This window comes from Miniopterus schreibersii (genome assembly GCF_964146895.1).
Source record: "Miniopterus schreibersii genome assembly, chromosome: 8".
In the NCBI taxonomy this organism is placed as follows: Eukaryota; Metazoa; Chordata; class Mammalia; order Chiroptera; family Miniopteridae; genus Miniopterus; species Miniopterus schreibersii.
Window position 1 is genome coordinate 3,892,863 of NC_138109.1, and position 70,359 is coordinate 3,963,221.

Consider the following 70,359-nt stretch of genomic DNA (forward strand, 5'->3'; position numbering starts at 1 on the left):
GAAATTTAAAATACATTGACCTACATTTGGAGAGCTGCCTGTGGTCCAAAAGCCCCTTAACCACAGAGGCTGCTGGTTTCAGAGACCCCTGATTGAGGTTCCCCCTTGGAGCCTCTCCCTTCCTTGCACGGTGGCCTTAAAACATCCCAGTTCTCATGAAAGCATGGATTCGAACTCCTTTCTCACAAGCCCGGTGAAAAAACTTTAACCGGACAGGAAAATAATTAGACCTTCACTTATTGGCTCTTTCAATGCTTTATGGGCAAATTTTGGGGGTGCCCTTCAGCCCTGCCACCTTGACATTGGCCATCTCTGCTGCCCGAGAGAGCACAGGGCTGAGGAGCGGAGCAGAGAACACGTGTGTTCAGTCCCGAGCGCATTTGCACGCGTGAGTGATTCTCAGCAGGCCAAACCGGCTTACATATCAATATTTACATTAAAAATTTACATGAAAAGGCCAGAAAAGTACCATCCAACATAAGGAGAATGTTAAGCCTCTCTCATTTGCACTTGAAGAGGGCTGTCAGTCAAGGATTTTTTTGGTTTTTAATTTTTTCGGTTACTGGAGAGATGCTTCTCTTGGAAGGCCGCGCTTTTCTTTTTTAGGCTACAACGGGCTTCGCCGCTTAAACGCGCTCATCCTGAAATAACGTGGGCTTCATTTTTCCATGCCTTGAATTTGAGGGATACGGCCCTGGATAAAAACATATCCGTGGGGAAAAGCGTTTTTCTCGATTCAGAAATGTTAGCCTAGTTCGTTCGGTGGCAGCCAGGTGACCTGGGACCAGCCTAGTCGTCGAATCGTAGTTTCTAAAACCACAAACGTTTTGGTTAAAGTAACGCGAAGATGAGTCCTTTCCACGACAGCTCAGCGGCTCTCCCGAGCTGTGACTGTCAAAACGGTAGAGACTGGCGCCCCCCCCCCAAAAAAAAAAAAATCAATTTGGTGTCATAGCGAAACCTACTGCTGAGCGTTTGCATTAGAAAGGAAGGGAGAGCAAGCGAACCCCCGGGACCCCCGAACCGATGTGTAAGGGGCGGGAGACGGCAGCAGAGCCTAAGTCAAACGGAACTTAAGTCTTTCTTTTCTAGGAGGAGCCCTCCCCCAGCCGCCCCAGCCTCTGTGGGACATCAGCCCCGTCTTCTGCACCAGCCCCAGGACGGGGGCATCTAACAGCTCATTCAAAGAATTGCCACGCTCCTCCCTTCTTCGCTTTAGTGACAGTGACACCCCCCTCCCCTCCCAGATGCATTTCCCCCTGTGGGTAGTCTCGGTATTTCAGTTCTGAAATGAGTTGGAGTTGGCTTTGCCACTTTTTGGGGGGCGCAGGTGGCAGGCACAGGTGGCTGGGCACCTGCGGCACATGTAGTCTCACCCACCTGGCCCTTCTCCCAGCCCCCCCCCCCCCGTGTGGTCTCATTTCCCGCCCAGCCTCCTGCTGGTGTGCACACCCCGCGAAGTGATGCCCTACACCCACCCCTGCCCCCCGGGGATGGGCATGGGCCACGGTCTCCTTAGGCATCACCCATGTCGCCTTCTCTCACCCCCCCCCCCAGCCTCAAGCCAAGGGAACAGCGTGTAACTCTCCCATTCCGTGGTTCTTTCAAATGACAGGGTGACGGGGTATAGTGGACGGAGGGCGGCCTCTGAAGCCTCGCCCAGCTTGAGGCCACCCCTGACCGTCCCCGCCTTTGAACTTGGGCCCTGCTCACCGGAAGGGTCCCCTTCGCCACGCCAGCGCTGGCGACCTGGGAGGGCACGCCTCCTCGTGGCCAGTCGGAGAGTTGCAGTCAGTTTCCATTTCTCACATTCAATTTTTTTTTTTTTTTAAAGATGTAAAAATCACTTCCTGACCCTAAAGGCTGGGAAGTGTGTTAGGGGACGGTTGACGTCCCAGGAAACGAGACGCGCGCGGAGGTTGCCTTCAAGGAGTCAGGGTAGCCAACCGCCCCAGTTTGCCTGGGGCTGAAGGATTTCCTGGGACCCAGACTTCCAGCCCTAAAAGCCAGTTAGCCCTGAACAGCCCTGGGCCAGCTGGTCCCCCTGGGATCATCCCACTCCCTCCACCGCTGTGCAGGGACAAGGCCTCTACAGGGCTTACAACCCAGGGCTGGCCGTCTAAGTGGGAACGGGGACTGAGAAAAGTCTGCAGAACGGCTCAGCTTCCCGAAAGGGCAGGTGTAAGCGGGGCCTCGGATCAGACGCAAGTCGGGGGAAGTCAGTGACATCAGGACCCTGGGCCCTTCAACTGCGTCCGAACAGCCACGTGCTGGACGCTGTGATCAGCTTGTGTCCCTCCCTCTAGGGCCGGTCCCCATCAGAGGAAGCCCTGCGCAGAGTGATGAACGCGTGGATATTTTCTCTCCTTCTGCAAGACGACATCAAGGTTCCACCCCACAGAGCCCAAGTGGGAAACTCAAGTCGTCCTTTCCGCCCCCCAGGGCTTGGCCAACGTCAACATTATAAACAGATCAGAGATTAACGTCCCCTGACTAATCGCTAGGAGCTAAGGTAATAGCTGCGGTTTAGTCACGCGGCGCAGAGCAGAAGGAACACACCGCGTGCCCGTCGGGGGTGGAAGGCAACCAGGGGAGGTCGGCTGCCCCTGCCTGCGCTGGCCACGGGCCCGGGCCGCAGGGCTGGCACTCGCCGCCTCCTGCAGACGTACCCCCGTCGCCGTATTTTTGTTCGCTTGAGTACTTTCCTACTTTCTGGCACCACAAGGCTCCCCAGTCTCACCTTCTAAACGTCCCTGTGGGCCGTGTTTAAAAGCTATTACTAGCCCCGGCCGGTGTGGCTCAGTGGTTAGAGCCTCGGCCCGCACACCAAAAGGGTTCGCAGGGTTGATTCCTGGTCAAGGGCAGGTACCTGGGTTGCAGGTTGGATCCCCGGGCCCGAGTGCGGGAAGCTACCAGTCGATGGGTCTCCCAACTCAACGTTTTTCTTCTTCAATAACGATCTTTTCGAAACGCATTTTTACCTTCCACAGGATGATTTTTATTGCTGGGATGTTAGCCCTAAAGGAAGCTCCCTCGGATAACGAAGGCGCGTGTTCTAGTTCCCAGCTTTCGCATCCAGCTGGATCCCCCGCCCGGTGATGCTCGTGAATTAACGCTGCGTGGGCCTGCGTGGACGCCTGGGTTTTCTGGGTGTGGGAACAAAGGCTGGGTTCGCTGACGCTGTCTGCGTCAGGTCAGTCCTTCCTTCCCTGTCTGCCTGTCCACACCCGGCAAGACCCTGCCGGAGCGCAGCAGGTGCGTGTGCCCAATTCCACATTTCCCATCCTGGAGGCCGCGATGCGTGGGCCGGGGACGGTTAATCGCCGCCCTCAAGGGCGCCTAGAGGGCCCTCCAGGCTGAATCAGGGTGAAATTCCTGGAAACCGCTACGTACCCACAAGCTCCGTGAAGGATACATATTCAGGGGTGGGCTTTTTCCCCAAACACGACGATTTTTCATCTCATTTCCCCACGCCCATCCTCCACCTTGTCCCAGGATTCTGACAGCTGCGCACACAAATCCTTCATCATTTTTTCAGCGGAACAGCCCCCTTCGGCGTTTCATAGAAAGATGCTGAATTATTTAGTCAAGAGGGCAAAAATTATGGGCCGTGGAAGGCGCCCAAAAAGTGCTCGAGAAATTGAAAAACGCAAGATTTCCTTCCGACGCACGCTGTATTTTTCCTGGCAAATCCCGTATTCAGGAATCCCTGCCGCTAGCTGGTGCTAGGGAACCGCTCGGGCAGCCGGCGATTGCACTGAGGGGGCCGCACTCTGTCGCTCTAAGGGGGTCGTTCCTCTCGGTTCGACGCCGCGGCCTTTATGCCATTGCCACCGGGTAGCTTATGAAGCGGAGGGAGCAGGTCCCCCGATCCTGCCCCGGGGGTCTGCCCCCTCCCGCAGCCACTCTGACAAATATCGAAGAGATTTCCTTTTTGAAAAAAAATTCTTTTTAATTGATTTTTTTTTTTAGAGAGGGAGAGAAACATCTCTTTGTCGGTCCATTTATTTTGTGCATTTCGCTGATTGATTCTTGTATGTGCCCTGACCGGGGATTGAAACCAAAATCTTGACCTGTGGAGACGACTCTCCAACCAGCTGAGCCACCGGGCCGGGGGCAAAGGCCTTTTAGAATGAGATCATTTGTAAAGTATCCTTCAACACTAACCTTTCTGATTTCGTTGGCACTTCCAACACATACACTGATTTTAAATTATTCTTGAATCTTATAATATAAATGGCGCTTTTTTTTTTTTTTGGCTAGAGATTTTAAAAGAAAAGGTATCCTGATAAAAAAAGACCGATTTCCAATTTAAGTTGTGAAAGTCCTGCTGGGAGGAAGGGACAGAGCTCTCCTCTATTTTACAATTTCACATGGGCGCGTTTACGCGGGATGTGACCGTAGCGTTTTCGTATTTTCTTCTGGGTCAGCGTGATGCCCTCGATCCGACGCCACAGGGCTCGTCTCTCCCCCTGCTTCACAGTTATCATTTCTGATTCACGAACGTTTCCCTTTTCTTGTGATTTTTTTGGTGGGGTTGTCTTTTTACCCCACGACTGATGTTTATTTATAAATTGATTGCCTTCTTTAAACATCCATTCGTTTAGTGGTGATCGATGGCAGCTGCTTCCCTCATTCCGCTGCTGGGCTGCCGGACCAGGATGGAGCTCGCTGCAGGCCTCCCGGGGCCTCCCGCTCTTAACCGTGTGCGTGAAGCAGGGTCTACACGTATTTTAACCAAAAGCCAGCTGACTGGGTGCAGAAGCAGAAACGAGAGCCCAGCTGTCCTCGTGGACACCGGACGTTAAAGAGACTTGCAAAAATGCCAAACAACACCCCTCCTCTCGCAAAATCGCTTTCGTTTGGGAATACACAGTTCCTTTTCATTAACAATGTGCTATTTTATGTTACTATGCAATGGGCTTACAACTGTATTTTTAAATGAATAAACATTACAGTTTGTCTCGGTTTTATTTTCTAATATGGTAAATACTGGCAGATACACCACACGAGCAAAGGCTCTTTGTTGGCGCTAAATCACGTTTGAGTGTAAAGAGCTCCTGAGATCAGAAAGTTGAAGAACAGCCGTTCGAGGAAACACCTGGCCCCACCTCACTTCCAGCCTTTTCTTGATGAGCGTGAAACGCTCCTTGCAACAGCCCTTCAAGGAAAATAGAGATGAGGCCGGTGTCTCCCATGTAAAGCGTCTTGTCCGGAGGCCCCCCCAGGCAGATGTCCCCTGTCTTCTCGGAATCAGGGTAAGGTCAAACTAGTTATCTGCAAACTAGTCATCGACAGTCGGACCGCTTTAAAATGGAGGGTATTTTAAAGTTAGTTTGTCACCTATGATCCAAATGCGCAGAAAACCCAAATTCCGTTTCTTCCTTGGAAAATTATTTAACTGCAATAATGTCAACATTAATGTTTTTAATAAAAAAAAGAAACATGTTCCCAATAAGTTAAAAAAAAAGAAAATTATTTAAATACAATCGTAGCATCTCAGAATAAACGGTGACGATAAAGGATTGGAGATACATTCTGGAAATATAGCTTCGCCGCCTTCGTTTTAAAGAAATTGAGTGCCAGAGCTTGTAGCTTCACATGAAGCTGTGCACTCTGCAGGGTTCTGAAAGGTGTACCCTGACTTTCAAAGTTCAGGTCAAGACTTGGTTTTCCTTCCCAGGTAATGAGGTATAATCCTTGTGGGGAAAAAAAGAAATTTATCCAGAGAGCCCAGAAAATAAAGTCCAAGCTTCAGGGATGTGCCCGAATATTGTGTGCCATCAGAAGAGATTTTGAGATGCCTCCCTGGACTGTAGTATTTGGATGCTAAATGGTGTTTTTTTCAAGATGCTATTTAAAATGAGATTTTGCTGTATGTTCATGGAATGCTTTAAACATAATTTTAAGTCTTTTGAAGCCATCGAAGAGTCCGCTCTTGGCCTGGCCAGTGTGGCTCCGTCGGTTGGGCATCTCCCATGCATGAAAGGTCACCGGTTTGATTCCCGGTCGGGGCACATGCCCGGGTTGCGGGTTTGATCCCTGACAGGGGATGTGCAGGAGGCGGGCGACGGATGCTACGCTCTCATTTCGATGTTTCTTTCTCTCCCTCCCCCTTCCTCTCTCTCTAAAAGTCAAGAAAAATGTTTTAAAAAGAGCTGCAAGGGGTTGGGGTTCCGAACACGTTACCTCGTTACTGAACGCAGAGGACCCCCCCCATTAAATAACACTCGCCAGCTCCCCTCCCCATGCCCACTCCTGCCCCCCGCCCGGGACGCTTAGTCGCCGGGACCGAGACCCTCCGGAGAGCGAACGGGATGGGAAGGACCCTGCCGGCTCAAGCCCTCGGACTCCGTTTGCACAGGGATTTGCAGTGTCGCGCTCATCAGTGCGGAGGCGTTAACAGGCCAGGAGGCTGAATGGAGATCTTTGTACTTTCACCCAACTGTTTGTTACCGAGAGGGTCTGTGGGTTTGGTCCGACGCCTAGATCCACAGACGCAGACAAACGAGACACAGAGCCGATGCGACGTGGGGTTTATTTACCGAGTGGGCTCTGGCCACGGCTGGAAGGCGGCACAGGGCTGTGACTCAGGGCCTTGTGGGTGCCCCGGCCTCCTCTGGGCGGCCCCCCAGGCTGCGGGGTTCCCATCGTGGCAGCCGCTCCTACCCCACAGGCTGATGACCTGGGCTGGGCTGGGCTGGGCTGGGCTTAGCCGGAGGTGACTGCAGGGCTGGGGTCACTGAGGATGACCTCACCCGGTGAGCACAGCTTTCCCCTCTGAACAGCCACGCCTTGCACACGTGTGGGGCGCTGGGGGAGAGGGGCAGCACCCCGAGCTAAGGTGAGCGACTCTGGGGGGCCCACGGGGACGCGTGGGGGCTGTCCCAGGAGGAGCCTTACGCCAGCCGTGCCACGGCAGCCAGCCCAGGGCAGCGCCTTTGCCTCGTGCGTCCCTTTCCTGTGGCGGCCGTGACGAGCCACAGCCTGGGCTGGCTGAAAACAAGCGATTTCTGTTTTCTTACGGCCTGGAGGCCGGGAGCCCAGGCCCAAGGTGCCGGGGGCTGCGCTGCCCTCGGGCCTGCGGGGAGGCTGGATTGTTTCTCCCCCGTCCGGGGTCTGCCGTTCCTCGGCCGTGGCTGCCTCGCTCCCGTCTCCGCGGCCACACGGCCCCCTCCTCTTCTGTGTCTTCTCTGTCGTAAGTTCACATACAGGGTTTAGGGCCCAGCTGGGTGATCTCCTCTTAAGACCCTTAAATGAGCTCCATCTGGAAAGGCCCTTTTGCCAAATAAGGTCACGTTCCCAGGGTCCAGGGACTTGGGCATGGACGTGCCTTTTGGGGACACCGTTGACCCCACTACACCTGGACGCAGGTTTCCTTCCTGATGCCCTGACTCCCTTAAAGAAGGTTAGAGGCCGTGGCATGGGGAAGGCAGTCCAGTTGCTACCTATCCAGAGATGAAGTTGTGCGGAAGGGAGCTAAGCATCTCTCTGAGCTGAAGGGGAGGCTCCCTCCACCCCTGCACCCTGTGGCCAGCTCCTGTCAGGCCCTCCCCTGGAGCAGGCGTTTCACACCCACCACAGCAGGAGCAGGGGGCAGGTCAAAGGCACCCAAAGCTCCACCGGCCTCACACCTGAGCTCGGGTAGCCCTGTGTGCTGGGGCGTGAGTGACCAGCAGGGCCGTCGGTCCGGGTGTCCTGCATGGCTCCCAGGCTTCGGCTGCTGAATTCCCAGTAGTCTTGACTTGACCTCGCTAATCAAGGGAGGTGGCGGCAGGGAGCTGGGCTGCACCAGAGTAAGGTGACGGTAAACCGCATCCTGGGCCCGTGACGCAGGCATCAAGGGGCTCGCGGGCAGCAGGTGACTCTTCTAGTTTCAGGGATCCCCGCAGGGCCTTTTGTTCTCAACAACCTTTTACCACCTGTCCAGGTCCTGAAATTTCACCATTGGTGACATTCCTCTGATCTCTGGGTTTTTTAAATAACTTATTTTTCTGGATGTGAATAGCAGTTTATCTGAGTGAGCCTCTACAGATGAAATACTGTATGTTTGGGGCATGGGGAAAGAGCCATGGGTTTGGGACCACAGCTCCTCCACCTACAATGAGGTGGCCTTGGGTAATCCAACCACTCCCACTCCTGGCTTCCTCGCCTGAAAGAAGGGGAACGATCGTACCCACACTTCAGGGTCATTGTGAGGACTGCACGCATTGCACGTAGAGAATCTAGCATGTTTCTGGGTGTGATTGTTTTGAAAAGAACAGTAAGTCCTACTGCTGTGGTATGTCGGTCGCTTTATAACTTATAAAATGCTTCCGTGCGCACTGTTTGTTCCAGATGCAATCTCATGAACTGGGCTGGGCTGTTATCATTTCTATGTTTACAGGCGAGGAGACAGGTAACGCGCTGTTGTGAACGGCCAGCCGCGTCTTCCCACCTTCGGCTCCAGGCTCTCTCTCTTCCCTGGCCTTTGCCCCTCAGGTGGGCCCGTTGGCAGGCAGCTGAGGGACACCCGTCAAGGGGGCCGGGCCCCGATCAGGGGCCTGGGGGAGAGGAGAGAACAAAGACAGGTGGGAGGGTGCCAAAGAAACTCTTACCTTTGCCACAACCGTCTCTGGAATTGTGTTGCTGTGTGTTCGCCTGCCCGCCAGCAGTGTGTCAACACCGTCGCTGTTACTGTAGGTCAGGCCCCGTGAATGAAGAACACTCCTCAGACCCCAAACAAACCATAGACCCCAAAAAATGTTTTCATTGGCGTGCTTGGTGCGCTATTGGGAGAATTTCATCTCGCTGTTGACATCTATGGCACAGAGCCTGACTCACGGGAGGCCCTCAATGGCTATTTGTTGAATGCACAGTCAACAGACGTCGGGTTTTATCTGCGTGAAAGCGTTTCTGGCCACTCAGGGTGAGTGTTGAGTGAGGCGAAAGCATTGCGGGGTGAGTCACCACGAAGGGCGGAGGCGCCGGGGGCCGGGCCTGCCATCGCGTTCCCCTCGCCTATTGTTCTGAGCTACATTTCTTTCACCGTGGATTCCTCCGGCGTGACCGAAGAGTTGGAGTCACGGTATGGGAAGGTCCAGTCACATCTGTCTGTCACAGAGGAAGCCTGGTGGCTGCCAACCCATTGTTTGGGAGAATCCAGGGAATGGCTCGGGTCAGAGGGGAAGAGGTCAGTGTCGCTGTGCGCTGGACGGGCTGGTCGGGCAGAGGGAGCCGCCCTCGCAGATGGGTTTTTTTGGGGGGGGGGGGGCGTTGTTTCCCAGGGCAGCTGTAGCAAATTATCTCCGAATGGGTGGCTTTAAAGCAACAGAAATTTATTCTCTCATAGTTCTGGCGGCCACAGGTCTGAAATCAAGGCGTCGGCAGGCGCGTCTCCTTAGGAAAACTCCAGGGGAGCCTTCCGGCGTCTTCCAGCTGCTGGGGGCTCCAGGTGTTCCTTGGCTTGTGGCAGCATCGTCCCGATCCCTGCCTCGGTCTTCACACGGCCTCTCCTCTGTGTCGTCTCCTCTTTTTATAAGAACCCTTGCTACTGGATGTAGGGCCGAGCCAGCTAACCCAGGATTGATCTCATCTCGAGAGCCTTCACTTGGTCACACCTGCAAAGACCCTTTTCCCAATTAAGGTCAGCTTCACAGAGACTGGGCGTCAGGACTCAGGCCTGTTTGGGGGAGGGTGCCCCCAGTTCAACCCACGAGAGGTGGGGTCACACCCAGTTGTTTTCCGAAAGTGATGCTGATAAAATGATTCGTGGAGATCACTGAGAAATCCCCAATCAACATCAAGCATATTTCTTATTTAAAAGGAGAAAGTGTTGGATTGAATTCTGTGTGCCTAGCAATTATTTTTTCTTTTTTCCAGGAGTCTAGTTCACATCTTTAAATTCTTTTTCTTCTACATATTGGAAAATCTCTTCCAACAACTCATCTATCACTTGTACTGACTTTGAAATTTACTACATTCTATTTTTATTAGAAAGCATGATCTCCAAAAAAAAAAAAAAAAAAAGGTTTTCATGGAATATAGATGAGACATTTCTATCGTTTTGAAAAGAAATGATAAATGTATTTAATTCAAATGATTTCGTGTTTTGAAAAATTCATATCAGGTGGTCATCTGAAGGGCACCAGGGTGACTGTGAAGTTATAGTCCATTTAAATCCGATTAATTCAGACCTTCTTTCTATGGGCGTCGTGCTTGTAAGAAAAATTGCAGGTAACGCCTAATCAAGTCTTGATATTTAAACATGCAAAAAAAAATGAACTCATTTTTACTTCTGTCTTTCCTAGCGGACAAAATCCTGCTCTCTAGAAAAATGGAAGTTCTTTTATTATGACGCCATTTGTCACAACATTGTTTTGGAAATTTAAAAATTTAGAAACATCCTAAATCTGCATCAGCAGGAACAGCCTAAGTAAATGGAGTAGAAGCAGGACCTAACACGACACCGGCGATTTTCAACCGGGCGCCGCAAGGATGCTTGAAACACGCAACACCTGACTAGTCGGGGCGCTGGCCCCGTTCCCCTTAGATTGTTAAATAAAAAAAATGACAACAGCCAACACAACCATAGCCGTCCAGTGTGTGGACAAATTATAATGATACCCATTTATTTTATTTTTTTGGTCAGGTCCGCAGAACATCTATTTTCTGGTGGGCCCCAGAATTAGTCATTAGTTTCTGCGCCAGGAGATGGGAAGGGCTGAAACCCTTCAGCAGCGCAGATGCCCGGCGGCCCCGCGTCGGCGAGAATAAACCTCCCGAAAACAGTGAGGGCAGAGGAAGCCAGTCACGGGGGATGAGCCCCTGGATGTACAAATTGGAAGGATGCACAACAAACTCAGTGTCTTGATTACGGCTGCACACGCGTAAAATGAGCGGGGCAGGAAGAGACGTGTTTCCAAGTGAAACGCACCCTCTGCGGGGAATGATCCCAGGGAAGGGGAGAAATGAAGCAACCGATGTCAGAAGGGACATACGTGCGAGATTTTACTTCTAGAAAAATCCCAAGTTACATGGAAAATATGAGAAAACGGCAGGGTTTGCTTGAGCTCAGTGGGGGGAATATAGGGCTCTGTTAGGATTAATTCTCTCTGTTTTTCTGTATGTTTAAAATATTTTATTAGAAAGAGGTTCCTATTTTCCACTGACTGTGTCTTCGACATGCTCTACCATCGAGCTGATAGGGAGACACTGATTTTAACAGGTGACACGTGGACCGAACCAAGGAGAGGAGAGGAGAGGAGAGGGGGCCAGAGAGTGTGCCAAGGCCCCTGTGCCACCGGCCGCTGCATAACCCTGTCATTTTAGGCAACTGTTTGAACCTCAGTTTCTTCGGTTGCAAAATGGGGGTCACCTCCATCTCGCCTGCGCTGCAGGGACGCGAGAGGAGATGAGCTACGATAACAGAAGGGGCGGCCGTCAGGGGAATTGCAGCTAAGGATGGAGCCGCTGCTGTGTTTTCAGACGGGCACCAAGCATTCATTCTTTACCCTCGGGCTGATGGCAGCGCTGTGACCTAGGAATTACTTCCTACGCCGTTCCATGTCAAAAATAGTAAGAAACAGGTGGCTTCCCCTCTGCTTGTCCTTCCAGAACCAGCCCCCCAACAGGGAACGAACGGGCCATGGCTCGGGGGTGAGGGGCCGGCAGAACCTTCTGTCTTTATTGAGAGGTGAGAACTGAGCCTTGGGCGATCCCAGGAGGGGAGAGGGTGACAAGCCGAGAACCAGGAGGGGCCCTCAGTATGGCACCCAAGGGACAGAAGGTGGCTTCAGGAAGGGGGTCGGCCCTGGCCAGTGGCTCAGTTGGTCAGAGCCTTGTCCCCGTAGGCCACGGTTGCGGGTTCCACCCCCGGTCAGGGCACATACAACAGTCAACCAATGATGCAGAAGGGGAGTAACAAGTCGGTGTTTCTCTCTCTCTCTCAAACCAATCAAAGCATATTTTTAAAAGCTCACCTTCTTCATGCCAGTGGGACAGTCTTCAGTCTTCTACTCCAAGATCTTCCATTTGTTCTGCAGTATTGCCCCTTAACCATGGTTATAAAAACTTTCTATTTACTGGATTGAAAACCTAGGGTCTATGGTGCGTTCTAACCACCATAAGCTTCGGGAAGAGCGAAGGGAAACGCGGTCTCCCCGGGAAGGCCGAGTCCTGGGGCGGGCGGGCGACCACAGCCCCGGGGCAGGCGCGAGTATCCGGCTGTGCTCAGGGACTTGTCATCAGAGAAACAAAAGTTTTGATGTCAGCATATGTGATCTCCCCCATCCAAGCGCTGGCCCCAAGCAGCCCCAAGCCCTGAGCACGAAATAAATACGAATTAAAGTAAAGATGGAGAGAGAGGGAGGAATTCGGTTACTTTCCCTTCACCTCCGATTGTTCAAAGTGGCTCCTGAAGCAGAACTAAGTCCTGGTGTTTGATTGCTTCTCCCAGGTTTAAAGAAAAAAAAACAAAAAATGAAACACCTGGGGTTAAAACCAGGCTTTGCTAGGACACAGCAGTTAACCCCGGGCCTGCTGTTTCCTGGACTCCCAGCCCCCGTGGCAGCTCCGACAGTTTCCGGCCTGTCCCGCGCTGCGGGGCGTGTGCAAGGGCACTTCGTTTACTGCACCTGCCGTAGCCCAGGCCCGAGGCCGGGTCCCTTTCCGCCTGCGGGGCCAGGTGGATGCGGTGAGCCTTCTGCTGGGACAGGCGTGCTTTCCGCCGAACCAGCGCCTGCAAGTTCTTAGGAAGAAAACTGTGGCCCCAAAAGGTTACCACTTATGAACCAACCGGGCACCCGGGAGCCCTGATATCTGGCAAATTCGACAGCCTGGCTTTAACATACTTGAGGTTTTGTTAGGAGGAAGGCGCCCTCCTCCCAGCTCTCCTGGTCCTAGCATCCCGCCTTTAGGAGTGGGGCTGGGACGGGCAGGGAGGCGGCCCAGGGCGTGGCGCTGGGGCTCTCCTGGAGCTGTGAGGTGGGGGTTTGCAGTGAGCGCCAAGGAGCTGTGGGCTGTCCCAGGATCAGGAATTCTGGAAGGCGCCCCCAGACCCACAGGCAGCTGGAACACCCTCAACCAGGGTTGTTACCGCCCGTTCCTGGGTGGCCATGCCCAGCACACCCGGGGGCAGGTTTCCAGGGAGGACCCTCGGGGAAGGCGTAGCTGCCCCCGCGCCCGGCTCCTCTCTCCATCGCAGAGAAATCAGGAGCCCGGCTACACCCTGTTAACCCGTTAGGATCAGGGGGGGCCAAAGAAGTCCCAGGTGCCCCTTGTCTTCCCATCCCACTTGTCTACTGGCCCTTAAGCTCTCTATGTGGGCAGAGCCCTAGGTGAAAGCTGTAGTTAGGTTTCTTCCCCTGGGTTATAGTTCCTGTGCCCATATAACCCGCCCCCGGGCGAGTCAAGAGGCAGATGTTGGCCTAACTCGGACGCTTATCTGGAGACGCTCTCGAGCGTGACCCCGGCTTGATCGAGATTTCCAATCAAGGCTCCGACTCCAAGGTTACGCGCAATCATCTGTTTTATTTTCAGACACGTCCACACTGCATCGAGCATCAACACGGATGCGACCGAGGAACCCACAGCCCGGGCCCAGCAGGCGGGGGGTCCAGGGCGCGGCCCGGGTGCACCGTTACTCCCGCAGGGAGAGGAGGCGGCAGAGGGGCTGGGATGAGCAGGATGCCCAGCTCCCGCCGGGACCCGGCGACCCCCCCCCCAGGGCGCGGAGCTCAGGGCTCTGCTACCCCGCGGGCAGGCGATGCTCACGTGGGAACCGGGCTGGGGGGGCAGCGGCCCTGAGGCAGCAGCAGGGCGCACTGTTTAAAACGACGTCCACATGTCGCTGCAAAACAAACAAAGGAAGGAGCGGCTGTGCTTTCCGATCGCTCCCGTCTCCCCGTTTGACGAGCTCGTGCAGGTTTACAGGGTCTCAGACCCGCAGGACCAGTCAAATGGATGAAGGCCATTTGTTTAGGAAAATGCGTTCAGCTGACGTCTGGGGAGAAACGGACTGAGCCAGGGGGTGCCAACGCGGACTGAGCCGGGCGGTGCCAACGCGGACTGGCAGCCCGGGCGCCTTCATTTGGATCTTTCCAATGACGACCCCACAGAAAGATGTGGGATCTCATGAAGACCGGCAACAGCTTCTGTTTTTAAATCAAACTGCTCTCTAACCATTGATCTTGCCCGAGATTATTTTCTCTTTCCCGTGTCTTTCCTCTGAGGCGGACGGGGAACGTTAGAAAGCCGGCGGGTGGGTTGTGGCTCCCGCGCCAGAGGGACACGGAGGGCTTCTTCCTGCTTGGGGACCAGTGGGGCGCTTGGTGTCTGGAGCCCGCAGGGCCTCCGGCCGCCCCCGGCCATCATCAGGGCCGAGGTCTCCATACTCTACCACAGAGCAGCCCACCCGGAGGACCGCGTCATGAGGATGAGCCAAGGCCACCCCCGAGCTCGGGCTCCCCAGCGTCAGAGGGAAGCGGAGGGTCACGCAGGAGCCAACCTCAGTCATCCGGTCACGACCGTGAAACAAGCCTGGCGGCTGTGCGCTCCACGGCCTCGCTGTGAGAGTCACGACATCACCCAAGCTGAGTTTCCTACTTGGTCATTCCCACCAGGCCGGGCTTTAAAAATTGGCCAAACGGGGCCGGAATGCGTACGTTTCAGCAGGTCAGAAATTGCAAAACGCGGAGGCCCTTTACTGACAGCGCCCCAGACCCAAGGACTCCGCGGGCGTAAATATTTCCAGATTCCTTTGCATTTAACCATAACAGAGGACGGTCAGAACAAAAACATGATTACGGTTCCTAACGTCGCCGGGACCACACCGCCTATCTTAGTTACAAAATCAATTTACACAACTCTGCTCCGTGGCCTACGCATTTTTGTGTTTTAAATCATCTTCTCCAAAACTTTTATTTTTTAAAAAAGTTTCTCAAAAGACAAAAAACGCCTAGAGGAGCGAGTCTCGCGCGTGGAAGCTCCTCCAGTGGCTTCAGGCAGGCGGAGGGATCGCCATGGATTCTGAGTGGGGCGGCCAGGCATTTCCATGGGTCATCTTCTCCCACGTGCTCAGGGACAGGGGAGGTCGGGAACTCTTTTTTAAATATGTTGGCAGAAGGGCACAACGCTCTAGCTCTTTAGGGCCTGTGAAAACAAAGGAAGGCGACCGTCACTCCCTTTGCTGGCACTGGGACTAGGCATCCCATGCGTCACGCTCCTGCTGTCCTTTCATCTGAGTCTTTCAGTTCTGGAGCCCGATGTTCTTTTGCTATCATTCCCCCTCCGTGCCTGGTCCCCACACAGCCAGGGGCAGATTCCCAGGCGTCTCCGACCACATAAACCTGTGAATCGAGTCTCTCGGCCCCCCAGATCGACCCTCTCCCTGTCCCCCGACTCCCCAGTCATATATCATCCCCCCCCCCAACAGAAGTCCAAAGGTTTCCTCTGGCTATGAACTGGAATGTTCGGAATTCTTAGGGAATTTTAATAAAGAGAAAGACTCCCCCCCCCCCCCTTCATCAATAGCCAACCTAGGACTACGCTACCAAGTTGAGAGTTTCCTACTTGGTCATTTAAAAATTGGCCAAACAGGACCGGAATGCGTACATTTCAGCAGGTCAGAAATTGCAAAAACGCTGATGCCATTTACTGACAGAGCCCCAGACCCAAGGACTCCGCTGGTGTAAATATTTCCAGATTCCTGGTGTGAATGACCAAGTAGGAAACTCTCAACTTGGGTGATACCAGGGCAGGGTGCAGGGAGGGACCCCATCCCAGCAGAATTCCTCATCCGAAGGGATCCCGGGCCCCGTCCCAGACGGTCTTGTGGAAACCTCCCGCCTCTGATGATGGGGAGCAGGGTGACGGGGTATCTAGTTCACACTTGGTTTGGGTTTTCTCTCAAGTTCAATTGGTTGGAAAATCAAGGCAAGAAGTCAAGTTTGGCCAGAGTTCCATGGAAGGCCACCAAAGAGTCATCTCTCACTCTGACTCTCTTTTCTTGGAAACTTCTCAGGCCCAAGTACACACACTTGTCCTTCTGGGAAAACTTCAGATGTAGTCCTTCGGGAGGGAGGGAGGGAGGGAGGGAGGGGGTTTTGACCATGACCCTCATTTACAGGTTTCCATTAGCCCAAAGGTCAGGGCTCTAGAAGTGACCGTCCCCGTTGCCCTATCACACGGGTGTAAGTTATTTACTTACAAGTACCTTCCGGACATTTTCCGCACGACCACAGTGATGATCCCACCAATGAATACAATGGCTAGTAAGACCACAACTATGATTACGATCAGGGTCCCTGTCCCGAAGCCACCTGAGTGAGAGGGAAAATGCCATGAGCCCCAGGTACACAGCACACCTGCCATAGACACAGCCTGTCGTTTACACGCAGGGCCGCTGCTCCGCTGTAGAAAGTTCTGTGTTGTTTCCCGGGACCCAGAGGGAGCTGTTTTAGAACAGGAGACACTCTGGGCTATTTTAATCCCATCTTACAAATGGAAAGGCATCTGGGTCTCAGGGTGGATGAAGTATACCATTCCTACGGGGTGGATTCACAGCTGATTATCGGATAGCGTTTGTGTACGGCTGTGAAATTAGCCCCTGTTTCCACCGAGTAACAATAAATTATGATACGACACCATTCTCCATGGCTGTCATTACGTGAATAGACCTACCCGTGGTTTGATTACTTTCAAATACAGGCAATTCCCTTTTCTCTCTTAAAAAAAGTTTGAAACCTGTTCTCAGAAGGTGCCCTATTCTGCCCTTGTTGACTCCAATCCAGGCAAGAATGTAATTCATCACGAAGATCAGGTTCAAAGAGACCTTTTTAAAAAATAAAAAATAAAAAAAATCCCAAAAGAATATTTTGATACTGAAATCTAGCTTACCTTTCTCCACTGTGGTCTGTGTGTCTTCTGTAAATAGAAAGAGAGGTAATGACACAGAATTATTAGGATTTAGTAACTGCAATTTAACAACTGGCAAGAGATGAATTTGCCCTGAGTGGAACATAGCAAAACACAAAGCAAAGAGGATCATTTCTTAAATAAATTGGGGATTTTTCAGCAAGCCTTGACAGGATCCCGTCTTCAGAGCTATGATTACTGAATTGATGAACGCCTCTTCATGCCTGGGGGTCCAAAGTACTTCTGTTGACATTACTTTTCTCCTGTTGACTTTAGGGAGCGGAGTCAAGGCAGCCGACCCACAGAGGTCTTAGATAAATGATCCAAAAAAAGTTTCAGAGCTTAGGGTAACAGAAGGACCCAAGGCCGCCGATTCTTGGTCCAATGTCAAGAGCGCGGAAAGCTCACCCCCCGTGAGGAGGTCCCTTTTGAAGAATTTTCATTCCGAGAGCAATGTGATCTAGTTTTGGAAGACGTGGCCAAGACGGCGATTCGCCTTCTGGATGTGAATCCCTGCTTTTTCTTTAATAGCAAAACTCACGTCTTGCGGGGCCGCAGCAGCAAGGTGCCGGGCCCAGGTTAACGAGAGATACGCCCCTTGAGTTTACGCCACCGTGACTTCGGGACTTCTCTCTGCAGCCAGCCCTAGTTCAACAGTGATGGCGCGAGTATTTTCCTATCCCACGGGCATCCGTTATTTACTTACAAATATCTTCCCGTAAGTCAATAACAAAATTGTGGGTTTCTTTCAGATAAATTTACATGATTCCTATTTAAAAATAAAGGTGTTTTGGCCCGGCCGGGCGTGGCTCAGCGGTTGAGGGTCGACCTAGGATCCAGGCGATCGGGGTTCGATTCCCGGTCAGGGCACACGCCCGGGTTGCGGGCTCGATCCCCAATGACTCTCTCATCATTGGTGTTTCTCTCTCTCCCTCTGCTGCGCTCTCTCTGAAATCAATAAAGATATATAAAAAAAAAATACAGGTGTTTTGTTTTGTTCCTCCCATCGAACTCTTTATATACAGAGTCCTTACCTCCTCTGGGGGGTGTCTGTTCATCGAGTTTGCAGAAGGAGAAGAGTCGGGGTGCCTCGGCTTAACGATACAATCGAGAGAAGCGAACCACGCCTCCAGGCTTTATTTTCAAAGCGCGTTTAGGAAGTTTTTCGTCTTATGGTGGTAAAATATACCTAACAGCCCGCCATTCGCTATCTTCATGATTTCTGTGCACAATTCAATGGTAGAAAGTACGTCTGTACTCTCGGGGCACCATCGCCACCATCCATCCCCAGAGCCCTTTCCATGTCACAGCCCTGACGTGTACACTCATTCGGCGGAAACTCCGCACCCGGGCCCCCGCCGTCCACCTTCTGTCTCTATAGCTTGTCCGCTCCGTGCACCTCACCCAAGAGGGATCAAGCGGCATCTGCCTTTCGGTGCCCGGCTGATCCATTTAGCATAACAGCTCCAGGTTGCCCCCGCTGTGCCATGGGTCAGATAGCTGCCCGCTGCATAAACCCACTAAGGTTTACTCCCGTTGTGGAATTCACCGCATTATGTTTATCCCTTCACCCGCCGATGAAGTCCACGTTTAGCTACGGTAGATAATGTTGCTGTGAACGTGGCTCTACAGATATAAAGCTTTTTTTTTTTACTTCTCTCCTGAGGCCACGTTTGCATTGATTTTTATAGAGAGGGGAAGGGGGAGAGAGACGCAGCAGCGGCCCACCCCCGCACGCACCCGGCCCGGGAAGCCGGCTGCCGCCCTCCGGTGTGCGGGAGAAGCCCTGCGACCAACCGAGCCGCGCCCGCCAGGCCTGAGGCATTTTTTTAAATCCTCAGAAATACTCTAGATTTTGTAAAACCAGATTGGCTTGGGGCCTGGGAATGTATATCGACAATAAAGAGCGACTCTCTGGGTGTCCGGGGGTGCGTCTGCTTTGAGGAACCACCGCTCTGGGTGACGTCTCTGCGTTTACTTTCACTTGGAGATGGAAACACCCATCCAAGTAAAACGATTTATACCAAATATCTCGAGTTAGCAAGCTACTCACTGCAGTGACTGAAGGGTTGGCTCATTTCCTCTCACAGCCCTACCTACTACAAAATTAGGGCATATTTTAAAAAAAAGAAAAAAGACTTAATTTCTTTCAAGAAATCTCTAGAAGGAGGAAGCTGCCTCTTTCCGTCGCTGTGTTGCAATGGCGACGGTCTCTCTTCATTCGTATCAGTGACGGTCTGAACCCCATAATAAAGGCAGAGGCCCCCGTCCCCTTGCGCAGCTTCTCTCCGATGTTCCATTCACGCTGCTGCGGGCGCCAACCGGGGGTCACAAGGACAACGCCAAGCCCTGGCGAGACTGCACTGAAAAGCCCCTCGCTCCAAGGGCACAGGGATGAACTCGATATAAGGGGGTACATGGTACTATAGAGCCCCCTAAGGCATATACGGGCTGGCTGAGTTTTATGCTCTTGGGTGAAAACCCACAGTTCTTAGCTCAGCGCTCGCTCTACCCGCTTAGGGTCGGCCACATGACACCAGTAGCCCCTCAACGCGCCCTTGCTGGGGCCACTGTCACCAGCTGTCACTCAAGGAGGAGAGCTGTGTGCGGGAACCTAGTAAATCGAGTTTGACTTCCAACCTAGTTCGCCGAATTCTGAAACTACCGCGAAAAGCGTGCTTCGGAATTCACTCTTGCGCTCCCATATGGGCCCTATTGATTATTGCAGTTGCTCACGGTTTGGGGAATGTGCCGATCGCGCGAAACAAGATCCATCCCGATGGGGGGGGGGACCGTTGTCTTACCCACGGGGTGACCAGTGGCCGCCCGCAAGGTCGCGGTGCTCCCGCCGGCTCCCTGGGCGTGCACCGTGCTTTCCGAAGTCGGCAGGTCTTCCAGATGAACGCCGGTGCCCTTCGCACTCGTGGGCGCCTGTTGGAAACGTAAGCGAGGCAAGACGGGAACATAACATCACGGTTCGACATACGCCCTCTGCCTTATCCCAGGAAAGGAGCCAAGGTGGCCTCAATACCGAAAATATATGACGACGCGAATTTCAAGTGGAAACAAATTGAAGAGTAGAAACGGGGACAAGACCTAGTCGACGCCAGAAGCGAGCGCCTGGTGTTTACTTCCATGGGCCTTAATTCTTGCTGACCTCCTGGGGTCTTAATTCTTCACAGAATACCCGATCGCTAAGCTTTCTCTCCCTTGAATTTGAGCGGCACTCCTCCCTGCAACATTTTGGGGGCACGTATTATGGTGTAGCATCCTTCAATGCCCTCCCTCTCCCAATCGCTAGCCTTTATTGAGAACTTACTATGCGCCGGCCCCTTTAAATACCTCACTTACTCCACAGAAAAAGCCCTGTGCAGTCGATCCTAGGATTAGTCCTATGGCACGAACAAGGTTTAGAGAGATTCGAAAATCCACCCAAGCCCACGTAGCCAACATGTATTTATTACATGTATTTATTAAAGCCGTGAGTCTATTGAATATAATTACTAGGTATTATGTGTTTTTCAAATTTAAAAGACCTACTATATTTACATTTTCATAGTAGTATTCGAGAATTCCGAAAGATGAATATAGAAATGTTCAATTAGATTAAAAACAGAGAACGTTTTACTTGTTATAGTTTCTGACTTACATAAGCTATTTACTGGCAAAATGGGTTCATTAAATTACTTGGAAGTGGAATTAATGAGAAAGATTCCACTTATGCATCTGAGACTTGGGAATGGCTCTGTGGACTCCAAAGTTTATGCCAATGGCACAGTCAACAGCTATGCTCACGATCGCAGGCAACTGAAGCAAAAACACGTAAATGGGACCACAGCAAACTTAAAAAGTCTGTGCATGAAAGAACACAATCGGCAAAGCGAAAACGAGAGGAAGTCTTTGCAATCCTGGCCCTGGGAAGGGCCTGAAGGACTCCTGTGCCTCAACAACAGAAGATCGGATAACCTGGTTAAAAAACAGCAGAGGGTCTAAACAGACACTTATCCAAAGATAATACACAACAGCCAACAAGCGTAGGACAATACTCTCAGCACCGCTCATCATTAGAGTAGCCCAAACCAGCGCCTCAGCGGGACTGTCACCTCACGCCTGTCAGCATGGCTGCTTCAAAAGAACAGAAAGTGATGCGCTGGCGAGGTCGTGGAGGAATCGGAACCATTGGGCACCGTTGGTGTAACTGGAAGTGGTGCATCTACTGTGGAAAACAGGATAGAGGTGCCTCAGAGAAATTAGGAACAGAACTGCCGGCCTGGCCGGCGTGGCTCAGCGGCTGAGCATCGACCTCGGATCCAGGAGATCGGGGTTCGATTCCCGGTCGGGGCACATGCCCGGGTTTCGGGCTCAATCCCCAGCTGGGGGCGTGCAGGAGGCAGCCGATCCATGACTCTCTCTCATCAATGACGTTTCTCTCTCTCTCTCTCTCCCTCTCCCTTTCTCTCTCTGAAATCAATAAAAAAGAACCATCATATGATCCAACGATCCCACTCCCGAGTATACACCCAAAAGAACTGAACGCAAGGTCGCTGGGGCTCCGTGTAGTCTGCAGCAGTGAGGTCTGGGGACGGCTTCCAGCCTGTTCATTACCGGTCCCGGCAGGACAAGAACCTGTGAATGCAGGTCCGGAGACATGCAGCAGTGCCAGTGCTGCAGGACCCAAGACTCGTCTTGTGCTGGACAGTGGGCTGTGCCAGCCTGGGCATCCATAAACCTACGTTCTCGCCGGTTTGCGAGCCCTGTGTAGACGCTTGAATCACCTGTGACCAGCACACCAGCGACCTGCTAGCTGGATGGGACTGGGAGGTCGCTTTTGTATGTGACAATGCCTTTGTATGGTGGCTCCGCTGATTATCTATCTATCTATCTATCTATCTATCTATCTATCTATCTATCTATCTATCTATCTATCATCATCAACCTATCTATCATCTATCTATCTACATCTATCTATCTATCTATCTATCTATCTATCTATCTATCTATCTATCTATCTAGCATCTATCTAGCATCTATCTAGCATCTATCTATTTATCTATCTATCTATCTATCTATCTATCTATCTATCTATCTATCTATCTATCATCAACCTATCTATCATCTATCTATCTACATCTATCTATCTATCGATCTATCAATCTATCGATCTATCTATCATCTATCTATCTATCTATCTATCTATCTATCTATCTATCTAGCATCTATCTAGCATCTATCTAGCATCTATCTATCATCTATCTGTCTATCTATCTATCTATCTATCTATCTATCTATCTATCTATCTAGCATCTATCTAGCATCTATCTAGCATCTATCTAGCATCTATCTGTCTATCTATCTATCTATCTATCTATCTATCTATCTATCTATCTAGCATCTATCTATATCTATCTATCTAGCTATCATCTATCTATCTAGTATCTATCTATCTAGCATCTATCTATCTATCTATCTGTCTATCTATCTATCTATCTATCTATCTATCATCAACCTATCTATCATCTATCTATCTACATCTATCTATCATCTATCTATCTATCTATCTATCTATCTATCTATCTATCTATCTATCATCCATCTATCTAGTATCTATCTATCTAGCATCTATCTATCTATCTATCTATCTATCTATCTATCTATCTATCTATCTATCTATCATCTATCTATCTATCTAGTATCTATCTATCTAGCATCTATCTATCTATCTATCTATCTATCTATCTATCTATCTATCTATCATCTATCTATCTAGTATCTATCTATCTAGCATCTATCTATCTATCTATCTATCTATCTATCTATCATCTATCATCTATCATCTATCTATCTATCTAGTATCTATCTATCTAGCATCTATCTATCTATCTATCTATCTATCTATCTATCTATCTATCTATCTATCATCTATCTATCTATCTATCTATCTATCTATCATCTATCTATCTAGTATCTATCTATCTAGCATCTATCTATCTATCTATCTATCTATCTATCTATCATCTATCTATCTATCTATCATCTATCTATCTATCTATCATCTATCTATCTATCTATCTATCTATCTATCTATCTATCTATCATCTATCATCTCCTTGCATCTACCTACCTACCTGCCTATATCCTTGCATGTGATCCGATGCCTACAAGCCACAGTCCTCTCTTCCTGGGACACTCACCTGGGCTGTCAAGCCAGCAGAGTCATAGGGCTCTTCACTGGCACCTGGCGTCACCATGCCATCTTCCACACTTGGGGTCGTAACGTCATCTTCTGGCGGGACTGTGATGACTAAAAAAGAAAGACTGAGTCAGGGCTGACCAGTGGGCAGACCTCATGGGCTGGCTACAGTGAGATTATTTTTTCCCATTTCTTTGGGGGATTTTTGTTGTCGCTGGGTTTCCCGCTTACCAACCAACCATTCTCCTGGCCGCGCCCCTGGCACACACGGCAGCTGGGTTGTCCCCATGGCCGGAGAAAGAGATATGGAAATAGCAACGGTGAAGCCGCCAGCCCTCCCCGGGGTCCCCCCGACGCAGGCTGAACAGGGCGATGCACCCGTCCTTCTCAGTAATGAACCGGATTTTTTCTGGTGCTCTTTCATATGATGAATTAACGTATTCAGGTGACCAGAATAGTAGGCAGACTTGGAAATATTCTAAGCAGGGTCACCTCAGGAAAGCTCTAAAACCACTGCGCAGGCTCTCTCTCCGACCTACGGCGTCCGAGTGTCCATACGCAGGGTCCCCATCTTCCCAGTGCCGGGCTTGCTCTCCATTTAACGTTGACACTGCCACCTCCCCGAATGACTGGTGTGACCCCCGACCTTGGAGATGACATAGTCAACCTCTTATTTTACAGTGAGGCTAATGTCTGCAGGGGAAGGATCCAGAGCTCACTACAGACTCTTCCTGCACCAAGAGCTGTTCTAATGAGACCTCACTGCCCCTGGCCCTGGCTCTTCTGCATTAGCACCGGGTGGCCCACCCTGTGGTGCCAAGGGGAAGGGTCTCTGGAGGAGCAGGGGATAGGTGGGCTGGGGTTAGCGCGTTGAGTTCCACAGTCGGGCAGGGAACAGATGGCGACACTGGCCTCTCTTTCAGCCTGTGTCGCAACGATCTGAACTAATCACCACCAGGCCACGGCACCGTCTCCATTCACCCAATAACCCTTTTCGTGAGTTTAAAGCCTGACTCATTGGCTCCGTCCCCAGACTCAGAGGGGCCCTGGAAATTCCATGACTTAAGTCCAGTTGCAAAATAAGGGAGCGCACGCATCCCAGGAGCGAGGGGGGGAGCCTGGGGACGGCTTCGAGTGTGTAAGCAAAGAGCAGATGTTCGTGCCCGGGCGGCGAGCAGCCCGTCCTTGCCTCACGGAGCCGTGTTCCTCCCGACGCCTGGCCGGCCCAGCCAAAGGCACCGCTAATCAATATTTGATCACAGCGTAGACGGGCAGGGCCTCTAGAGTAGATCCGTCTGTTCTCTTTGCCCCTGGAGCCCTGCTCCAGTGCTGCCGGGGCGTCTCTTTGGATGAACCTCCTAAGTATACGCATTTATTTTTCACCGCGGTGGCAAGAGGCTGTCACCAGTCAGCAATAACTGAGAACCTCAGTGCATGCAGATGGTCCGTCTCCCCTGAGCCATTTGCTGGGGTGGGGGTGGGAGGAGTGATTGGCTCCCACAAGGATTTAGGCCTGCGGTGAAGACAAGTGTTGAATATATTTATCGAGCCCAAGGGGAAATATCCCTTCGCCTGGCAAGTAGTCCTTATTTAAAAAAAAAAAAAAAAAAAAACCCAGCCCAGATGGTGCGGCTCAGTGGTTGAGCATTGACCCATGAACCAGGAGGTCATGGCCACATGCCAGGGTTTCAGCAAAATCACTTCCTAAGGGCCATCCTCTCACTTTAAAAAACAAAAACAAACTACCCTGGCTTTAAAAAAAAAATAAAATCAAGCACCGAATGAAGTTGGCCTGAGCTCTTTCATAGAAAGTCCAGTTCATTGAAAGCGCCAAGATCCAAGTTCCTTCTGGTTCCTTTCTCCGCTTGGCCCCAGGGCCGGGCTCTAAAACCGCTCGGAGGAGACAAAGGGTGTTTTATGAAGGACACCCACGATTAAGATGCAGGTCCTTTGTCCTGGCTTTCTCTGGGCTCCCTGGGAAAGCTGATGTAAATTTAACAAGAGACCCTCAGTTGTCTCGCTCCTGATGCCGGCTGACGGCTTTCCAGGGCGAGGAGGCCCCCGCTGCCGAGTTTCCAGCCAGCATTTGCCGTCCGGTCCCCAGAAGGCATTTGCCGCCCTGTCCCTCGCCCGGTGAAACTCAAACCGCGCGCCGAGGCCGCGGCCCTGCGACGCTTCTCTCCCGGGGACACGTGTGCGCAGACGACACGCACGCTGCTCACGTGTTTTCCTGTCCCGCCCGGCCCCACCCGGCTGTGGCTCAGGACCAGTGGAAGTTTCCACGTCCGGGCGCTGTCCCCCCGAAGGCTAGGCCGGCGCTGACGCTGCCTGCGAGGCGACCCGGTGGGTGAGCCCATTTCACCTTCAGGTTCCTGCGCTCCGGAACAAATAACAGTGAAACAGATGTGACGGGCACGGACGTGCTCCTGGTGAGTCATCTGATCCTGGCACTGACCCCTAATGTTTCAGACATGTAGGGGGTGGCGTTTCTTTAAAAATATCTCAGAATTTAAATGCGACGGGAAATCGCGCTGTTACTGTCACTGTATGTGATAGTCCAGACGCTTGATAAAAATCTAGTGTTTTTAATTTTTCGTTTTATTTCCATTTCTCTGACTAGTAGTGGTGGGTTATTTCGTGTTTGTGGGCCATCGGGAATGTCTCCTTTTGGAACCATTTTTCCCTTACAGTATTCATCATCTTTTTCAGTTTTGTAGATTTGCTTATGACCTTAAGATTATATAGGGTGTCCCAAAACAGAGAGAAAGGAGTGGACAAGGTGGGGTCTCCACTCTTTGTAAATTTGGGTGCTGTTGGGGTAGGGTGCGGGGCTCATAACAAGCAAGCAAGCCAGGAAAATCTCAAAACAGTGCTCCTGCACCCCCTTCAGATCTCTGCTCAAAGGGCTCCCCCCACCCCAGTGCAACCAGTACCCTCCCCCACGCCCACAGGCCAGAGTACTTGCCGCCCACCAAGCCATGTATGTATTTACTCATTGCTGTCCCACGAGAACATACACCATTTTCTCTCAATGCCCCCCTTGCCTAAAATACCTGGCGCGTAGTAGGCGCTTCGTAAGTATCTCTTTAACGGGCGAGCAAGCTGCAGGCAGGTGAAGGGCAAGTGCCCACTAACCCTGAAGCCCAGGATGGGCTCGGGGCTCCGCGCCTGGAGAAACGGGGTGGCTGGACAGTGAGAGGTAAGACCGCGGGAGGAAGAGGGCCAGTCCTGGGGGACCCTGCAGGGAAGGGCTCGGATTCCATTTGGAACCATCTGATTTCATTGGGAACTAGGGTCACAACCTGAGTCCAAGAGGCCACCCTGGGTGCTGTGTGAACAGAGCCGTGTGCTTGGGATCAGACAGCCAAGCAGGGGCGGGCGATGTTCACCCCAGGACAGTGGCAAAGGGAGGTAAGGAACCGGGCAGGGAACGCCTGGGACATGTCTGAAGTCACTACCCACCAACAATGAGAAATCGGCGCGACGTCTCAGAGCCGGGGATTCGTTTACCACCTGTCACAGCCCTGGCGATACCAACGCCTCGCTGGATGTACTGAGTGGGGTGGGATGTTCCCACGCGATGCCAAGTCCTCTGCTGGACCCCCCTTTTTTATCAGCCTCAAAGCCCCGTCCATTTCCGTCCCCGCCTGCTGTCCCCTCCCTGCTGACCTGCAATGGGACAGCTCTGGAGCCGCTGGGTCAGGGCTGTATCTTGAAGTGGGAGAGTTGGTTTTAAACATCAAGAAGCCGCAAGCCGAGTGACCCTCGGGGTTTTCAAAGCAAAGCCGTGGTGTTGGCCAATGGATGAAGGCAACTTTCACGTCGCCTGCTGTTGTCCAGCATCTGGAAGCTGCTCCGGCGTCTCGATACACAAACAAGCTTTTGAAGATGTTGACTACAGGGCCTCGGCTGACTCATGGCCACTAGGAAGCAGAATCTCTCTCTCTCTCTTCTTACGACATCCTAGGAAGTTCTGGTTTTCCCCCGTAAGAGAATTAGTAAATATTTAATTCTACCATCCCTCTCCCAGTTACATTTGGGGTGAAGTAATGCTTGTGGGGGTGGGGAGGGGTGTCAAAACATTTGTTTGAAAAACAAAAATAAAAATGCTCACTTCTCTTCCTCTGTCCAGATCAGGCTGTAGTGTGTTATTTCTCTATCATGTTTCAATACTGGGCTCAGAAGCCTGAAAATCAGTACACCCCAAACCAGAGAAAGATGCCAACCCCCAACACTTTCCAGGCCCCCGAGGACCACCCACTGCGATCACGAGGTAGTCGGATCTCTGTACAACCCTTCCCCTCGCCCCGTTCACAACGTCCCGTGTAGCTGCTGGTCACCGTGAAGTGGGGTGTGAAACGGGCAGAAAGCGCTGGATCTTTCCAGCTACTCCACGTGTCCCGCAGGCCGCGCATCTCACCTCCTGCAGGCACCTTCCTTTGTAAGGGAGAAAGCCACCCCCTGGCCAGGGGCTGTGTGCCGGACCCTCAGCCCCTGGCAGGCCTTGGGTAGTGGTCAACACGGTCACTGGTGAGGCCCATGGGTTTCCCCTCCGCCCTCAGCCTCTCTGTGGATCCTGGTAGACCGTTTACTGGATCAAAAGCTTGGCCACGGAAAAATCTAGGCAGCTCCAAGGTCTGTGGCACTCAGTATGCCACAGAAATGGCACTCGCTCAATCTTCCTCCAGGCAGCAGAGGGCCCCCTAAAGCCCACACTGCCCCTATTCCCAGTGCCCGGCACCACGGTATGTATGTCCAGACGTTTACTGAGCAACTGACAGAAAGATTACACCTACAGCCCGGAAGGAAGTTTCTTTTCAATGACCCTTGTATGATAGTATTCCTGCCCCTGACCACTGTGCTCCACCCGGGAGCTGTTAACAATTCCCCGGATAGGGAGACAGCGTGGCTGAAACGGAGCAATCCACCTGCAGGGTGGACAGACTCGCCTACTCTGAGGTTTGATCTTTTATGATCGGCAGTCTGTCCACTCACAGTGTCAGGTCCCGTCAGCCCCTGCAGGCCAAGGCCAACGGGGACATCTGACTGCCTGCTGTGGCACCGGGGACATGTCTCTCCCGTAAAATCCAAGAGACCACATCAAGGCTGAGGCGATCGGACAAGTGTCCCCAGTTCCTCTGGAGACATCAGAAGAAACGCTACATATTAAGATCTGAGCAGCAAGAATCACCTGACGTCGGGGAGGGGTGGTTAAGGCACCCAGGGGACAATTTTCTTTGGGCCTTAGGTGGGAAAGCCCCCTGAGTCACCTCTCGAAGTTGAAGGCAGCAGAACATGGGCAACAAAGAAAGGAGAGGGCCTGGCTGGCGTGGCTCATGGTTGAGCGTTGACCTAGGATCCAGGAGATCGGGGTTCGATTCCCGGTCAGGGCACAGGCCCGGGTTGTGGGCTCCATCCCCAGTCGGGGGCGTGCAGGAGGCAGCCAGTCAATGACTCTCATCATTGATGTTTGTATCTCTCTCTCCCTCTCTCTGAAATCAATAAAGATATATAAAAAAAAAAAAAAAGAGAGGAGAGGAGAGGGACCACCAGTGTCTGGGGACTCACTTTTTATTTCAATGGCAGGGACTCATACTGAGTCACCCGCAGTGGAGGAAACAGGACACTCAGTCCCTGAGACGTAACACCAGGCCTGCCGACCACACCCTCTCTCTCCCCTGCCATGGGGCAGAAGGAACCGAGACCTGCTGTGTCCCGTCACAAACCTGTGCAATTATGGTCCATGACCATCCGTCATATTGGCTACTATCTATTGAATGTATACGACAATGGCCAACACTCTCCCGTCATCTCTACAAGAGCCTCGCAAACTAATACCCTCCCCTTTTGAAGATGAGTGTGACGAGGCTGGGGGTGAACTGCCCACGTGGCCAGCAAGTGGCGATGCAGAGATTGGACATCAGGCTCTGTCAGGCTCCAAAACCCTGCTCTAACCACTGCCCCGCACAGCCCTCGCGTGAATCGGTCCCTTTTCCGCAGGCCCCTCTGCTCATCTTCCTCTCGATCCCACATAGAAAGGGCTGGACTGGAATTGGAGCTGCCCTGAAAGTGGGCTTCTGGATGCCAACGGCACCTGCAGGTTCATCTTTCAACTCCATCCAAACCCTTCCTACTCTCCTACCTGGCCCAGGTAAAATACGTCTCCCTTTAGAGCCCTCGCAAGGGGCCGGGAGGAAGTAACCTCCTCGACACTACTCTAGGACTTGCCCAGCGGGGGTGGCTCAGTGGTCGAGCATCGACCCAGGAACCAAGAGGTCACCAGTTCGATTCCCGGTCAGGGCACACGCCCAGGTTGCGGGCTCGATCCCCAGCAGAGAGCATGCAAGAGGCAGCTTGTGGATGATGTTTCTTGTTGATGTTTCTCTCTCTCTACCTCTCTCTTCCTCTAAAAAAATCAATAAAAACATATTTAAACTAGTCCAGGACTTGAAAACACTGGCACTCACTGTCTTCTCCCTACTGGCGTCTGTAAGCTTCCTGCGGGCCGCGTTCCTTTCTGCTGTGGGTTTAGGGCCCAACCACTGGCACAGTCTCTGAGGGCTGAATGGGTGGATGCACAAAATAGTCACACTTTGGGGGGTGCCCAGGGGCGAATCAACCTAGCCACTCACCTGCGATCACAAAGAGGGCTCAGACTCCTCAGATGTTAGACCTGGAGGCTGTTGGTTGTAACCTCAGCCCAGATTACTCAGCCTGGGGAGAGGTTTCTCTCTTGACCAAGAGCAGAATGTTCTCAGTGAGAGGAAATGAATTCACAGTCTGTGGACTGGAATCAACACCGCTGGGGTAACCTTGCTGGACCTCGCCGGGGCCGGGGCCGGGGCCGGGGCCGGGTCCTGTACAAAGGGCCACCTCAGAGGAAGGACCGCCTGGTGCTTGGATAACCAAGTGACTACAGCCGGCCTTAGAAGCGCTGCCCGGCGCAGCGTCGCTCCCTCTCCGGGCGGCGGACTGTTCGGGAAGCTGAGCCATCTGCTGGGAAGCTGAGCCCTGGCTGAGTCACGGTCAGCTGAGCAGCCCCCGGTTTTGCAAGAGTGAAGGGAGAAGCCGGTTCGGCCCTGACCTCGCCGTCCACCCTCGCGGCTCGCAGACTGTCCAGCTGTGCGCCCGAGAGGACCAGGCCCCCAGGAATGTGCAGAATGTGCTGCGCTCAGCGAGCCCCCTTGGCCTCCATCCTAAGCCCCGCGTGAGAGTTTGAAGTGTGCGGCGGTGGGTCTGTAAAAAGTAATCGTTCTTAGCCAGGGGATCTCTCTGACCCTCCCCGCCATCTCCTCCCCCCCCCCCCCATCCCGATGAATGGGGCATTGGGGACAGCAAACTTTGTCTCCAGTGCTTATTTCTAATGTCATTTTAGTTGAATATCTCCCCCCAGGTACCCACCAGACTGGACGTCTTACTGTCACCTCAAGCTCCCTGTGTCTATACCAAGAGTGTGTAAACTCCTGCTTCTACTCAGCAAATTGGTTCCTAACCTCTCCTCCCTCCTACCCGAGTTCTACCACCTGCTGTCTTGTCATTCCCTCCCAAAGGCTTGAACCGCTGAGTTTTTTCCCCCTACCTCCTGCCAAGTGTTTACTACATACCAACCATGTGTTCTTTCAAGTGCTGAGGATGACATGGGTCTTCCTCGCCTCTCCAAGGGGCAAGAGATGTACACAATTGAGGAAAACACAGAGAAAGGACAAGCCAAAGCAATCTTGAAAAAGAACAGAGTAGGACTCACATCTCGACTTCAACACTTACTACAAAGCTATGTAATCAAGACAGGGTGGTCCTGGCATAAGGAGAGATGTGCAGATCAAGGAGTGGAATGAAGAGTCCGGAAATAGGCCCATACATTGATGGGCCATTGATTTTGCCCAAGTTGCCAAGATAATTCAGTGGGGAATCATTTTTTCAACCGATTGTTCTGGGACAACTGGATGTCCACATGCAAGAGAATGGAGTTGGATCTGTACTTCATACCGTCTATAAAAGTTAACTCCAAGTGAATCAGTGGCTTAAATGCAGGAGCTAAAACAATGCAACAGTTGGAAGAAAGCATAGGAGTAAATCTTTGTGGCCTTGGATTAGGCAATGGCTTCCTAGGTAAGACACCAACACTCTGGGCAACAAAGGAGAAAAAAATACATAACTTGGGCTTCATCAAAATTTTAAAAAATCTGTGCTTCAGTGGCCACTATCAAGAGGTTGAAAGACAACCCACAGAATGGCAGGAATATTTGCAATTCATATGTCTGATAAAGGCCTAGAGTCTAGGTTTTAGAAAATACAAAGAATTCGACAATAAGAAGACAACCCAAATTGAAAAAGACAAAAGCATATGAATCAACATTTCTCCAAAGATTATATACAAATGACCAATAAACACATGAAAAGATGTTCAACATCATTAGACATCAGGGAAATGCAAACCAAAACTACGATCAGAATTCATTCATACCCATTAGGATGGCTAATATTAAAAACAAACAAACAGAAAATAACAAGTGTGGACAAGATGTAAAGAAATTGGAACCCTTCTTGGTGGGGATGTAAAATGGTGCAGCCACTTTGGAAAACAGTCTGGCGGTTCCTCAAAAAGTGAAAGACAGAATTGCCATATGACCCAGCAATTCCACTCCTAGGTATGTACATGAGAGAAGTGAAAACATACGTCCACACAAAGACTTCTACGTGAGTCTTCATACAGATTTAGAATAGCCCCAAACTGGAGACAACCCAAATGTCCATCAGTTGGTGAATGGATAAACAAAATGTGGTATATCCATTCCGTGGAATATTATTCAGCCATAAACAGGAATGACATTATGACACATGCTACAACATGGGTGAACCTTGAAAGCATCGTGCTAAGTGAAAGAAGTCAGACACAAAAGGCCGCATATTATATGACGGCATTTATGTGAAATACGTACAATAGGCAAACCCATAGAGACAGAAAGCAGACTAGTGGCTGCCAGGGGTTCAGGGAGAAGAAATAGGGGCCGCTGCTAATGGTTTAGGAGTTTGGGGAGGGAGGTGATGTTCTAAAACTGACACTGGTGATGGTTGCCCGACTCTATATTCATGTACTAAAAACCACTACGCTGTTCAACTTAAAGGGGTTAACTTTACGATATGTGAACTACGCAGCAATAAAAACTTTTATTACAGTGATGAATGCGGTGAGAGGTAAATAATAAAAAAATCAGGAAATGAAAGAATAATTAAAAAAAAAAAATCAGGAAATCCTGAGCTGCAAGTCTTGCTGGCTCCGAGTTCCCCAAATCTGATCCTATCACTCCTGTGTCACCAGCCACACTCAGCCTCTTTACCTCCTGACTTGTCCCGTAAACTAGACTCAATCCCATATGGTGCCCTCGTCACTGACCTTCCTCCGCCCGCCCAGTCCCACTCTATCAGTGCCTGTAGCCTACAGAAGAAGGTCCGCCGCTCCCACTCGACACGGACTCAGCCTCCTCCCAAATTTCCTGCCACTCCCCAACCCAATCGCCCTGACTCCAGCTGGCTTTCCCGGCCCTTCCCAGCCCTGGATGCCCAGACCTCTTCCCACGAAACTCTAGGTTGTTGGCATTTCTGTGCAGTCTCTCTTCCCCCGACTGCCCTTCCCTGCCTGACACCTTGTCCAACCAGCTTCACCATCTTTCACAGCCAAGATCAAGTCCCATCTTCCCCACAGGGCTTTTAGTCTGGCCCGTGGCAGCCACAGGAATCTCACCTCCTAACTCCTGGCAGCAGGTGATGGTGGTGTGAGCTGCTCAGGACCTGCTGTTCTCCTGTGCGTCCCTTTACGCATACAGGGTGCTATTCTCTGGGTCACACACACAGCCGCTTGCCTCTCTTTGCGAGCTGTGACCCCGCTTCACGCTTCCTCTCGAGCCCTAGAAACTCTCACTGATGTGTATTTTGTAAATGCTTCAAGGGGGCCGGGACCGTGTCCTTCAATTCGGTGCCACAGTTCTTCCATCTGAATTATGTATCTAACGACAAGTTTGGTTACTGCTCTACAAGGTACTTGAAGAAATCAGCTGGCCGGCTTTTCTGGGTGTCCTTGGCTGCTCGGCCCCCAGCAGAGTGGGCAATTGTGCTCAATGTGTAGAGGGGTGGGCTCTGGATGGCGGGCTGCCTAAATCTAAGCCTCACCACTGCTGTTTGCTGGCTCTCTGGCCTCTTTACTCGTCTATACAATACAAAGAGTTGCTTCCTTGTGGGTCCCTTCTGCAGACTGAGTGAAACAAGGCGTGGAAAGAGCTGGACACGTGCTAAGTGCTCAGGAAATGTTACCCGTTATTGCAGAGTTACTGCTATCAGCACCATCGTCCAGGAAGTTAATCTTGCTGGGCTGGCGTGGCTCAGTGGTTGAGAGTCAACCTATGAACCAGGAGGTCACGGTTCAATTCCCAGTCGGGGCACATGCCCGGGTTGTGGGATGTGGGCTGTGGGCTCGATCCCCAGTAGGGGGCCTGCAAGAGGCAGCCCATCGATGACTCTCTCTCACCATTGATGTTTCTCTCTCTCTCCCCCTCTCCCTTCTTCTCTCTGAAATCAATAAAAACATTTTTTCTCAAAAAAAATTTAATCTTTTTAAGGAGAGATCCCACTCAGACGAGAACTCACAAGAGACCAGGAAGCCACATCGTTTATTCAGAACAGGAAATGGTACCCAACGCCTCATACAAGGCACGCCTTTCTCAAGAGTGAAATGCCTGAGGCATGTTTGGTATATATGGGACCCAGGAGAAGGGCGAGGCCGATGAGTGGGATCGTCTCCAGACCGTGACTGACCAGGCACCTCTGATTCATCGCAGGACGGCCGTCACTGAGATCAGAACCCCCACGGCCACCCGATGTGCCATCTCGCCCACCAGCCGTAAGCAGGTGCAACGTTTGCCTCGCCTGACTCACAGAGCGGTTTCTCAAGAAATATTTGTTAAAGGAATTCCTTGGGCAAGGCAGGCTTAACATCATCAGATCCTTTGGGCAGGATACTGCTCATGGGGTCGCAGCTCTGCTCACATTAGTGGTGTCCTACCCTCCCAGATAGAGGCACCTTGATGAATTGCAGGAAACACTCCGTTCCCATCAATCACGTGTTTTCTAGCGTGCGCCCCCTGCCCCATTTCCCGTCTGTTCTCTACGTAACTGGCATTCCCCAGCATGCTACCAAAGTCACGGTGACAGTTACTGCCCACGGACACTCCCTCTCTCCGCTGCTGGCCGCTCTGGCCCTCGGCACAGGGGTCAGGAGCCCAGCTTCCTCTGGAAAGGTGGGGGTCCTTGCGGTTGGTTTGTTGGGGTGTGTTTTTTTCCCTCCCGGGCATGAAATTTAGTGTTGCCCTAACAGTTTCGGTTTGCAGGTCCTCGGGCAGCCAGGTCTGCAGGTTTCCCTCTGGACTCAGCTGGATTCCAGCGGGACTGCCCTCAGAGGACACGCCCGGCTCCTCCTGGGCACGGCACCGGTCAGGAGGGGAGAGTCCGCCCGCCCCCGCGGTGCAGAAGCTGGAGGGAGCGCCTGCCCCGGCCCGCCCTCGCCCTCGCCCTCGCCCTCGCCCTCGCCCTCGCCCTCGCCCTCGCCCTCGCCCTCGCCCTCGCCCTCGCCCTCGCCCTCGCCCTGGGTGCAGGCTGGCTGGGGGTGCTGGGGGAGGCCGGGGAGGGGAGCAACCACCTCCGCGTCCGGCCTCGGGTGAACCTGGTGCGGGATTCCTGTTGTTCCCTAACCCGGCTCCATCTCAAAGCCCTCGGATAAAATCCCTGATCACTCGCCTTTCCCGAGGTTTCCAGGAATCAGTAGGGAAAGGATTTCAATGCAGGATCAAGACTTCATACGCATGGATGCGGTGAAGGCCTGGGGCGCGGAGGGAGTGAGAGTGAGGGGGAGAGGGGGTCGGGGGGGGGGAATCTATCTGTAATATTTTCAACAAATAAAGATAAATTTTTTTAAAAGGAGCTGCTCCCCCCACGGCAATCCTAAGACTTATCCCAGTAACTGTGCACTCGGTCCCCATTTCCCCCGATCACCTGGTTCTTGTCCAACAAAAACGCTCTCACTGGCCGCCGCCTTGAGAGGTGGCAGGGTGGCAGGCCCTCATTTAGACCCTCAAGGGAGGGTCACAAGGGTGGCGCTAACTGTTAGAGCCTTCTCCCTCGGCGTCCTTCCCCGGAATATTTCCACAAGTTCTAACCTGGCACGCCTGTTCTTAGGAGCCAGAAATATGACAAATATTCGGATAAGCCGGTGGAATCTGAAGCACGGCTCGGCGCGTGCTGCGGGGGGTTAGGCGGGCACGGCGTGTGCGCCCGCCCCGCGCCGGGCATCCCGGGCGCCCGAGCTGCCACGGGGGTGGGTCACCGAGTGCCATCGTGACACACCGGGACAGTCGGTAAGTGTTCCGTGCAAAGGACTTAGGCCTCTTACATTTTTTGTTTTCATGTTTAAGGAACTTAAAGTGGGGTGAGCTTTTGTATGTGGGGTTCTATTCTTCGGGGGGGGAGGGCAAAGTAATGTAGCAGAAAGAGCTTGGGGTTGGGAGTTAAACCCACTTCTGAACCCCAGTTCTGGCACATCCTGAAGATAATACTATATAATTTAAGGAGTTGCGAAAGGAGATAACTGGCGTTCCTAGACCATGGTGGGGGATGGAGGTGGGGGAGAGGTGGCGTCCCTCCTACTTGACCATCCACTGGGACGCCAAGGTCGGGCTCTATCATTCTCTGGTACTAAGTTACTCATGGGCCACTGACTTCAGGGGCCAGAGACAGAGAGACAAGGGGCCGCTTACCTCTGCTCAGCCAGGGTGCCTCCCTGTGGCCCGGTCCTGCCTTAGCTTTCTCACTAGTGGATACTTTCCTTTTTTTGTAATTCTCACCCCAGGATAATTTTTCTATTGTTTTTTCAGAGAAAGTGGAAGAGAGAGAGAGAGACATCGATTGGTTGCCCCCCGCACACGCCCCGACTGGGGCTGAGCCTGCAACCGAGGCACGTGCCCCTGGCCGGACTCGAACCCAGGACCCTTCAGTCCGCCAGCCAACACTCTAACCACTGAGCCAAACCAGCCAGGCCAATACTTTTTAAAACTCTGCTTTTCTGTATCCAGTGCTGTTTTGGGCCTCACACACCAAGTAGAATGGATAGGCCTCCCTCACGAAGCTCCAACGGACGGACCCGACCTTTACGAAACGCCTGATGGATGTCCTAAGTGCTACAAAAACTCGTGAAGATTTCAGGGCCTCCGAAACTGGCAGGCATTTCGGGGAAATCACAGGAAATTTTTTTGCCGCATGATTACTCTTGGGTGGACTGGTCCCGGAAAAGCAGATGAGTTTGTAGCAAGCGGCAGCCTGCAAAATCTCAACAAGTAAAAGATCCAGCTAACAGAGAGGCCCTGAAATGCGTGCTTTGGATGAAACTTCAGAGAGCTGACGAGGAAAATGCCAGATGTGTGGACAACAGAGCTCCTCTGAACCCTCTAATGTCCACAGAGACAACACATGGGACCCGATTATAAAACCAAACCGGATTATAACCCTACGTGAGGCCGGCTCAGCAGGGAGCAGGATCCTAGAAGGGTAATAAAATTCATCACCATAATTACCCCCAGCTCGGCCCCCCAACAGGAGCCTACAATAGCTCAGCTCAATGAAGTTATTCATCCATATGCAAGTCGCCTCCCTCATTACCCGCAGAGAGATCCCCTCGGGGCCTCAGCTCCTGGCTGGCAGGCCTGCAAATCAGCATCCACACGGCCACCCCCACCCACAGCCCGGGGCTCCTGTCTTCAGCAAGTCAATGGCTGTTTTTTTCAGACTAGGTTTCCCCGCCACCCGTCAGGAGTACCTTTGACACTCAGAACTGGCTGCGGGATAATTACAGCTAACGCGTCCCTGGGAGCCAACAGGGGCCGACGCCTGCCCAGCTGCGGGCTTTCCTGAGCAGGGCTGGGATGCGGCACCTCGGGGACCTCCCACACCTTGCCCCGGTGAACACAACATGGTGTCATCTGCACACTGTCTCGCCAAAAAGGAAATGCCATTGAAATTCGGAGTTCTGTTTAACGCAGTGAAAGGAGAAGTTCCAAAGATAGGGCCACCACGAATAGCCCACGGGCCTGCCGAGAGTTGCTCCGTCTCGCCGAAGCAGACAGCTCCGTGCCGGGAGCACCACCCCCTGCATCATCTCCCCAGGGCTGGGTATTTTTGTCTTTGTGTGGAATTAGCAGAAGCCTAGGTTAGGTCCACGCCTCCCTCAAGCGAGGCCCTCCAAGGATCCCTCTGGCACTGGGATTACCTGGATCCTCAGTTTGGAAAACGTAAGCGTCTGTCTACCTTTCAGGGCACAGCTCAGCAACCTCCAACTCCAAAGATCACTAGTTAGATGACAGTTCCTTCTGCCAATACTCGGTGAGCAACTACTATGAGGTGGACATTGTTTGGGCCCCGGGGATCAAGGCTAAGACAGAGCTGTGTCCTTGGGAGCTTATATTCCTTTTGGGGAAACAGATAATAAAAACCCAAGAAAAGAAAAAATACACCGACAAATGTTCGGGCAAGGGGTGCCACCACTGGGCAGACAGGGGCAAGGGATGCGGGGAAGATCTGCGAGCAAGAGGAGGGAAAGGAAGGGAGAGACGCAGACGACCAGGCAGGCGGCGCCCGCCCTCCGACCTAATGCATCTGACGCCTGAGAGTCACCAACAACCAGGTCGTCGTGGTCATTGTTGGCCAAGGTCAACGCAGGGTCCCCAAACCAACTTAAGCCTCAGGGTCACCGCCATCCTTCATTCCCTCCTGCCGCTCAGGGCCCCCCACTCCCTCCTTCCCACACACACTAGCCTCGGTACAGAGGATCCCAGCGCGTCTTCCAGCCCATCCCCACGACGGGGTCCGGAGTATGTCCCACCTGCAGGGCGCACAGGGTCTAGGACCTGGCAGCTCCCAGAGGGAGACCTCGGCTGCACGGGGGAGCCCTCTCCCCACCCCTGCACCCCTGAATGTCCCTCCCCATCCATGGGCCCAACACACAGCCCAGTCCTGGCAACGGGGGGGCTCCTGGCTGTTACCGTCGCCCCATCTCTCCCGAGTTGGGCCGCGCAGGGCATGACAGGAGGTGGGCTGACTGTGAGGGAGACCCCCTCTATCCCTCACTGGCTGCCTGTGGATTCGGGGGCTCCTCCTCGCACCCGGTCCAGCTCTTTCTTTGGGACCCGGCACCAGCTAAGCGCTGCCTCCCGGGCTCCGAGATCCTCCGGACTCGCTCACGCACAGCTCCCCGCTCCCCTCTGCCGTCCTGGGCCACCGCAAACACCAGGCCCAGGCACTCCAGCGAGCCCTGGCCCGCGGAGCCGCTCCCGCCCGGCCTTACCTCCTTCTGCCGGGACCCAGAGCAGAGCTCTGCCCACCGCCAGCAGCAGCAGCGGCACCTTCCACATCCTCGCAGCGGCTGTTCTCTTCGGGCCCAGCAGCTGGCTTTTCGTGCTGGGGGCAGATCCGGCAGCCACGGGCCCTCGCCCGGCGGAGCGCAAAACAGGGGCTGGGGACGCGGGAAGACAAAGTCCCAGCGCAGGACGGGTCCCCAAGCGTCCTCCTCGTGGCACCGACGGAGCCAACTTTGCAGCTGGGAACTCGGGAGCGGAGTCAGCATTTATCCCTGCCCGGGAGGGCGGGAGCGCCCCGTAAGGTGGTCGGGCCGGGGCTCACTGGGACCGCCCTCGGCTCTGTTTGGCCAGCGCGCCAACGATGACCTCAGGCCAGGTTTAAAGTTACAGGGCTGCAGCTGCGGGGTTTGCGCCGACACGGAAGGGCCCCAGCCCTGGCGAAACGGGTTTTTACTCCGTTCCCCAATAGAAGGGAAAGGGGGTGCACGCAATAAGCAATTTATTTTTTAAAAAATTTTTACTTTATTTATTCTGTTTTTTAAGCGCAAGGCACAAGCCTGGGTTTTCCTCTCCTTACCAGAAGTAAACGGTTCCTTGTGCGGCCAGTAATTTTAGAACCAAGCATGGGATTGTTCTGGTAAATATTGAATTGGATGGCTTAAAAAAAAAAAAAAAAAAGTGGCCGTGCTCCTCTGGGTGGGCCAGAGGCGGCTTGCGCTGCTAAATCACACCCTTGTCCAGGCCAGGCCGGAGGGGGCGGGGGCTGCCTGAGAGCTGGGGCGAGCTTGGCAGAGTTGGTGGCTTTAGCAGTTTGGGGGGGTGGGGGGAATAAAAAAAGCGGAGCTGGAGATGCACCCTCCTGACTTTGGAGGCAGCGCTGGGATGCTGGGGCCGCGATGCACGTGGTTGGCAGCCCACCTGGTCACCAAACCTGTGTCCACTGCCGGCCGAGGCCCGAGCTCGCTCTCTTTACTCCCGGAGTTTGACCCCATGATTCCCACTCTACTGGTCTGAGCAACTTTCCGCTGATCTCAGGCACAGGGTGCTAGCAGAAGGAAGGTGACAGAGTTTTCACTTGATTTCCTTCTGAACTATTGGGATTTTTTTTTCCTTAATTTAATTTTTTAAGGAGAGGCCACCAATTTCATTCAAAACAAAAAACAAACAAACAAAAAAACCCTGACTGCCCTCAAGCTCCATCCTGGGGTGAAAATGGGCTGTTTCAGATCCTTACCCTAGGCTTACTTTAGCAAATTTGCTTTATCTTAAGAATCACGAGACTGCTATAAAAGCTCTGCTGATTACCCAGCCCCTCCGGGAATTCCTGTTCTAAGCTGGCCTGGTGTCCCCCGGGGACACCATGGGGGCAGGGACCTGGGGCATGGGGCTGGGATATGTAGTGTTGATTAAATGCAGGTGCAGCCTCTGTGGGGCTGTGGGAGGGGGAACCTGCATTTCCAAACATCTCCCAGGTGATGCCTGGAGCCCGACCCATGCCTGAGGCAAGGAGAGGAAGGGTGCCAGAGTCAGGCCTTGGGAACTTGAGGAGAAAACTAGGATAGACAAGACCATCTGAACTGACTGGGCCATCCTGCTGCTGCATTTATTATTATTATTATTACTGCATTTTCAGGGATGTTCGTGGCACAGACTAAACGGTGCAGGTATTGCCTGTAGAGTCTGCTAGAGGGAGAAGAGATGCAATTCCACTCCAAAGTCAAGAAGAAAATAAAAAGACACCTTCACTTGGAAATGGAGATGAAACAGAGCCTAGGTGGGAGGTGGGTGAATGCAGCTAATTTAGAGGGTGCCTGGAGCCAGGTTATTGCGAAGGAGCCGGCCCCCACCCCAGGTCCCTGCCCCCCCGGGATGTGTCTAGAACTAGATGCTATCAGGTTGGCCCCCTGGGCTGCGGTCGAGGGTGCTGGGGGTAACTGGGAGTTGCAGCCGGGGAGTCCGGGTGCTATTGTTTGAGTAACTGGGCAGAGATGAGAGACGGGACCCTGGGCTCGGCACCTGAGTGACTCGGGGGGTAGGTAAAGAGGTGGCAGTGAATCAGGTGGGGTTCGGGAGCCTGAGACCAGCCCAGAAGAGGGAAGGAGGGAACAAGCAGGGAGCATGCCAGAAGGTGCCTCCGTTCTGGTTAAACAGCTTGTGCTCTAACGTGGCGACGGGTGAGATAACGGTGACACTGGCCCTGTGCCCCGGGAACTCCTGGAATCCAGGGCTGTCTCCTTGGGGCAGCGCTGCATTCCTGGAGTTCCTGGTGGGGTGGCCCGGGTTAAGATCACGGAGAGCACTCATTTTATGGGTAAGGGAATGGGTTTCCGAAGCAAAGTGGTCTCCAGGGGCGTGTGCCTCCGATCGGCGAGGGCAGGGCCTGAGAATCTGCACGTCTAACCAGTTCCCAGGTGCTGCTGCTGCTGGTCCCGGATCCCACTCTGAGAACCACTGGCTCAGAGGCCACACGCATCGCCCGGAGTCATCCAGGGCGTGGGGTGGAGCCCCTGTCCCTCTGTCGCAGGGCTAGCGCTCTCTTGCTTAAGGATCTAGAGGGAGAGGTCTGTAAGTTGCTTTCGGGGAGCAGGGGCCCTCTCCCCAGGGTGTGGGAGGAGGGGCCAGCGCCTCCAGCGTGGGCCCATCCCTGCTGAGGGTGAAGAGCATTAACGTTAGGGTCTGTCTCTGTTCCCCGTGCTCACCCAGAGCAGCAGGCCCAGCTTCCCCAGGCTGCCTGGAAGGTGTCTCAGCATCTTCCCTGCCTTCCCAGCGTACGCTGCTCCGAGGGAGGTGGTACCTGATAGAGCCTCTGATGTTGAAGGCACCTCCGTGACTCAGGAATACATCCTGCACTTAGGGCTATGAGCTGGGCCCAAACTGGATTTAGCAGGAGCAGAACAAGGCTAAGGGTGGGGGTGGGGTGGGGGTGGGAATGGGGTGGGGAGTGGCCCTGGGACTGAAGAAACCCACAGCTAGAAAAAGCCTCAGTGTTTTGGAATAAAAATTCAGCTCCATGGTGGCCTTGGGCAACACAGGCCTCAGTTTCTGCATCTTTAAAATGGGTGTGTTACTCCTACCTGGAGGGTTCCATGCACAGCAAGGACCGTGATGATGAGGCCCTCCCCCGACCTGCCTGGCTCTCGGCCTCTCGAGTCCTCGGGTGCCCACCTGTGCCCACCTGAACACTCAGCCAGCCCCAGCCTTTAGGGCAGAGGTTCTTGACATGGACCCAATAGAACTGGTTCCTTTTGACCTTAAGAAACCTGGCTGGGCCCTCGCAAGGGGATGAGCATCAGCCCATCCTCTCTGCTGGTCCTACCTTCACCGTGGGCCTACTCCTGAGAGGCCCCAGCTGGATCCCTGTCCCACTCTCGGGGCCCAAGACCCCTCTGGGGATTCTGATAACCTCCCAGTTTCGCCCCGGAACTGCCCTTCTGCATGGGGACCTGGAGGCTGGCTCCTGCATCCCACAAATGGGGAGCTGGATTGGGTTTCTGACCCACTGGGCTGCCTCTGTTTGCCAGAGCACCCCACTCCTCTCCCGGGGGTCTCCCCAGTACTGACTACGCCCCCCCTACTGTCAGACTCACTGTCACCTGTCCTATTCCAGTGGGCTGCACACAACTTTCTACCTAAAAGAATTTAGGAAAACTAGGTACCAATTAATTCTCATCAAAGAGTTGCATAAGTATATGTTTCACGGGAAGTAGAACATATTCAACACTCCACAAAAAGGAATGAGGTTAAGACTGACGGTAATAGGAAAATACACTTCCTGTTATGACTCAATAACATTGGCTGATCGAGTGCACTGACCGTGAAAAAAATTACGTGAAATTTTTATCTCTGAATTTGAATCCATACATTTTGACTTTTTTTTTTTTTTTTTGACAGAAGATCTGGAAAACTTTCCAGTTACCCTTAAAATAGCATCACTAACAGTCTTTTAAAATATATATATATGATGTGCATTTATTAATTTTTCATTATAAAATATGCATTCATTAAAGACAATGTAGAAAACAGGAAAGTGGGAAAATGACCGTATGCCCAGGTTTTCACGTGTGTTTGTTTGCAACGTTTTATTTTGGTATAATTTCAAGCGTTCACGTTCACCACCCTGCTGACTCGGGCCCTGCCTGCCTGCCCTGTGCCGCATCTTCCTCTCTGCGCCGTGGGCATTTGCAGTGGGTGTTTCTCTGAGTCCCGGTGAGGGTGTGGCTATCCCAAGGACAGAGAATTGCCAAAATCACAGAATTTTAGTATGAGAACAACACTATTGTCTAATCCACACGCTATACTCAAATGTTGACAATTTCCTCAGCGATGCCCTTTATAGATTTTCCCCCCAGAATCTAATCGAGGATCGCACCCTGCCTCGGCTGTCCTGCCTCCAGAAGATGCCGGGACACTGCTCCGCCGTCCTTTGTCGTCCTTGCACTTGGTGCCTTTTGAAGACCACGCGCTGGTGCGCCTCGCAGGCCGCCCTTCGCTTTGGGCCTGTGCGATCCTCCCCCTTGATTAGACCCATTTTGGGCCGGCGGCTGCGACGCCGTGTTTTCCCGGCGAGGACGCCCGGGGTGTCTGCCCCAGTGCACCTGAGTGTTAACGTTGTCCCCATCTTATCCTGAATTTGGAACGCCCACCGTCACCCTTAGCAGCACGAACACAAAACCGGGAGAGAGAGTGTTTCACGTTGGCGCCCTGGGACGAAAGAGATTTTTGGGGAAAATCTCCGGAAAATGGTCCGTGTGGAGACGGGATGGATACGGGGCTGCTTTCCTCCCACACACGGGAGGACGGTTCCTGCGCAGGCGCTGCTTTCTCCAGGCAGCCGCAGAAGGAAACTCACGCACGTTGAGGATTTGAGGGACCGACTCCTTTCTGGCATGCCCCTGGGTGAATCTGCGGGCTTCCCCCGTGTGAAGACCCCCGTCTGGCTGCACCTCCCCCAGCATTAGGACCCCCTCACCCCACCCCGCTGTAGTTAAAGGGTTGAGCCCAGTGAGCACCAAGACATTCACCTTTGCAGCCTTTGTAGCCTCTGGAGCCTGCGCCCTAAACGTTTGTGAAAGGAGAGCCTGGGATTGTATCTGAGCTGCTAGAAGATCCTCACCATCGACGACCCTCCCCCCTCCCCCCTGCCCCCAGCCCAGCCCAGAGATTGAGTCCATGGCACATAATGTGCCACTGGCCAGCCTGACTATGCAAAGACAAAACCGAAGCCAAAGGGAGGCCTCTGGGATCGCTGCGGTGCTGGGAAAGGCCCGCGGCACCTCTCCAAATCCTGGTGCACCCGCCGCCCGACGGCCGCAACCCCACGAACAGGGGTCCATTCCTGAGCTTGAAGACGGACGGCTTCGGGGAGCGGGCGCACCCGGGAAGGAGGGCACTGTGCAGGGCCAGCCTCGCAGAGCTTGATGCGACGGGTTTCTCTCCTTTCCCCGGAGCAGGTTTGGATAAGGGGTGACGGGTACTCTTTTCTTAGAAACACACAACCGGGAAAGCCCTGGAGGCTGCAGACACATCTGCTCGTTTAGTCGTGTTAGGTCCAGCAGCTCAGGGGTCACGCTGCGCCCACCCACTGCTGGCTCACCCGCTCGGGAAACGCCTGCGGACGGTGCCCAGCCCTGCTGTGGGCGCTCGGGGGTGACATCTCCTGGGCGCAGCTGCAGCCGGGGGTCCCCTACCTGACAGCCACGCGGGGCATCGGTTCCTCGGCCCACGGCTCCTCTCCCAGCCCGCATTGGGAAGAGGAAGGTTGAGTCCTCCTTGCCCAGGAGGCAGGGCCCTGTGGCCGCCTTCGCACAGGGAACAAGTGTGATGTTTGGCTTCCCACCGGTCTATTAAAAGCATCGGAGCTTCTGCTTGAAGCAATAACGGAGACATTCAACCCCGCGGATCAACAGGCCTCTGTGCGCCCTGTCCTCCTGGGGGAGCCGCGGGCCTCTGCTGGACGCGGAGAGCTCTGGCCCCGCCAAGGGTGTGAGCGCCCCAGCCCCGGGAGGGTGGCACCCCCGTGGCACAGATCCTCGGTCCGCTGTCAGCTCCACGCTGCACACCGGAAACGCGGACAGGACTCACTCGGGGCCCCTGGCAATTCTTTCATCACCGCCACAACTTGCTCCTTTGCACACCACCCTTCCCCGCCCCCGCCCCCCCAAAAAAGTTGGCCGAGTCCCGGCACTTGGTTTACATTCAGGTGTGTGGGATGGTTTGGGAGGTCACGGATTACTTGACTGGTGGGGAGCAGAGAGTCAGTGTTTTGCTTTCTTGTTTGTTTTATTTTCCTGTTTGGGTTTTGTTTGGGGGCTTTTATGGGTCAACAGCGAGTTTTAACGGGCAGACAAGCGCAGGGAGAGGCCGATGTTTTCCACACTCCAGCCCAGGACGCACAGAAAGCTCCTTTCATCCCCGCGTTCAGAGAGGCCGCGGCCCACTCACCTCCCCCACGGCTCCCGGCTTCTACCTCTGCGACTTTAAACTTCCACTTGTGTTTGGGGAAAAAAAAAAAATGCCCCAGCGGCGCTGCTTGGAAAACAATCCGAATGAATACATCTCAGTGTGGGAGGCTGGAAGGTCGGGCAGGGACAGGGGAGGGCGGGAGGCGCCTGCTGATCTCGCTGATCTCCTAAGGGGCCCGGCCTTTCTCTCCTCGGTTTCCCTGGGTGGAAAGCGCGCTCGTGAAAACGCTGGCGGTGAGAGCTCGCGTGTCAGTGAGAACACCCACCCGCGAGGCCGTGCGCCCAGGGCCTGAGCGACTTCCCCTGTGTCCCGCCAACTCCCGCCCTGGCCACGTGCGGAGGACGGGGACCGAGGATGACCGCCACAAGCCTGGAATCCCCTGCCCAGAGCAGGCGGTGCCATCCCTGGAGGTGAGGCCCCTGCCCGCCTCCCTCCACCCGGCTCAATCCCTTAGGAAGAGTCTGGATTGTGTTAGTGTTTTGGGATCTCTTGTTCAAGTCCCAAATCTGTTTCAATCACCATTCAAGAATCTAATTCAAAAATTCAGACCTCAGTGTCTGCCAAGAGGTGGGTTTGGCCGTGACGGGAAAACAGGAAAGGGCTTGAAAGTGAATAAAGCTGGAAAAAAACAGCTTTTGTCAGCAGCCCGGTGCGCAGAGGCCCCGGTCCCCACCCATCCCCAGCTGCCTCACATCGGACAAGGGCTGTCCTCGGGTTGCAGCATTGCCGTGGACGGGCGTCCTGCAGATGGGCGAGGGCCCGGGGAATTCCGGGGAGACGTTACTGGAGGGGTTCAGCTCCTTTCCTTAGCAGAGCCGGGGAACATCATCTGGTTCTTATTGGCTCTAACGGCAGGAAGCTGCAATTACAGATCACTGATTCTTTCACTCAGCAGCTATCTACCGGGTGTCCCCCGAAAACGTATACACACTTCAAATAATTATTAATTCCAATGGGTTAAATCTAAAGAGAAAGAAATAGCCCTAGTGGTTAGAGGGCCGGCCCACACACCGAAGGGTCTGGGGTTCGATTCCTGGTCAAGGGCACGTGCCTGGGTTTCAGGTTTGATCCCTGGCCCCGGTTGGGGCATGTGTGGGAGGCAACCAGTCAATGTGTCTCTCTCACATCGATGTTTCTCTCTTTCTCTTTCTCTCTCTCTCTCTCTCCCTTTCTCCCCCTTCCCTTCTACTCCTAAAAATCAACGGAAAAATATCCTCAGGTGAGAATTAACAATACCAACAAAAGTATAGGTATACATTTATTGGACACCCTACATTGACTACCTACTCGATGCCAGGCAGTGTCCTGGGCTTCGGGGACATGGCAGGGAGTGAGGCATCCAGGGGGCCGTTTTGGAGCCTCTTACATTCTCGGGGAGAAGGCAGACTTTAGGTACAGAAATAAGGGAAGTAGAGGTTGTGCCGAGTGTTTGAGAAAAATAAGAGGTCAGAGTCCTCCCATGTGGGGTGCACAGCCCTGGAGGTGGCACTGACCCTCCGAGGGGACACCCGGGCAGGATAGTTTAAAGTAAATGCATAACTTTTCAGATTCTCAACTGCCATGTGTCCCCTTTGCTAGGGTAGGTCTACAGCCCCACCCACCATTGTTTTTCTTCCACTTCACTGGGGAAAGACAAACCTCTGGATTATCTTTAATCCTGCTAAGGTGCCTTCCCTAAGGGACCTAAAAACCCTCTAAGGGCAGGTAAGGGACAATTCTAAGATGCTGGTGTGTGCAGCCTCCTTTAAATAACGTATCATAAGGCCACAGAAGAGCTTTACGTTTTTTCCTGGCATCTAGATACTTCCTTTTTTGGGAAAATTAAATTTTTTTTCAATTACAGTTGGCATTCAATATTATATTAGTTTGAGGTATACATCACAGTGGTCAGGCATTTATATAACTTAAGAAGTGATTTCCCTCATAAGTCTAGTACCCACCTGGCACCATACATAACTCTTATAATATTATTGACTATACTCCCTATAGAAGTCGAAAGAATCCGAATTCTCAAGAAGGTGTACAATAACACATCATTTTGAATCGAAACAGAGGTAGAGTCTTGACAGAAGGAATTGGAAAAATGGCCAATTGACTTAGTAAAGAGCACTGGAGGTTGAGCCTGCAACCCGGACATGTGCCCTGATCCGGAATCGAACTGGCAACCTTTCAGCGCATGGGACACTCAACCAACTGAGTCACGCTGATCATGGCTCTATGGGTTTTTGTGAAAATAAATATAAATGATTTATTTATTTAGAAATTTACGTACTGTATTATAACTTCATAATAAGTTTTGATATGGGATTAGGCGAATTCTTTCACCCTCACCTTCCAGCCAACTTTTCTGCACCCTAACGCCCTAGACCACTTGTTCTATGTGAAGACTTACTTCTCTCCTAGGCATCTAGGATGGAACCAGTCATTGCCGTCTTTGGGAGGAATGAGAAAATAGTCACCAAAATCATTTTCTGTGCTCTGTGGTTCAGAAGAGTAACTTAGCTGATAAAGACACTAGATTATTTTAAGCCCATTGCGCATCTTTCATGTGCCTTTTAGAGTCAACGTCTCAAATTTCTCAAACAAACAAATCTTTTGGGATTATGATTGAAATTACATCAACTCAATAGATTAATTTGGAGACCCTCGATATCTTCATATTGTGTGTTTGTAATCATAATACAGTATTTATTTAGAGTTTTTAAAATGTCTTTCAAAAGAATTTAAAATTTTTCTCTATCAATGTTTTGTTCATTTTTTTGTTGTATTTAACCCTAGATCCTTTCTACTTTGTTGCTATTGTAAATAACATCTTTTAAAAACATATTTTTTTCATTTGTTGTTTGTGTATAAAAACATGATTGATTTTCATATATTGACCATTTTCTGCCAGTTTGCTAAACTCTTTTACTAATTCTAATAATTAGATCTGAAAACCTTTGGGGCTATCTCTTTGCAGATAATTATGTTATCCAGGAATACTGACACTTTTGTTTTCTAATCCTTAAGCTCTTATTTGTTTTTCTTGTCTTATTGCCCTGGCTAATATCTCCAGTACAATGCAAAATGGAAACAGGGATGGTGGGCCTCCTTTCCTGGCTCTCGATTTCAAAAGGAATGCTTCTAATGTTGCTCCATTTAGGATGATGCTTGCTACAGGCCATTCCTTTTTATTCTTAATCTGCTGAGAGTTTTAAATAATGACTAGGTATTAACTTTTTCAAGTGATTTTTGTGCATCTATTCACAATGGCCATAGGATTCTATTCTTTAATTTGTGAAGGTAACAATTGTTTATTATTTTTTCTCATGTTAAACTACTCTTATATATTTAGATTATACCCAATATCAGAAATTCATATCATTCTAAGTCCACATCTTGTTCATTCTGCTGATCTCACTCAGTGAAGCTTGTTTCCTTGAGGACTCAGTTTTGTTTTTGGTTGGTTTTTTTATCATGAGCTTATATTTGGTTGAACATACTCTGTAAGGATCCTAAAACTGGTGATGTCTTTTGTTTTTCCCCCGGGGAGGATTTATGTTTGCTTTTCTCAAGAGTCAGAGGCCGTTACCACACCGGGCACACTCGAGGTCCATTTAGAGCATCAGGGCTTACGGCAAGAGTCTTGGGTTTCGTTTTCCCATCTTGCAAAGAGCCCAAGGCTTAGTGTCCTGATCCCAGGGCGGGTACTCATGCCGTCTCCTGCTGTCACACTTGCTGACTATTCCTGTTCGGCTGTCATTTCAGTATCCTCTCCCACTCCCCCGCCAACCTTAGAGGCTGTCCTTATTTTCGTAAAACCCTGGCAGTCATAGACGTATGTTCAGTGTAATCTTCCCAGGGTCAAGGGATAGCCTGGTGGGAGGGGCCCTCAGAGGAACGGATTTGCCATGATCCCGAAAGAGGAATTCGGTTCATTTTTAATCTTTGGATTGTATCAAGGAGGGAGCCTGAATTAAGTGTTCCTGTGTCCTTGACACCTCTGAGCACCTGTTAAGAATCAGACCTCACCAGCAATAGTACCAGCTAGAATTTAATAGCACTGTTTTGTTTTCATTTTTATCTTATAGGTCACATTCTGTGATGGAGGCTGATACTGGATTTCCTTTTCCTGTAGTGATATAAAGTTTCCTTTAAAGAGGAATCAATGTATGTATGAAAATGATGTAATTTAAAGAAAATGTTAAATCAACAATAGTATAAACTGTAGTCAAATTCTGCAAAAATCATGTGAGGATAAGAGTTGGAAAACACTGGAGGGTATCTTCCCAATTTCTCACATCCCATGCTCCCCCGTAAAAGCTTCCCCCCTCAGCCCCAAGTGCTCCCTCCCCCGGAGTGATAAGTATGGTGGCCAGTGCCTCTCAGCCCGTCTCCTGGTAATAACCCCTTACTCGGTGCCATGCCCCCTAACTCATCCCAAGACTGAGGACAGTTAAATAAAACCCAAACCCAGCTCCCCACAGGGCAAGCGATTCTTCACATCGCCTTGTCTCCCAAAGAGACCTTCTCTCCCCATGTCTCCCCATGACTCTCCATGAGGCCTATCTCCCCACCTCCCCGTAAGCCTTGCCCTCTCGTGGCAGCTGGTGAACTCCGATTGGGTTTGGACATTGGAGCGAGTTGGTGTAGCCAGAGGGACACAGCTGGGGGGGCTGGGGGCAGGCTTAAGGGGGTAGCCATGGGAACAGCTAGTGGGCTGTTGCTCCCAAGCAGGCCAACAACTTGAGCGGAGGCATTAAGACCGTAAGCGTTGTCCCCTGGTGTTCCGTTCGTTTGTCTCGTAAACAAACAAACTCTGGGCTCCGTTTCTCGGGACGTGCAGTGTGAACCCATCCCCGTTTCCCGGCGCTCGAAGCCAGCACGCATCTGCTCTGACCGCTGTCAGCCATTCAGGGGAGCAGGTTCTGACCCAATGCTCTGCTGAGGTGCTACACGGACGCCCCCCTTTAACCACGGGGCAGTGTCCACGGAAGGGAGTGGAGGTAGAAACAAGCAACTTGATGCCGAAGATTATTTATTTTGCAAGGTGTTCCTTTTTTCAACCTTAAATTTATTCCGAAGGCCTGGAAGAAGCATTGTGGGGATTCTTTATAAACTTTCTCTAGAACTTGCTGCGGTCCAACAACGTTGCTTGTTTAGGCTTTCTTTCCTCCTTTTAAGTCAATAGCTATTTTTGAATCCATCTGTGTTAATAAATATTTACCCAACAGCCTTTCTAGCACGGGGTTTAAGAGCAAGGCTGTGGAGTCAGACAAGCTGGCTTCCAATCCCACCTCGGCCACCTGCTCCCTGTGTGACCACGGGCACAGTAACGACCCCGAGGCTGGCCCGCCTCCTCCGGGGCGCAGAGGTGGTAACCGTACCTGCTGCGGAGGCTGCTGGCGCTGGGATTAGCACGCTGGGTCCTCTATGGCCCGTGACGACGGTGGTAACGATGGCCCTGGCACACGTCATGCACCATGTTAGGTTCTGGGGACACCGACGTCAATGGGAAGCATCCCTTGCCCACAGGGGCTCATGAAACATCCACTAGGTGTGACAGGCATCTTGCAAAATAAATGATCTTCAGCGATGGAACAGAGTTGACTGAACCAGGGATGGTGCGAATGAAAATCCCGTTCCGTGGCCGGCCATGTGATCGTGGAAGGTGAGTGTGTTAGAGGAGCAGCCCCAGCCTCCTGGGGGAGGAGAGGTGACTTTGGTTGGGCACTTGGGAGCTGCTGCTGAGCCTGCCCAGCTCAGCCCATTCTCTTTGCAGAGTGTCTTGTGCTCAGCAACTCCGGGTGTTGAGCCAACCTGACCTGCTGTGCAGCTGTGGTTCCCCAGTCCCACCTGTGACCAGGTGGCTGAAGGTGTCTATTTCAGGGATGGGGTATTAAAAAGTCCCTTGTGGCCACACGTCCGTCCTATGCCACATCCTTTGCTGCAGCTTTTACGGTGTTAAGGCCGTTGTTTTCTTTTCCATCTTTTCAACTTCTCTGTCCACAGGGTAGGCAGCCTCCAAGATGGTGCCCGGGAATCCTGGCATTCGTGTTTGGTACAGTGTCACACTGTATCGGCGTGGCCTATGGGACCGTAATGGCAAAATGACTGGAGGAAACCAGCATCCATAGCATGGGCACCCCCAGAGAGAATCCCATATGGCGAGAAATGAGGCCTCCTGCCGACACCACATGAGTGAGTTTATTTTTTATTTAATTTTTTAAAAATACCTTTATTGATTTCAGAGAGAGGAAGGGGGAGACAGAGGGAGAGAGAGAAACATCAGTGATGAGAGAGTCATTGATCGGCTGCCTCCTGCACACACACACACACACCCCTGACCAGGGATCAAGCCTGCAACCCGGGCATGTGCCCTGACCGGGAATCGAACCGTGATCTCCTGGATCCTAGGTCGATGCTCAACCTCTGAGGCACGCCGACCAGGTCACATGAGTGAGTTTAGAAGCAAATCCTCCAGCTTCAGTTGAGCTTCGAGCTGGCACAGCCCTGGCTGACCTCCTGGCCACAGCCTCATGAGAGACCCTGCCTCATAATCACCCCGCTAATGCCCTCCCACATCCCTGACCCTGGGAAACGGAGCTAGTAAAGGTTCGTGGCTGTGAAAGGCTGCTAACTTGGGGGAGCATTTGTTACGCAGCAGCAGATGACTAATACAGTCTATTTCTCCAGTGGGGCGGTGGGGAGGGAGGGCTCCTCACAACTGCACCAGATGACAGGGTAGCCGGGGCAGGCTCCTGCAGAGCAGGGTGTTGGAGCACCCATCAGGCAAACCGGGGTGCGAATCCTGGCTCTACAGTTACTTGCTCCTGCATGATCATGGGCAGGTCATTTAACCGCTCGAAGCCTCGCCTCTGATTCAGTGAATGGAGGTAATAACATTTACCTTGCAGCGTTGCTGGAAGAATGAAATGAAACGATGCGGGGAAAAGGCGTAAGGATCAGCATTCCCTCACATGCTAGCTATTGATGCGAATTTGTCCCATTTTTTTTCTGAGCATGAACTTGCCACGAGGTGCCAAGGGACAAGCCTCTTCGTTGCCCCCACCCCACGTACCACACACCCTACCGGGGAGTGGGAAAGAGAGGGGGACCTCGGTTTTAAAAGCTAAGTGGGATCTGTTTATAAAACAGCAAAAAACATGTTTGCCGTTTGGAAATCACCCCAGTCCTCCCTTTCATTTGCGCAAACCACAAAAGAATCCCGACGTGGGGCATGATTGCCCACGGACAACCGGCTCTACTCACTGGCTTGGCTGGAAGACATTTGGGACAACCGGCTCCCTTCAGAGCGAGCCCTTTTTTTATTTCTAGGGAAGATAGAGTCTGATTATTTTATCAGGAGTCCTTCCCAAGTGATGCCTCCCGAACAGACACCGGGCGCTCGGAAGCGAGCATAATGCCGGTGTTAAGTTTACAGGCTAATTTTAAATCTCCGGGCAGCCGTCATGTACTTAGGTCCAAATTATATAGTGGATCTGGGTTTTTCTTAGACCTCATAGGTGCTGCAGGTAAATAAAACAGCCCTGTGGAGCGGCCACAAAAAGCCATGCACAGTCTCAGTGTTTCTGTTCTCCCCTGGCCAGGGCTGAAAGCCGTCTGTCTGTCCAGGGGAGCTTTCGCCCAACCCCTGCGCAGCTTGGCAATCCTAGGACTGTGGGGCGACCCAGGACAAACAAGAGCTCAGGTTAACGGAGGCCACCAGCCCCAAAGGCCCTCGGCTCCCCAGCCTCTCGGGCAGCTCCCTCCTCCCTCTGGCTAAATGGTTCAGGGTCCAAATCATCCAATTCTTCCTCCAGTTTTTTTTTTGGGGGGGGGGATCGCTTAGGGAAGCATGCAGTGTCCATCCTGCCCACGAGAGGGCGGGACAGGGCCACAGTCCTTCTGGGGTGCTGCTGCAGGGAGGGACAGTCGGCCTGTTCCTTCCTGTCCCCCAGGATGCCGCCTGGAGACAGGACAAATATAGCGTCGACGATAGTCAGAGGCTGCAATTTGGGTGCCACAGCCACGATGCCAGCTGCTCCTCTTTCTTTTTTTTTTAAGCATCTAATGAGAGGGAACCGCGCCGGGCTGGGAAACAGAAGCCTCCTCCTTGGGGTCAAGGTCTCGGCTCCGATTTGCCTGGTTGGAGCCGGGCCCCGGAGCTTCTAACACGAATAATAAATTCCTTCGCTCGCTCGACCCCCGGTTACTGAGCACGAACCGCCGAGTGCCGGGCGCTCTGCTGGACACTGGAAACAGGCTGGCCCAGTCCCGCGGGCTATGCGGGTGCTGTCTGGGCGGGTGCCAGCCTGCAGGCCAGGCCTCACCCAGCCGGTGGCGCTGGAGGTGGAGCCCCTGATGGCTAGGACAGTGGGAGGCAGACAGGCCCTGAGGGTGCGGGGCCGCGGGAATGTCCGACACGGGAGGGGACGAGGGAAGACCTTCCTACATGACCCGCACCATGACGGGCAGTGGGGGCCCATCCAGCGCCACCACCACCTCTGACTTTTAACCTGGGGCTCTGCTTCCCACGGAGCTCACCAGGCCTCCCGGGTTAGGGACCCCACTACAACCAGCCTCCACGGGTGGCCGGGCGGATCTTTATGAATGTTAATGAGACCGGAGCCTGCCCCACCCGCCTCCCCTACACGCACCTTTCTGACCCCCTTGAGTGCCCTCTGCCCTCCAGGCACACTGGCCTTTCTAATTCTGGAACTTTCTGCTGGCACCGTCTTGAAATTCTTTTTTTTTTTAATCCTTACCTGAAGATAATTTTTTCATTGATTTTTAGAGAGAGTGGATGGGAGGGAGGGAGAGAGACGGAACAAAAGAGGGAGGGAGAGAAATATCAATGTGAGAGAGACACATGGATTGGTTGCCGCCCCCACCCCCCCCCCAACTGGGGCCGGAGATCAAACCTGCAACCCAGGTGCGTGCCCTTGACCGGGAATCCAACCTGCGACCCTTTGGTGCGCAGGCCAATGCTCTAACCGCTGAGCCACGCCATCCAGGGCCAACTTGAAATTCTTAATAAGTTTGGAAGGAGGCCCCACGTTTCCATTTTGCAGGGGCCCCCTTGAGTCATGCGGCAGGTCCTGCCTCTAAGTAGAACACTTGGCTGTGGCTTGGCACCTCTGGCTCCTTCAGTCGTCCAGGTCTTCCTGGCTCAAGTGTCACCTCCTCAGAGGGGCCTTCCCCGGCCACCTGGCCACAGGGGCCTGGCCTGGTCTCCCTGGGTTATGGAACCGCTGTTCATTTTCCCCATGACCATCCCTGTCTCAGGGCCTTGCTGTGGCCCCCGGTGGTGGCTGTCTGTCCCCTGCTCATGTCTCCTGCCCAGGTGCGCCTGGCGCTCAGAGCACAGCGCTGGCCCTGTGGGTGTCGGTGCGGGAGCTGGCGGGAGGGTGGGTGGCATGAGCCCCAGGGGCAGGGGGAGGCTTGTTCTCTCTTCCTCTAGATCTTTGCTGAAGGCCCGTGTGCAGGCCCAGGCAGGGCAGCTGCCCTGGGCCACAGCAGCTCTGTGTCTAGTAGGAGTCCCCTGGCGCAGGGCGGCTGAGAAATCCCAGCCCCGCACAGGGGGAGCAACACCCGCTGACATCAGCGCTGGATCCACCCTGCGTCCTGGAGCCAGAGAAGAAACAACTGGCATCCCTCCCCCCCCACACCCCGAGCCTTCCAGACGCACCCTGGACAGAGGGCGGCCGAGCGGCAGGTGGGCTTAGGGTAGCGACCAAAGGTTCGCACGAGCACCTTCAGGTCAGAATCAGCCAGAGCCCTGCGGGGGCGCCCGGAATCCGCAGCTGCGGCCGCTCAGTCTTTGTTGCCAATGGGTGAGGTTTCCTTTCTCCTGAAATTTCCCCAGCGCAGGAAAAACACCTGAACTGAGGCTATGAATTGTGAGACAAAGGTTCCCCTTGTGCCGTATGCTTTGTATTGTTCAGTTAAAAGTGTGACTTGAGCACTGGCCGGCGTGCTCAGCGGTTAGAGCGTGTCCCCCCCCCCCCCCACAGAGGGGTGACGGGTTTGATTCCCGATCAAGGGCATGTACCTGGTTCCATCCATGGCCCCAGTTGGGGCGTGTGTGGGAGGCAACCAATCGACGTGTGTGTGTGTGTGTGTGTGTGTGTGTGTGTCTCCCTCCCTTCCACTCTCTCTAAAAATCAATAGAAAAAATATCCTCAGGTAAGGATTAACAACAAAAAGTGTGACTTTATCATTTATTATTATTATTATTATTATTATTGGCTGTTGATTTATCCAGAACTTGAGGGCTGTCTCCCCCTTGGAGAAATGGAAACTTTCATTCCATTAATTCAAGAAATCCTTACCGAGTATTTGCTCTGTAACAAGCAGGGTGTGGACTCACCTGGGAAGAGCCAAAGGTGCTAGTAATTGTGAACGCACTGTGACCTCCAGCCACCGCATGGCAGGGGAAGGGGGGGGTACTGATTCCCATTGGACAGCTGAGGAGTCTGAGTCCTGGAGGCCAGGACGGAAGCCACGTGCGGAGTCACCCGACTGATGACACGGACAGGTGGGACTGGGCCTCCGCGTGCCTCGCCAGTGCCCAAGCCCATGACCACCATCGTACCTCGCGGGTGCCTTCCTGAGGCTGGAAGAAAGATAACCTAAGTCTTTGGGCTGTGCCTGCAACCCCAGGATGAGCCTGCCGGCCCCTGAAGCTGAAGCACCTGACCGCGGCCACCCTTGCCTGTCATCGTTGCAGGGAAACCTGGCATCGGGCACGTTCCCCGGCGTGGGGCTGGCTGGGCGGCCGCGTAGAGCTGTGCAGCCTGCGCGCCGTACACCAGGGGGCGCCGTTCGCATAACCGGCTGATTGTGCTCCTGCGTTCAGGAGCCCTGAGTTCAGGTTTAATTCCTTAAGGAAGTTATTCAAAATAAAGGGGGCGGGAAGGTAAAGGAGCTGGAGAAAGGAGGAGAGGAACTGTCGAGGATGGGTGCGGCCTGGCCAGGTATGGTTTCATGTCAACCGTGGGGAGGCTTTGAAACGAAAACACCTGTGTTCGTTTTCTTGTTTTAATTTTTAGTTCTGCAAAATAAAGAACCCCCAAACTTAGCTAAAAAATAACAAACATTTGTATTTATGCCCTGGCCCGTGTGGCTCTGTGGTTAGAGCGTCAGTTCACGCACTGAAGGGTTGTGGGTTCGATTCCCGGTCAGGGACACGTACCTGGGTTGCAGGTGCGATCCCCGGCCCCGGTCAGGGCGTGTGCGGGAGGCAAACAATCCATGTGTCTCTCTCTGCCTCTCTCTCTCCCTCCCTCTCCCTCCCTCCCCTCCATTCTCTCTAAAAGTCAATGGAAAAAATACCCTCAGGTGGGGATTGACAAAAGCAATAAGTACTGTTCATGAGCTCCCGGGCCCTGAGGGTAAGGAAGGCAGGAGGGGCTCAGCCGGGCGGTTGGGGCTTGAGCTCTCTCTGGAGGTCCCGGTCCAGATGTCACACGGGCGGCAGCTGTCCGGGGCTGGAGGACCCACTGCCAAGCTCTCACGTGGGCGCTGGCGGGAGGCCTCCGTGTTTCGCCACGTGGGCCACTCTATAGACCGCCTGCCGGAGCGTCCGCACCTCGTGGCCGCTGGCTGCCCCCAGGGACAGTGTTTTGAGAGAGAGATGGAAGCTGTAGCCTTTCCCTAAGCGAGCACTGGGCCCGACGTGCCTGCCGTGAGCTGTTTGTCAGGGCAGCCGCCTCGGTACAGTGTGGACGGCACCGGTGTGGGTACCCGGAGGGCCCTTGGGGACCATCTGGGAAGCTGGCGTCCTTAGAAATTCAGATTTTGAAGCTAGTGACTGGAGCCACCGGCGTGGGCTCCCCAGATCTGCAGGCCTTGGGGGGGGGGTGTCAGCAGCTGAGCCCCTTCACTCCTGAGGTGCGGCTGGTGGACCAGGTCCCCTCTCATTCCTTTCCAGCTGGGCTTTGAGAGGCCGGGTGGGGTGGGGGTGGGGTGGGGTGGGGTGGGGTGGGGGTGGGGTGGGGGTGGAGGTCTTTGCCTCACCACCCAGCCAAAGTTGCCCAAGCTGTTAGGAAAGCCAGCAGCTTTCAGACATGATTTGGACTTGGGGTCTGAAGGGCGGATGGGAGCAAAACATGCCCCCCCCCCATATGCCCCTTTGGCATAGCGATGATTGTTATTAAAGGTACTTAAGAAACAGCAGGTGCAAGAAGGACACTCTCACCCTTGTTTGTCCCCCTGAAAGCAGCAAATAACCCTCCCCTGTGAAGGCACCCTCTCTCCCAGGAGGGTGGGGAGCACCCGTATCACCGGAGACGGGGGTTCAGGCCCGAGGAGGCCCCGCGGGAAACCTTGCTTTCCCGCACTGAGCGCCCCCAAGCCCGGTCCCTTCTGTCTCGTCCAGTCTTCACAAAGGTATTGTCCCTTTGTTTAAAAGACATAAAAGCTGCCTGTGTAGGCCACTTCTTTGAGCCCCGTACCTTTGGGGGTCCCATACCTATGAAATAAAATTTGATTTTCTCCTGTTACTCTGTTTTATTTCAACTTATTATTAGACAAGCCAAAGAACCGAGAAGGGCAGGAGGGAATTTTTATTTCCTCTCCTACTACAGCAAAAGGTGTGACTAGCCTCTCGCCTAAAGGACTCTCGGGGAGGGGCCCGCTGGAGCCTGGGGCTGTGCACTGTTGCCTTGGGCAGCGAGGCCGCTGTGGTTTCTTTCTTTCTTCGCTGGCTTACCGGAGACCTTCACACCGCGCGTGGAGGGGAGAGTGCGCCAAACCCAGAGTCATCCAGGCCTGTTTGGAGCCCCAGCTTTGCCATTTCCAAGTCACGAACGTAGGGAAGTTACTTAATCACCTTAAACCTTATTAGTGCATCAAAAAAAATGGAAATAATAATGCCTAGACCACAGGATTGTTGTGGGACTTAAACTCGACACCATATGAAAATGCCTCGCCTGGCACCCTAAACTCAGAAACCACCCAGGAAAGGGTGGTTGACATTGAAGCTGTTGTACCACGTAGAGAAATAACCGTCGGTTATTTTCATGTGTTTTCAGCTTTTTAAAATGTAATTCTTTTTTTATGGTAAGAACATAGTCAGTTCCAGCTATAAAAGCGACCGTGTTACAGGTTTGCTGCCGTCCTGGCTGTGGTTACGTTACATCCCAAAGCGCACGGATATTCCGAGGACCCATTTTTGCAAGCAAGGTAATGGGAAATAGATGACTTAGGCTATAAAAATTCCAATTTGCAATTAACTTCTCAGAAACCCATCTCGTCCCTGAAGTGGGGACGCGTGCGTCAGAGCTGAGGCGGGCAGCCCCCTTGTCCCCCGCTCGCTCCTCCACAGTCAGCAATGAAAACGGTCACCTGGCGCTTCTTTTTCGGAGAGTCTCATCCGCAAGGCGCTTTCTCATCCAAGATCCTACGTTCAAGGCAGCAATTTTGCTTTTTGCTTTTTTCGCTACGCACGGTCGTTCTGCCCGGAGGACTCCCTCTCTGTGCCCTGTGCTTTAGGGGATTGGAAGTCGCCACCACTCCAAGGCAACTGTCACCCGTCAACAGCTCCTGAATAGCTCACGGGGGTGGGAGATGGAGCCTCACGACGCAGAACTCGCTTTCTGCTCTTACAGGGCTTGTGTTTAAGGTGACAGAAAGGCCTTAATTCACCCTGTGTGTGTGTGTGTTTGTGTGTGTGTGACAGAGAGAGAGAGAGAGAGAGCCTTGCCTTAGGGGCTGAAGGGTAAACCAGATGCCCAGAGGAATTTTGCCTGTAGGGCCTAGAAATGGGAGGGGACATTGGTCATTAGCGGTCACTTCCTATAAAGCATTCCCCTTCGCCTCTTCCCATCCTTCCGCGTGATGAAATCCACCCTCTACTGAGGTCATTTGCTCCCTAAAGAATCAGATGGCTGGCCTCTAAGGGACACTGGAGAGTTTCCAAATCCAGCATCTCCAAGCTAATTGGTCCCAAGTGCTTCCCCTGGCAACCCAGTGACAATGAAAAGCGTCTCTGTGATGAACTGGCCACATGAAGGTTAGACTTTAATGACCGTTGGGGGCCAAGGGCCCACGCCTGTGGCTCAGATGTGTGCCTCCCGTTGTCTTTCTCTTCCCCCGAGCACCTGGTCCAGGGCTGGTTTATGGCTCTGTGTACACAGAGGTGCTCAATAAATGCTTACTGGCTGACACGGTCTGTACACACACACAATTAGGTCCTCTAGCTCAATCTATTCCTTTCCTTGAGCAATGTTAGGCTTCCCTGGGCCCACTCACCTGGTCGCTTCCGAGGCCTGCTGCCCCTCACCAGCAGGCCCAGAGGTGCCTGGTCTGTGCACTGCTGAAGACAGAGCTAGTCTGATGGGCACAGGAGAAGCCACCGGTCGCTGTCTCCTCCCAAACGCTGATGAGCTTATCGGCCGCAGAGAAGGGTCAGGAAAGTGCATGAGGCTGGAATGAAGGTGAGGGTCTGGGGAGAAAAGAAAGTACCATGGACACCCCCACAAAGCTCTGTTTAGTTAAATCACCTGAGCAGTGCTTCTTGAGGGATGTCCTGTCCCCATTTACAGAGAAGGGAGTGGACACAGGAGGAGGTTGTGCTGCCCAAGTCCCAGGAGGTGGAGGCGGGGTGAGCACCGGGTCTGCTTCAGGCCACAGAGCGAGTTAGAGGCTGCACTGACCTCTCCCTCATGTCGGGGATCAGGCCAGGTGCAGTGTATCCCCAACGGTGGAGCCCCTTCAGGAGGCAGAGAGTCGATACTGTTGGATGGATGCTTAGGAATAGCAGCTCTGTGATCAGAGCTCTTACAATGCTTGTATGACAGCCAGGGGTTGGTCCACCAGACCCCGGGACAGCTGCAAAAGTAGGTCAAACACAAGCACAGACAAGGAATCAGCAGAGCAGGGCTCCTTCCCAGCCTTGATTTTGGAGGTCTAGTGAGCCAAATTCTGAAGCCTTTTGTAAGACCTACGTGCCTTCGTCACACAGTTCCAAATATTTTCCTCACCTGGAACAGATTCTACCTGCTTGTAGAACTCCTATTCATCCCTCAAAACCTCCATCAGCCATCACCTCTTCTGCGATACCTTGTCTGATCCCTTTCGCTCATCCAGGCAGAATTATTCCCCCCCCCCCCCCCGCACCACTGTATTTTGTACACACTTTTAACATCGCATTGCCTTACAAATGTCTGCTTACAGGTCCACGCGCCACACTGAGCCACCTGTCAAGGTATCTGAGGGAACCGCCTCCCATCTGCCTTTTTTTACCCCAGTTCCTTGGCACACGGGAGTTCACTGCCGTTTATATCCCAACCAGAGCGAGCATTTTCAAGCCTCGCGTTTCCATTGTCTGAGGGAGGTGAAAATCCTTGCCCCAGCTGGGATTTTAAAGGATTCTGAAACGAGAGTGAAGTGACCGATAAATAAAAACACCTTGATGAAAGGCGCGAAGGTCAGTCCAGCAGACTCGCGCTTGGCCAGGGCACCTGGCCGCTCAGCTGGATACGCACCGACCTTATTTGGTTCAGGGAGGGCTCGGGGCTCCTCGGAGCCTTGGGCGGCGTCACTGTGAACACGGGTACGGCTGGGGGTCCGTAAGGGCAGGAGTAAGGGCTTGCGACTGTCAGAAAATGCGCCCGCCCGCCCCAGCCCCTGCCCGGTGTCTTCGCCCTGCTCCCTGGCATCACCCCCTGTGGTTTGCTCGGTGAGTGTCGTCTGTGGCTGCCACCGCCTCTGCCACCCAGCTCCATGCCCCCTTTCCCCTCGGGCCCGGGCAGACCCCGCTCCCTAGGCCCTCTGGAACTCGGATGTGACCTCGGACTAGTTTCACTCACAGAAAGGAAATGGAAATGACAGTCGCCTTTCCCGCCAGGCCTGGTCTTTAGCACACTGGGGGTGCCCCCCCCACTCTAGCCTCCCTCCCATCTTCCCGCTGGTCACCCTGGGACGTGGGAGCAGCCAGGAGGGTCCACCCAAGCAGCCAAGACTGTGTCCTGGGGACTTAGCAGAGTGATGACTTGGAAGGAGCCTGGGTTCTCCCCAATCACCACGTGGAGCAGGTCACAGCGTCTTTGCCCCTTAATACATTTTGGCGTCCCTGGTTTCAGCACCCCCACCTCACCCTAACCAATGCACGCTAATGCTTTGTGACGGCTGGGACTTCGTCTTTTTTGCTCCCTGCAGTGTCCCCAGTGACTAGAATACTGCCTGGCTCGTAGTAGGTGCCCAGACTAATATTTGCTGCATCAGTGAATAGAACTAGACTGCTCATGTTTGGATCACTGACAAGCCATGTGACCTTCAGCCCGTAGGCCTCAGTTTCCACACCTGTAAAATGGGGATAGTAATTGGACCCACTCTTTGGGTTATTGAGGTTAAGATAATACATTTATAGCACAGAGCAGGGCTTCACACATAGTAAGCACTCAGTAATGATAATATTATTATTATTGCATAAGTGTGTGTTCTGCAACTTTTGGGGTCTTCAGGAATATGAAAATGATTTCATATTGAATTCAGGGGGAAAGGAGCCATGGCAGCTTAGGTAGTAGCTGCATCTGCACCTGAGATGGATAAAGTGGATTTACCCTTAATTGTTTGTTTCATGAACTCGGTGTGAAGGCTTTGGGAAATGCATGCAAATGTATGCAAATCACATACAAATTCACATAAAAATAGCCTCCCATCCGCTTCATTTACTAGAAAGAATTCTTGTGGCTTTGCACTACCCCCCCATCTCCCTTCTCAGAAAGACCGGGGCCTGGAAGGAGGGAGGTGTGCGGGCATGGGGGTGCGGGCCTGGGGGTGCAGGCGTGCAGATGTGCGCACATCTGCTGTAGGGGGAGGGGGGTGCAGCAGAGGCTACTGAGGACAGCCGAGATACTGCTCCGCGATCAGACACGTGTGGCTGGTCCAAAGAAAACATTTAACATCCCAGGCTCTGAGGCCCTACACCCAGCCAGTCAGCCCATTCCGTCAGCGGCCTCTGCCCGCCTGCCAGCGTCCTGTCACAGTGCCCTCGAGGCCACTGAGCCGCAGGAGCACAGGAGGCTGCTCTGGGTCGGGACTGTGCAGCATCCTTGCAGCTCGCAGGCTGGGCAAAGCTGAGCGGCGGGTGAGCCGCCTGAGTCTCGGTTTCTGTGAAATAAGCCCCGGCCCCTGGCCTGCCCACCCGACACCCGCTTTCAGGGCCCACTGGATGGCTGGTGTAAGGGAGCTTCGCAGTCTTATGAGTGGTTGATGAGGCTGCTCGGATCACTGCCAGCATTATAATTACTATTTTTAAATCCTCACCTGAGGATATTGTTTCCATTGCTTTTCAGAGAGAGAGTGGAAGGGAGAGAGAGAGAAATGTTGATGTGAGAGACACATCCATTGGCTGCCTCCCACATGCACCATCCCCATGGAGCCTGCAGTCGAGGTACGTGCCCTTGGCTGGAATCGAACCCGGGACCCGTCAGTCCACGGGCCGACACTCTAACCACTGAGCCAGAATGGCTAGGCACTGTCATTATTATTATTATTGTGGGGGGGGGAGGGATGGGTGGTGAGCAAGGAGTGAGCCCCGTGGCCACCCAGCAGCATGGGTAGGATTTGTAGGGTCAAACAAATAGTTCTGAAGCATAATTCCAGAGATCCACATCTCTTTTTTTTTTTTTTTTTAAATATGTCTTTATTGATTTCAAAGAGAGGAAGGGAGAGGGAGAGAGAGAGAGAGAGAGAAACATCAATGATGAGAGTCATTGATCGGCTGCCTCCTGCACGCCCCCTGCTGGGGATCGAGCCCACCACCCTGCATGTGCCCTGACCGGGAATCGAACCTGGATCTCCTGGACCCTAGGCTGATGCTCAGCCGCTGAGCCACGCCCAGTTGGGCTCTTTTTAAAAATATATATATTTTTATTGATTTCAGAGAGAGGAAGGGAGAGGGAGGGAGAGATAGAAACATGCTGAGAGAGAAACATCATCGATCAGCTGCCTCCTGCACGCCCCCCGCTGGGTTCATGGGTGACGAGCCTCAACCAATTGAGCCACACCCGCTGGCTGAGACCCTCCTCTCTTGAGCTCTGCACCCCAACTCAGTCTTCAGACATTTTGTCCAATTACCATTTCCTATGGGCGGCATCATTCATTCATGCTTGCACTCCTTCATTCATTCAGCAAAGAACTGAACACCTGCCCCGGGCAGGGCCTCATGCTAGGTTCTGAAATTTAAAGACAGAAAAGACCCAACATTTACTCTCAAGGACCTTTTTCTTCTCACACCAGAGCTCACAAACAATCCAGCAGGGGAGACAAACAGGTCATCCATAAATGCCGCCCCGCATGGAAGGGACCGCGATAGGAGCCAGGAAGGCGAGAGACGCAAAGGAGGCGGTGTCTGGCCGCTCCGGGGAAGGTCAAGGCCACCGGGAGGAACGCACCGCGTCTGGCCGGGCGAGCCTGAGCCTGCCAGGTGGCCCTGCAGCGGGGACGCGCCGTGCCAGGGCACAGAGCGTGGAGCCACATGGCCGAGCGCTCCCAGGTCTGATTTGGAAAATACGGTCAACAGTGTCAAGATGTCCCTTTCCCCAGTCACGCCGGCCCAGGCATCCCTGACTGCTCCAAATGCCTGTGACATTTATGAGCCCACGAGACTTGCTTGGCAGCGATCGTCTACGGAGAGTCCTTGAATTGTTTGCTGGCTGCTGCTGCTGTGTGTCCCCTGTCTTCAAGGAGATTGTGACTCACCTAAGAACTGAGGCTGTCTGTTCAATCGTCGTCTCCCCAGGACCCAGCTCGATGCCTTTCTTGTGAATATTAAGCAGGCAACAGACGTTGGTGGCTGGAGGTGTCCAAACGATGACAGTGCCGGGATGCTACTACTTAGGGAGCCGTGCCACGTGCTAATTTGCCATTGTCTCCTTTAATCCTCACTGGAGCCCTACGAGGTGGACACTATGGATCCCCATTTCACAGACGGAGCAACTGAGGCCTAGAGAGGCCATGTCACTTGCAGAAGGGACATGCCTAGAAGTGATGAAACTGGGGTTTGAATGCAGGCTGACTCTTCCAAAGACAGGTGCTTTGAGCCCTGGCTGCCCGGGTTTGCTGCCCCGATTTCAGTGCGCTTAGTAAAACAGTGCGTGCCGGAGCTTCCCAGACTGACACCGAAGTCCTGAGCTCTAGCCACGCTGTGGTCTTTCTTCTTACGGCCGCCTCCCACGCCACGGACTCCTTAAGCAGGGGGCTGCGCCTGCCCCATCTTTGTAGCCCCATACCTAGCATGGCACCTAGTCTCCTAGGATGGAGAACGGGGGGAGGGGGCAGGGGCTAGAAAAATTGTCCAAGGCAATTCTGGAAGACTCCCTGGAGGAAGCAAGGTTTCCTTAAGCCAGTCTTGGAATGTGCTATGAGGCGAGATGGAAAGAGGGTGTACGTGAGGCTCAAAGGTGGACATGATAAGGCCATTTGTGGGGTGCTGTGTGCTTCGAAGGAGTGGAAAACAACTAGAAATGTGTTTGGAGGAGCCCAAACTCCCTGACCGTGTCAGGGGGACAGCTGGAGTCCTTTGTGCTCCACCACAAGTCCCTTTCCCTCTGCAGGAGCACAGCCAAGGCCTCCTCTGGGGGATGAAGGTCCTTGCTCCTCCAGAAGAGATGGATGGGCATCTCCGGGTGAGACAACGCTGGAAGCTACTGAGAAATTTGTAGCCTACTTGAGAAGCATCATTTGTAGGTAGCAGTTGGTTAATTAATTCCATTCCTTGTTTTAAAAATATGTTTTTATTGATTTCAGAGAGAGGAAGGGAGAGGAAGAGAGAAACATCAATGATGAGAGGGAGTCATTGATCGGCTGCCTCCTGCACGCCCCCGACTGGGGATGGAGCCCACAACCCTGGGCATGTGCCCCGACCGGGAATCGAACCATGACCTCCTGGTTCACGGGTAGACACTCGACCACTGAGCCACACTGGCCGGGCGATTAAACATTTCTTGAGTGCCTGTTATGTTCTAGGGCTGATTCTGGGAACTTGGACAACGTGCTGGCCCTCATAGAAGCTTCATGATAGTGGCGGAAGGTAGAGTAAATACGTAAGCTAACAAACGAGCTAGGTAATGTCAGGCGGTAATAGGTCCTTTGAAGATGCTAAAATAGGAGGTAGCATAGAGAGTGACTGGGAGAGGAGGTCAATGGAGGCCAGGCTGGGGAGGTGACATTTGGGCCAAGAAAACCTGAATGACCACATGGCACCAACCATGCCAAGAGCTGGCAGAAAAGTGTTTCAGCCAGAGGGCACAGCACCAGCAAAGGTCCTGGGGCAGGGACAAATGTGATGAATTAGACAGGTGTTCAAAAGGACCAGGGTGGCTGGAGGGTGGTGAGCCAAGGGGAGAATGGTCCAAAACAGGGAGAGGCATGCAGGACCAGACCATGCAGGGTCCACTGGGATTTCATTTCGAGTGCCGCGGTATGTTAGCTAGCTATCGCTGCGTAACAAATGACCCTGGAATTTAGCAGTTTGAAACAAAGCTCGTTACCTCCCGTTTTCTGCGGGTCAGGCACCCGGGCAAGCCTTCGCTGGGTCCTGCACCTCAGGGCCTCTCCCAGACTGCAGTCAGGGTGTTGGCTGGGCTGTAGCCATCTCTGAGTCCCTCACAGGCTGCTGACGGGAGGCCGGCCTCAGTCCCTCTCGTGCGAGCCTCTCCACGTGGCAGCTTGCCTCCTCAGAGCGTACAAACCAAAGAGGCAAGAAAGCCTGACAGCAGGACAGAAGTCATCGTCTTTTGTGACCTAATCGTGGAAATGGCATTGGTCATTTTGGCCGCATTCTGCGCATTAGAAGCAAGTCACACACGGGTCCTGTCCTTGCTAAAGGAATACCAGCCGGTGGGGGTCGATGGAGGGGGGTCACCTTAGAAATCTGCCGGCCACACAAGGAAGCCATCGGAGGCGTCTGAGCAGGTAGGTGACGTGATCTGATGTACCTGTCACAGGATCACTTGGGCTTTTCTGAGCATTAGGAGTGTGCGTGGGGGTTGGGCAAGCGAGGACACAGGAAGGCCAGTGGGGACTTCAGTAAAGATGATGCCAGTGGGACTAAGGAGGTGACCACGGAGAGGAAGGAAGGAGAGCTGAGGGGCCTTGCCAATGGACAGGGGCCAGTGAAGAGGAAACAGATGACTCCTGAGCCGGCTGTGACATGTGCCTCTCGCCCGGGGATGACCGTGCCTTTGACTCTCGGGATGTGAGCTCTGTGATTATCTCCTCCTGAGAGAGACAGGGTGGCACTACCCCGACCTCCTCCAGCCCTACCCAAGGTGACACATTAGCTGGGTGGCTGGCCAGCAAGAGGAGCACCAGCCGTGAGCAGAGAACAGATGTCTCCTTGTGCGGGGCTGAGGGACTGACCGTGTCCTCAGTCTTAGTCTGCCCACGCTCAGAACAACCAAGCCAGCGAGGAGCTGGGGGCTGGGCCGGGGGGCGCTCGCCTGTAACTGCTCACGGTCAGGAAAGAGCTAAGGGGTGTGTCTGTGTCTGTCTGTCTGTCTCAGGTGGGCTGCAGTTGGAGTGGGAAACATGGGTCGGGGCAGGGAGATTTACTATGTGAAACTGACCCTGGAACGTCAGGGCATCCCTAACAAATAAATTCCAGACAGACAAACACTTTGATTTTTTTTTGGTAGGCTCTCAGTGCATGGCTTTTTAAAAAATATGTTTTTATTGATTTCAGAGAGAGGAAGGGAGAGGGAGAGAGAGAAACATCAATGATGAGAGTCATTGATCGGCTGCCTCCTGCACACCCCCGACTGGGGATCGAGCCCGCAACCCGGGCATGTGCCCCGACTGGGAATTGAACCATGACCTCCTGGCTCATGGGTCGGTGCTTAGCCACTGAGCCACACCAGCCAGGCATCATTTCAATACTTTACCTGAAGAACACCACCTCTGTCCGTGAAAAGACAGAGAACTTGATAATTACGCGGCTACCATATTGTGTCAGTCTCACTGCTAAGCACTCAATAGATATCTCACTTAATCCGCCCAGCCACCCAGTGATGCAGGCACTAGTAAGTATACCCACTTCATAGATGGGAAAACTGAGGCTGAGAGGGGTTAGGTAACTTGCCCAGGGCGGCGGAGCCAGTGAGAGGGAGGGCCAGGGTTTGACCTGGGCCTGCCTGACCCCAAGCCCATGTTCCTAACCCCTGCCACCACCCTGCCTCCCACTGAGGCTGGCTGAAGATCCATCTCCTGGTCCCAGGACTAAAACTAGGGGCAGCAGCCTTTCTAAAGAGTGGGTGCAGGCTTGCGAGGCAGGAGCAGAGCAGAAGCATGTTTTTACTGGGCTCTCGCGGCCCCTCAGCCTGCGGGGAGGAGACCAGCTTGAGGGTAAGATTTCCGCTCTCCCTGGCGCAGGCGGCAGAGGGTGCCCCCTGCTGGTGGCGGGGCGGGGGCTCAGCCGGTGGGGTTGACCAGCCTGAGGGGAAGGCACAGCGGTGCCCATGAATGCAGAGCTGGGTCTCTCAAGTAAAGCTGCCCCAGGCGAAGCGCCACAGTGCATCTCTTTTCCTGGGGCCCGTGGGGTGTCCTCATGGCTCCCACCTGGGTCAGCCAGGTGCTGCTCATCACAGGCGATCCGCAACGGGAACCAAATGACACCACCAGCCACCAGCCACGCTGTTAGGATTCAGACCTAGTGCCTGCAGCTGAATCCATACTCCTGCTTGTATGTACCATGCGGGCCTCATCTCGTTTACAGTTTAGGGCTAGGATTTTGGCTAATTTAGAGGTCAGTCTGGCAACCAAAGGAGAAAATCTTATTACTGGACTGTTCTTGCTTATAGGGGCCAGGCCCCCCCTGGGGGATTTCCTGGGGACCACTGTCCACAGAGCTCCCCAAGGCCTCGCGGGGAGTCAGACATGGGCCACTCACAAGACAAGACAGGAAGTGCTCCAGCTGGGCGAGCACAGAGCAGCGGCGAGAACTGGGCTTGGCCAGCTGGGGAAGGCTGATGTCAGCTTAGAAAACATCAGGCTGCCTTGGGTGTTTGCCACACCCCCGTTTTGAGCCTCCTGAATGAAAATCACAAACTGTGTTGACTCTGAGACTAAATACAGACACGAGCTGATGGGCTGCGTCTCTGAAGGTCTCTCCAGTCCCCTGCAGTGTTTCTTCTCGAGCTCTAAGAGGCCCCTGCCTGGGGAGGGAGCAGGGCGAGTGGAGCAGCTGGGGTGTCAGGATGCCTGTGTTCTATTTCCAGCAGCTGTCACTGGCTCACCGAGCGACCTTGCCGAGGTCACAGCCATGCTTTCCTTGCTGGGGGAAAATCAGAGGTGGCAGAGCTCAAATTTTCCCTAAGGGATGGGGATCCTGGAAGATGGGGGTCCTCCCTGCTCTCCACGAACCTCAGCCATGTCTGGTCCTGCTGGTATTAATGAAAAAAAAATGCTTAAATTTGAATTCAAGGGACTTGGGGGGGGGGCAGTCAAAGCAAGAAGCAAGGAGTTCCTGCCATAGCAAGACTTATGGCCACTATTAAATATGTTTTTATTGATTTCAGAGAGAGGAAGGGAGAAGGAGAGAGAGAAACATCAATGAGGAGAGAGAATCATTGATCAGCTGCCTCCTGCACGCCCCCTACTGGGGGTCAAGCCCAAAACCTGGGCATGTGCCCTGACTGGGAATCAAACTATCTCCTGGTTCAGGGGCTGACGCTCAATCACTGAGCCACACCAGCCGGGCAATGGCCACTTTTATGTGCAGCGTGTTCCAAACATTTCTCAGATCACATCCCACAGCACTGTCTCCCCACGTGGGCCTCCTGCCGTCTGTGGCAGGGGAGAGAGAAGGCATTTTCTTTCCAGTTTCAAGATGAGGAAATCAAGGCCAAGAGCGTTATTTCTCAACATTTTTATTACCAAGGACCCCTTTTATTATTTGACTACCATGCATCCCCCCATTTGCAAGCCCTCGCTACATGCAATGCATTTATTCAGTAGAAATTCAGCTGTCTTCATTCATCAGTCATCCACGAACTAGGGTGACTAGTTCTGGTCAGCCCCGAAGAACTAGGGTGACCACCGAGTCCCCTGTCCAGAACTGCGGCATTTACTGTGGGGGGACGTCCTCATAGGTAAAGGCCCGGTTTTCAGCACATTTTTTGAAATCCTAGAAAGAGTTTATCTTCAAGGGGCCCAGGGACCCCAGGCTGGGAAGTATTGCCCAAAGAGGTCCAGTGGCCCAGGAAAGGCACTGTGGCTAGTTGTGGGGCCAGGCCCAGGCCTAGGGGCCCGACCCCCAGGCCAGGGCTCCAGCCAAGCGGACCAGTGGGCAGGCTGCGCAGACTCAGACACACAGGCGCCCGGCCACAGGTGCAAGACGTCAGCCCAACCAAGCGCAGGTGGCCTGAAGCAACGATGCTGAGGGCTCCCCGCAGTGATAAACAGGCTCAGGAACCAAGCAGCGGGAACCAAGCCTGAGACTGGAAGGTGGGGGGCCTAACAGATCATTCCAGGGTGCTCCTGGAGAGCTGCACAGGGAGGACTGTTTATTCTGCCACCTGCCTGCACTTGGTCTGACTCTGCCTTCATGCCTCCTGCAGAGAGCTGGGCACTCTCACTCACTCGGGGGGATTCGGGCCATTGCCCCAGCCCCTGCCCCTTCAAGGGTGCTGAGCCCCTGCAGCTGGGGAAGACAAAGGCAAACTGGGGACCCTGGAAGAGAGGGGACACAGACAGAAGCCTCAGGGGGTCTGGCGTGGAGGCCTGGCTTAGAAGCAGGGAAAGAGCTGCAAGACCCCAAGTGCCTCAAAGCTCCACGCCCTCTCCAGGGCTCCACCCCTCCCGGGGCTCCTCCAAACTTCATCTGTGGAGCCACTGGCTCAGGCCCAGAGGCTCAGGTTTTTGATCCACTGGCATCGAGACTCCATGTACCTTTGGACAAAGGCTGGGGCTTAGCTCTGTGGCTTTAGAGTCTGAACCTCCATCAGTGCGAGTCAGGGCCGGGGCCAAGGCCGGGTGTCCGGGGCCTGTTGCCGGACAGCTGTTCCTCGGGTTATTTTGGTCCAGCTTATCAATTCCAGGGTATTTGGACCAAAATAGCCAGCAGCTTGGTGGCTCTGTGGGGACTTCTCTAAAAAGTTCCTTAGCTAGGAGGCGGGGAGGAGGGAAATCCTGTGTCTGAAGCTAAATGAACCAGGCCCTGCTGTCCTTTCAGCCTTGCTGCCTCCCTGACCTGCTCCGTTGGGGACCAGAGCTGGGAGGTTGGTGGGGGAGGGAGGGATTGAGAGTTAAGAGGGAAGAGATGATTTTTTTGCTTGGTTTCTTGGCTCCGTGGACCTCCCCCATAGCTGGTGATACTTTACTTTTTCCCAGTTTACAGATGGGGCCCAGGGGGTCCAGAGAGGTGGGGGCGCTGGCATTGAGGCCACACCACGTGGAACCCAGGCCCCCTGACCCCAGGCCACAGCGCCTGTC

The 70,359-nt window shown here is 53.1% G+C and overlaps 1 protein-coding gene across 2 annotated transcripts; it reads right to left on the reverse strand.

Moving 5' to 3' along the window:
* Window positions 1-13,491: 13,491 nt before the first annotated feature.
* On the reverse strand, window positions 13,492-38,819 carry PDPN (podoplanin). Of its 2 annotated transcripts, none has more exons than XM_081144824.1 (6): window positions 38,466-38,819; window positions 23,085-23,194; window positions 19,698-19,824; window positions 16,876-16,902; window positions 16,193-16,298; window positions 13,492-15,129 (listed from the first exon to the last, which is right to left on the reverse strand). In XM_081144824.1, exons 1-6 carry the CDS (start codon window positions 38,530-38,532, stop codon window positions 15,123-15,125), a joined length of 444 nt encoding a protein of 147 aa, XP_081000950.1. In that variant the 5' UTR covers window positions 38,533-38,819; the 3' UTR covers window positions 13,492-15,122. The 2 variants fall into 2 exon arrangements, with proteins under 2 accessions (XP_081000950.1, XP_081000949.1); XM_081144823.1 differs by having other exon boundaries at window positions 16,187-16,298.
* Between the last annotated feature and the right edge of the window lie 31,540 nt (window positions 38,820-70,359).

Excerpts from the sequence above, each read along its gene's own strand:
- PDPN (XM_081144823.1), bottom strand. The coding sequence starts at position 38,532 with ATGTGGAAGGTGCCGCTGCTGCTGCTGGCGGTGGGCAGAGCTCTGCTC. Across the intron at positions 19,825-23,084 it reads CTGCTGGCTTGACAGCCCAG|GCGCCCACGAGTGCGAAGGG; the intron begins GTGAGTGTCCCA and ends CGTTTCCAACAG. Across the intron at positions 16,903-19,697 it reads GGCCACTGGTCACCCCGTGG|AAGACACACAGACCACAGTG; the intron begins GTAAGACAACGG and ends TTCTATTTACAG.